Source organism: Taudactylus pleione, unplaced genomic scaffold (assembly GCF_031769625.1).
Source record: "Taudactylus pleione unplaced genomic scaffold, aTauple2 ptg000078l, whole genome shotgun sequence".
NCBI lineage: Eukaryota > Metazoa > Chordata > Amphibia > Anura > Myobatrachidae > Taudactylus > Taudactylus pleione.
The window spans coordinates 6,550,910-6,622,998 of NW_028284480.1; the positions used below are offsets into that span (position 1 = coordinate 6,550,910).

Genomic DNA, 72,089 nt, shown 5'->3' on the forward strand with positions numbered 1-72,089 from the left:
CATTCGATATTGTTCCAATAGTCGTTTGTTGCTTTAAATTCCTGATAGCTGTGCCCAGGGCCAGTGCAAGGTTTCTTGGCACCCTAGGCAAAACTGCAGCCTACTGAACTGCCCCCGCCACTGCTAAAATACCCACTTTCCAGGCAATCACATGAAAGTGAGGAGGCATCACCTTAGTTCCACAGCTGCCACCTGCATTTAGTACAACAAGAATGTCTCTCTCAGAGATATCCTTAATATTCTGATGGGCAGACTCTGTGGTGCACCCCAGATCCTGGCACCCCTAGGCATCTGCCTAATGCTGCCTAATGGTTGAGCTAGCCCTGGCTGTGCCTCCTTACTGGCTACTGTGTCTGCATCAGGGTATCTTCATGGGTTAATCGGAGGCTGTCTTTCACTCTCTGTCTGCCACTCTGCTCTATCCCTGATTCCCCTCTCCTCTCTAGGCTGCTGCTAAGCCACAGGGCACATTGCTATCTATGATTGGCTCTCACTGTCTCAGAGAGCCAATCAGAACATCCCTGCAGCAGCAATCAGTCACACAGCACAACAGTTTTTTCTGTGATTTGTTTTAGTAAAATCATCACTCCTTGGCTCCTTTTTATCACATATCAATGGTATACCTTCTTTGAGCAATGCTTTATCGTGAAAATCCCATCAAAATTCATCCAGTGGTTCAAGAGAGTAACCCAAATGAACAGACTGACCCCTAAACCAGAGACTTTATTTTAAATATATCTAGAGATTTTTAAAATGTTAATTTAAATTGCTATGCAATGAAGTATAGTAATTCGCAGTGGGAGTTATGTTATATATACATATATATATATATATATACACACACACACAATGACAGAGGTCAATGTACCTTTAAGGAAGTCGGGGTTGTCAAACAGTTTCGGTCAGAGGCAAGAACAAGGAGGAGACCCAAGGCTGTCTCTGTAGCTTATTCCACCATGTCAATGTAGGGCCAATAGTGGGATGAGGCATAATGGAAACTTTGGACAACCAAGGGTATACTTATATTAAAGTTGGAAGGGAATGATTTTCCAAAATAACCCACTGCTTGCCATCATCTAATCTAAACCAGTCAAGGATCCGACCAAGGATGATGGCGTCGTAGTTTCTAGGAAAATGAGGGAGTTGAAACCCCCGTTTTATATCGAAACAGAATGTCATGTTTAAAAAGGGGTCTCCGTTCCCCCCACAAAATCCCTCACCAGTCTATGAAGGTTAAAAAACCACTGTTTTGGTATATGAATGGGAAGAGCCTGTAACAAATAGAGCACCCTCGGGAGAATATTCATTTTCACTATACTGATTCTCCTGAACCATGAAAAATGTTTACGTCGCCATTCCCCAAGCTCTAGTCTAAAGTTTCAAAGTAGAGGGGAAAAATTATCCGTAAAGAGACGGGATAGGTCAGTATTTAGAACAACCCCTAAGTATTTTAAACTAGACGGGTGCCAGGAAAAATCAAAGGGCTGTTTCAGCATGGAAACAGAGTGAGGAAGTGTTGACAAGTTAACAGCCACAGATTTTGAGTAATTCACTTTAAAATTTGATAGCAGGCCGAATCTATCTAATTCAGCCATGAGGTTGGGGATCGAAATAACTAGGTTTTATAAAATCGCCAAGAAATCATCAGCAAATAACGCCAATTTATATTCTTTGTTCCCAATTATAAAGCCTGAAATTTCAGAGTTGCAATGGATAGTGCAGGCGAGAGCCACCATACAAAGTATGAAAATAAAGGGGGGAAAAGGGGCATCCCTGACGTGTGCCATTATTAATTATTACTGGTTCTGACAAAGAACAGTTAATTTTAATGTGAGCAGTGGGGTATCAATACAATGCCATTATCCTCTGAAAACAAGCAGAACCCTAGCCCAGGTGAGTCAGTAAGCCCTGCATAAAAAGCCAATTAATCCTATCAAAGGCTTTCTCAGCATTGCAGCCAAGAAGCTATGTGAGCTTCTTCTTTTCGAAGTGCAGCCATCTTTGGATTGGTATGAGTCAGTGCATGTCCGTATAGAAGCTGCATTGTGGAAGGCACTCGGGACTGTTACTATTTATACCAGAGTGCCGGATTTAGCCGATATATATATATTATATATATATATAAATATATATATATATATAGACACTGTAGATTTAAAAAAAAGTCTGTGAATGTCTCAGCCACATACAATTACCTACGATTGTGACACTCACATACAATAGTGTATTATATATTTTCATTGGATTTTCTGTGTAAAGGTTGCAAACCTGAATTCAAACATCAAAGGTGTTAAGGATATCTATAGTTACCAATGGATATCAATAGAATTTCTCTTTATACTGATGTGCCCAGCTATAACATGGCATCACAGTGCTATCTCTCACGCCACGCATGGCGCGCCACACACCATGCCATGAGTTGCACCACAAAGAAAGTTTATTAGTGAAAAAAGTCATTACATGTAATACAACATTTTGCCCACCAGGTGTCACTTTTCCTAAACTACATAGTGCATGCGTGTGATTTCATTATGTGTAATACAACATTTTGCCCACCAGGTTTCACTTTCCAATGTACCGTACGGTATGTTCTGTATCACCGGCCGATGATTGTTTGACAGAAGCTTAGACATTAGACTTTACAAACTACAGAACTCTAGTAATGGGTGAAGCGTGTGGCCTAGCGGTCTAATGCCTAGTCTCACTGCTTCTCCTCTCTTCTTGTTCCGTGGGTTCGAGATCTTGAAAATACAGTATGTTTTTTTTATTTATTTTTAAAATATTCACTTAAAATATTCAGTATTCAATACAGTACATGTGGAGCGCATGTCTGCCCAGTGCTTCGGGAGTCAAACAGCGAAACTAGGATTTTTATTATTGTACATACAGTACTGTACCTTAGAACGCAAACTTGTGTCAATGCCGGCGCTGACATGAACACGGACATTATAGTGATTTATTATGACCATCAAGTGGCAATGGGCCCTGTTAAAGAGACTGGTTTCTGTATATCAAACTGACTGCGCGTTTAAACCGCAAAATTGCGTCAATGTCTGCGTGTGCCCAGTGGTCGGATTTTAATCACAATGGAATTTGTGCCCCATGTCCAGTGGAGCCAAGCCATACATTAAGTAGCGCTATTTTATGGCGCATGCCCAGTTGTCTGTATTGCTAACAGTACTGTTGAATTTTCACACTAGTGCCATTCTGCACTGTCCGAGACTTACAGTACCGCACAGTATACACAATAGTAAATTCATTACTACATAAGGTGCTACAGTAGTGGACTAACAGCAGTTTGTAGGGTAGATGCAGAGCGCAAACTTGCGTCAATGAAAATGCTGTCCTAGACTTGGTAACATTAGTAATTTAATATGTTTAGTAACTGATAGTTGACTGTGTATAAGAGAGGGGTCTCTATAGTACAAACTGACTCGGCATTTAAACCGCAAAATTGCGTCAATGTCAGCACAGTTTGCATTGTGGTAACTTATAGCCAGTTCTGATGGGTTACGGTACAAATAGGATCACTGGCTTGTGCCCAGTGGCGGGGTTGCAATGCATTGCCAGTGGTGCTGCGCCATAGCCATACCCTTGTAGCGCTATGGCTATGTACTGTACGCCATGGCGTACAGTATGGAATATCATACTGTACAGTGTCGGGTCATGATTCACACACAGTGAAAGTGTGTTATTATTATTACACTGACTGTGTAATAATAATATTAAAAATAAAAAGTGTAACCTTGACTGTCTAATAATAATGAAAAGCTTCATTATTAAGCTTCCTGGTTTCGAACCCGGGTTGTACAGACGTCTGCAATGTAGAAGTTCGATTTCTTACCTCTACACTACAGACGCCTGAGTACTGTACTTCATCGTATGGTACTGTAGATTTCACATAAAGTACTGTAGAGGACAGGAGAGACTTGTGAGCAAGGGCTTAGGTGATCCGTCTTGCTTACACTTCTCTCCTTATGTTCGAGACCTTTATAATTTAATTTATTTTTTTAATGTTCACTATAGTACTGTAGTTCAGTCTTGTTATCCAACCCTTACAAAAATCAATCTATTGTACTGTAGATGTGCCCAGCTACAGTACTGTAGTTTGTTGCTCCATATGGTACGCCATACAGTATACCGCATTGCTAGTTGCACGCTACACTGTGCCGTATTGAGTCTTATAGCACTGCGCATGCCCAGTTGTCTGTATTATACGGTACTTATAACTGTAGTTGTAAGTACAGTACAATACGGTAGACATTGTAGTGATCCCATGACTCTAGGAACTACAGTACAGTAGATGCAGTAGTCTAGGGGGCTAATGCCTAGCCCTACTGCATCTACCATTTTCTTGTCCCGCTGGTTCGAGACCTTTAAAGTACATACTGTATTCGGTAATTTTATTTTGTTTTAAATCTTCACTAATACATTATCCAGAAATTCTGGTATTTCTATGCCACAGTACTTTGACCAAAAAGTCTAACCTTGTTAATAAAAAATAAAAAGTGTAACCTTTCAAGCTTCGAACCCGCAAAAGGGTTGTACAGGCAGCGTAATGTATTGGTTTGATTATTTACCATTACACTACAGCCACCTGCAATACCAAGTTTGCACCTGGCTTGAGTGTTTCCTACAATACTGTACGTCATCGTATCTCAGGCGCATGCCCAGATCTGCTGTATACCCATTTAGCGCTTTTTTTTTTTTACTAAACTCAGTATTTTTATATATTAGGGGGTAAATGTACTAAGATAGTAGTGCTATTAAGTGATGTTGCCCATAGCAACCAATCTGATTCCAGGTATTACTGTACAGTATCTTCTAGAAGGTGCTACTGTAGATAAATGCTAAGTACAGTAGAATCTGACTGGATGCTATGGGCAACATACAGTACAGTAACTTCTTAAATAGAACTCCCATCTTAGTAAATTTACCCCTACAAGTTTCACTTTTTCCCCACAATTTTTTCTCTTCCGCCCCCCAAAATGAAAGTGAATTTTTAGTGTGTTCTGACTTTTTTTTTTTTTTTTAAAGTTACGCAGTTTACAGTACCTTTAGGGGACGTTGAAGGTTTCCCGCAACATTGCACCCCAATTCACCAAATTTTTCCACCTGCTATTCATACAGTAGGTGAAACTTTTTAACATACTGTCTTACTGTACATTGCATTGACTTCCCGCCTACAGTAGGCAGAAAAGCTTTCAAATTGAATACAGCAATAATTTTACGCCTGGCAAAATGACGTAATCTCCCAAACTGTTTTTAGCCAATCCGGTGTTTTTGCTCCAATGGGTGAAAAAGTGCCAACCAATATTCTCCCAACTGTCATCTCACAGGCTGTGTTTGAAAAATGACAGTTGGGAGCTGATTGACTGACACCTTATCACTTTTTTATCACTTCTCACTGTCTAACACTGCTTAGTATAGTAAATAGACCCCCTTGGAGTGAAAATACCAGATCGGCTAAAAAAAGTAAATAGACCACCCCTAAATTGAAAACGTCCCTCAGTGTATACAGTACTGTATGTCTACTGTACTGTATTCTATTGTAAGTGCCGGGCAGCTGTGAAATCACTGTGATGGGCAACAGGGATACTGTACAGTTTATGACTGTGGGCGTCAACCCCCATTGGCCGGCGCGCCCCTGGTGAGTGAAATCCTGGCAAATAGGATGATACACCCCTGCATCTGTGTGTTATTGACTTTTTGTACAGTACCTTTTTAATGACAGATGCACGTGTTGGGTCTCAGGCGCACTTAAAACTGAATTACATGCAGTACAAACACCAATTGTATAAATTAATGACAATTTTTATTTAACCTACAGTAACATGCTTTACAGGGGGGGGGGGCGGGGGGAACTTGTTTAGCTTTCCACTCCTGTAGTCCTCTACTGTCACACGCTCACTGTCCTCAATGCTGGAGTGCTGACAGTGCTGGCTGTGCAGGGATGCCCTTGTTGCGGGAGTGGCAGCAGTGTGTGGTCACTGACAGAGTCCTCAATATTTGGGGCAGTAGTGCATGGGTGCTGGCAATGTCCTTAGTGCAGGGTGCCGGCAGTGTCAGCAGAGCGGGGGTGCCAGCAGTGTCCTCAGTGCATGTGTGCTGACAGTGTTTGCAGTGCAGAGGTGCCAGTGGTGTCCTCAGTGTGGGAGTGCCGGCAGTGTCAGCAGTGTGGGGTTGCTGATGTTCTCCTCAGTACGTCGGGCAGCAGTGCAGGGGTGCCAGCAGTTTCCTCAGTTGAGGGTGCTTGTGGTGTTGGCAGAGCGGGGAAGCCAGCGGTGTCCTCAGTGAATGTGTGCTGACACTATTGGCAGTGCAGGGGTGCCAGTAGTGTCCTTAGTGTGGGTGTGCCGGCAGTTTTGGCAGTGCAAGGTCACTGACGGTGTCCTCAGTATGGGGGGCAGCAGTGTAGGGGAGCTGGAAGTGTTCTCAGTGCAGGGTACCAGCAGTGTCACCAGAGCAGAGGTGCCAGCAGTGTCCTCAGTGTGGGGGTACTGATGGTGAAAGCAGTGCATGGCTGCTGGTAGTTTCCTCAATTCAGGGTGCCAGCAGTGTTGGCAAAGGGGTTATTGGCAGTGGGGGATGCTGCCAGTGGGGTCTACAGCATGGGGGGTTAGCGGTGTTGACAATGGGGGGTGCCAGTGGTATTTGGCAGCAGGGGATGGGTGGGCAGCATCTTCTTCTTCCTGTGCCCATATTTGATGGGCTTAACGCTGATTGGCAGAGAGCCATGACAGACGGCTCTCTCAGCCAATAAGAGTTAAGCTCACTCAATACAAAACCTCACAGTTTTACAGCGGGATCATGAGGTTTTACCTTGGGAGATGGATCCGGGGCAGGCATGGAGATCAGAGCTTGGCCTGGATCACCCTGAATCCCTGAAATTCTGGTGGTTTCGGTTCTCTGAGAACCTGACCCACTCATCTATTTTGTAAACCTGACTCATGTGCTATGAATATACATACATATATACATACATACATATATATATATATATAGTGTTTAACCATCTAAAATATATTTTAATATTTAATTAATTGTACAGTATATGAAAAGTAATCAAAATTCCAATAGCAGTAATAAAGTATAGTATGTAGAGCACAGTAATCCACAATGGTGAAAACAGACTCATAAACTGCATATTTTTTCACTCAAATAATTAAGGCATGGTATAGGTTAATAAAGTAAGAAAATAATACTATGAAACAACTAGTCCCTTTGTACATTAGTGTAATTTAAGAAGGCAATAGCATCCAAGTATTTTAGTGCTTCATCTGTATATGCAAGTTCTGATTGCTGAAAGAAGACAAAAGACAACCAGCTTATATACAGATGTGCCCTTCCTGATTGATGCTCAGGTCGCATTATATAGACATCTTAGTCGTGTTATGAATTAGCGTGGAAGGGAGCAGTGAGACCCAGCTGAATCCATGGCCTGCGATACACAGCTTAACCATTGGGTGGCTACTGCTCCATTGATGACAACATTGGACCTAATTACAAAAGCAGTGGATGGAGATGGCACTACAGTATCACGGCATAAAGTACATACAGTAGCAAGCCCTGGCAGACATACTGCTTGTGGATGTAGCTGCTACAGTATAATACCTAGCCGCTATAAAGTCACAGAAATAGAGTACAGCAAATCACCATGGCAGCAGTGCATGGGGGTTTCTGAGTAAAAGTAGCAAATGTTACAGCAAATATGACACATGGGCAGACTTTAATTAAATGAGATATTTTCATGCTGAGACTTTAGTTAAATGCTGACATATCCTTTAACAGCTTACATTACAGTATCTTATTTCTTGCAATAATTTTGCAGACAGCGGCCTTGTTCAAAATGCGATCTTCTCATACTGCACAAGTCCATATGCAATAACAGTGAGATTAATAAGGGCCATCAGAAAAGGATGTGTGCAGCACCTGAACATAGTAGTTGGCTTCTGTGGAAAACTTGTATGTTGATTGTGTAGAATAGCCTTAATCTATAGTTTAATTCCTGTTGAGGACAGGGCTGTTGAAGAATAATTTTTAATTTAGTTACAAAACTCACATACAGTAGTGTATGTTATACTTTCACTGGGTCTTCTGCATAAAGGTCACAAACCTCAATGCCAACATAAAATATTTTAAGGATATCCATGCTAATCAATGGGTATCAATAGAAGTTAACTTTATAAATTCATACTTTGTTTCACAAAAGGGAAGAAGGACCTCAGGAATATCTGAAACCCATTGTCTCCATCACATAACTCCATTGAACATTAGCAATCATTTTGGGTGTGGGAGGGGGGTCAGGTCATTTCCAATATTGGGCTAAGGATGCTCTCATGGCTATTAGAATATGAGCAATAAGATATTTATTATTTGCACAGAGGTAGGAAAATTATGTAATAGAGCTATTTCAGGTAGGTGAGGGAGATGATCAGCTCTGTCTTAGACATATTAAGTTTAAGAAATCCCTGGGACATCCAGGAAGAGATAGCAGAGAGACAGTTGGAGATACAGTACGAGTCAGAACAGAGGGGGAGAGATCAGGGGGAGAAAGGTAGATTTGAGTATCATTAGCATAGAGATGATAATGGAGGTCAAAAGAGCTGATGAGTTCACCTAGAGAGGACATATAGAGGGAGAATAGGAGAGGTCCAAGAACAGAACCTTGGGGAACACCTACTGTAAGAGGCTGTTGCGGGGAAGAGGAGTCATGAGAGGAAAAATAGAAGTATCAGTCAGAGAGGTAGGAAGACAGCCAGGAGATTTGCAGCAGGAGAGGGTGCTCCACAGTGTCAAAAGTAGCAGAGAGATCAAGGAGAATGAGTAGAGCGTAGTGGCCTTTGGATTTGGCAACAAGGAGGTCGTTGCTGACTTTTGTGAGAGCAGTTTCAGTAGAGCGGAGAGAATGGAAGACAGACTGAAAAGAGTCAAGGATGGAGTGGGAGGAAAGAAAAGCAGTAAAGCAGTTGTAGACAATAGCTCAAAGAGTTTGGAGGCAAATGGAGGAGAGAGATGGGTCAGTAGTTAGAGAAAATGTTAGGTTCAAGGGAAGGTTATTTAAGAATGGGGGAGACAAGGGCATGCTTGAATGCAGAAAGAACAGTGCCTGATGAGAGGGAGAAGTTAAGGAGGTGGGCAAGATGGGAGCAGACAGAAGGAGAGAGGTAGCGGAGGAGGCCGGCGGGGATACCATCAAGGGAGGAGGTGGAAGGGGGGGAGTGGATGAGGGCCATCACTTCCTATCCAGATACAGGGGATAAGGGTAATAGAGTTGGTAAAGTGGATGAGGAGGGGTGATCTGGGAAAGGAGGAGGTGGAGAGCTGGGGGACTGGTTGGATATGATGTCCTGACATATAGAATCAATTTTAGGTGTAAAGTAGGTAGAAAAGTCAAGGGCAGAGAGCAAAGAGGGGAGACGAGGAGGGGGTGGGTGGAGGAGGGAGTTGAAAGTGGTGAAGAGACAATGTGGATTAGAGGACTGAGAGATGAGGTTCTTGAAATATGACTGTTTAGAGAGGGAAAGGGCAGCCCTGTAGTATGAGAGCATAAATTTGAAATGGGGAAAATCTGCCTTAGAGCGTGATCTTCTCCACTGTCGCTCGGTGGTTAGTGAACACTTTTGTAGGCATCTAGTGCATTTGGAATGCCAGGTTTGAGTAGTAGATCTGCGAGTGTGAGTAGTGATTGCTGGAGCAACTCAGAAGTAAGGGAGGCATTGTATAAGGAAGCAGCTTTTTCAGGGCAGGAGAGACAGAGGTTAGGGGAGAGAAGTGAGTCAAGCAGGAAGGAAAAGGAAACAGTATTGATAGACTCAATGTTACCCTTAGTCATTGGTGGCTTTTGGAGGTAGATGAGGGGAAGGAGAGAATGACAGGTTAAAAGAGAGAAGGTGATGGTCAGAAAAGGAGAATGGGGAATTGGAGTAATCAGAAATATTGCAACTGTGAGATAAGACCAGATCAAGCAAATACCACATACATGGGAGGGTGAGGATGTCCATTGGGAGAGGCCAAATGAATATGTGAGGGTGAGCAGTTTGGAGGCAGAGGATTCTATGGGGATTTCAACTGGAATATTGAAATCACCGAGGATAATGGAGGGAAGGTCAGAGAAGAGTGAGAGAGCCAGGAAGCAAAGTTGTCAAGGAACTTGGAGGGAGGGCCAGGGGGACAGTAAATGACAACTACTTGGATGTGTACTGGTTGGAAGGGGCATATAGTATGAACTTCAAATGTAGAGAATGTAAGGGATGTTTCAGAGGGTATGGGTTGGTATGAGTAACCGGGGTAAAGAAGGACCCCAACATCACCACCATGGTGACCATTATGAGACTTGTACTGTAGTTAAATGCTGACATATCCTCAAACTGTTTACTGTTGAGGAAAGGACAATTGAAGAATAATTTTTAATTTGATTTTATCAATATTATATACAGTATACTAGCGACCCATCCCAGCTTTGCTTGGGAGCAATTTCATCTTCCCACAGACCCCTGCATCTCATATTAACCTACACGATGTCACCACAGTCCCCTGCATCTCACCATTGCACCCTTCATCTCACAACAGTCTCCTGATTCTTACTCCTACCACTTGCATCTCAAATCAGTCTCCTGATTTTCACTCCTGCCCCCTTCATTTCAGGGGCTGTGATGAGATGCCAGTATCGCCACAGCCCCTTGCATCTCACCACAGGTCCGTTTCTTACTCCTGTGATTGGTTCTTAACACAGGCCCCTGAATCTCACCACAGGCTTCTACATCCCACCACAACCCTCTGCTTCTCACTCCAGCCCCATGACCAGTGTTAGCACAATCCCCACTGCTGCTGCCCTGCAGCTGTCTAGGACCTGGCCACAGGGATGTGCTGAGAAAGGCAGTAGGATCATGGATGAGAGATCTGTATTGCATATTTCTGCATCCTCCATGCACACTCCTTTCCGGCTGCTGAACATAGTGATGAGCAATGTCTTCTTTGTACACTGCACCCTGTATTTCCTGTTCAGGAACAGCATTGTCTTCCATGGAAGGTGCCTCCTATTCAATGAAGGCATGTGGCTGAGAGGGAACATTGTGCTGGAGAGGGAGCACTTCATGGTGGAGAAGTGGTGGCCAAAGTCCATCTGCAAGTTCAGCATAGGGATGGACAGCAGAATAAATGTTTAACCATTAATATTTTTGTTTTGATGGTAGTGTTTTTACCAATGGATGGTAGCAATCTGATGTTTGCCATCACTGAATGGAAATCATTCGATATTGTTCCAATAGTCGTTTGTTGCTTTAAATTCCTGATAGCTGTGCCCAGGGCCAGTGCAAGGTTTCTTGGCACCCTAGGCAAAACTGCAGCCTACTGAACTGCCCCCGCCTCTGCCAAAAATACCCACTTTCCAGGCAATCACATGAAAGTGAGGAGGCATCACCTTAGTTCCACAGCTGCCACCTGCATTTAGTACAACAAGAATGTCTCTCTCAGAGATATCCTTAATATTCTGATGGGCAGACTCTGTGGTGCACCCCAGATCCTGGCACCCCTAGGCATCTGCCTAATGGTTGAGCTAGCCCTGGCTGTGCCTCCTTACTGGCTACTGTGCCTGCATCAGGGTATCTTCATGGGTTAATCGGAGGCTGTCTTTCACTCTCTGTCTGCCACTCTGCTCTATCCCTGATTCCCTCTCCTCTCTAGGCTGCTGCTAAGCCACAGGGCACATTGCTATCTATGATTGGCTCTCACTGTCTCAGAGAGCCAATCAGAACATCCCTGCAGCAGCAATCAGTCACACAGCACAACAGTTTTTTCTGTGATTTGTTTTAGTAAAATCACCACTCCTTGGCTCCTTTTTATCACATATCAATGGTATACCTTCTTTGAGCAATGCTTTATCGTGAAAATCCCATCAAAATTCATCCAGTGGTTCAAGAGAGTAACCCAAATGAACAGACTGACCCCTAAACCAGAGACTTTATTTTAAATATATCTAGAGATTTTTAAAATGTTAATTTAAATTGCTATGCAATGAAGTATAGTAATTCGCAGTGGGAGTTATGTTATATATATATATATATATATATATATATATATACACACACACACACAATGACAGAGGTCAATGTACCTTTAAGGAAGTCGGGGTTGTCAAACAGTTTCGGTCAGAGGCAAGAACAAGGCTGTCTCTGTAGCTTATTCCACCATGTCAATGTAGGGCCAATAGTGGGATGAGGCATAATGGAAACTTTGGACAACCAAGGGTATACTTATATTAAAGTTGGAAGGGAATGATTTTCCAAAATAACCCACTGCTTGCCATCATCTAATCTAAACCAGTCAAGGATCCGACCAAGGATGATGGCGTCGTAGTTTCTAGGAAAATGAGGGAGTTGAAACCCCCGTTTTATATCGAAACAGAATGTCATGTTTAAAAAGGGGTCTCCGTTCTCCCCACAAAATCCCTCACCGGTCTATGAAGGTTAAAAAACCACTGTTTTGGTATATGAATGGGAAGAGCCTGTAACAAATAGAGCACCCTCGGGAGAATATTCATTTTCACTATACTGATTCTCCTGAACCATGAAAAATGTTTACGTCGCCATTCCCCAAGCTCTAGTCTAAAGTTTCAAAGTAGAGGGGAAAAATTATCCGTAAAGAGACGGGATAGGTCAGTATTTAGAACAACCCCTAAGTATTTTAAACTAGACGGGTGCCAGGAAAAATCAAAGGGCTGTTTCAGCATGGAAACAGAGTGAGGAAGTGTTGACAAGTTAACAGCCACAGATTTTGAGTAATTCACTTTAAAATTTGATAGCAGGCCGAATCTATCTAATTCAGCCATGAGGTTGGGGATCGAAATAACTAGGTTTTATAAAATCGCCAAGAAATCATCAGCAAATAACGCCAATTTATATTCTTTGTTCCCAATTATAAAGCCTGAAATTTCAGAGTTGCAATGGATAGTGCAGGCGAGAGCCTCCATACAAAGTATGAAAATAAAGGGGGGAAAAGGGGCATCCCTGACGTGTGCCATTATTAATTATTACTGGTTCTGACAAAGAACCGTTAATTTTAATGTGAGCAGTGGGGTATCAATACAATGCCATTATCCTCTGAAAACAAGCAGAACCCTAGCCCAGGTGAGTCAGTAAGCCCTGCATAAAAAGCCAATTAATCCTATCAAAGGCTTTCTCAGCATTGCAGCCAAGAAGCTATGTGAGCTTCTTCTTTTCGAAGTGCAGCCATCTTTGGATTGGTATGAGTCAGTGCATGTCCGTATAGAAGCTGCATTGTGGAAGGCACTCGGGACTGTTACTATTTATACCAGAGTGCCGGATTATAGCCGATATATATATTATATATATACACTGTAGATTTAAAAAAAAGTCTGTGAATGTCTCAGCCACATACAATTACCTACGATTGTGACACTCACATACAATAGTGTATTATATATTTTCATTGGATTTTCTGTGTAAAGGTTGCAAACCTGAATTCAAACATCAAAGGTGTTAAGGATATCTATAGTTACCAATGGATATCAATAGAATTTCTCTTTATACTGATGTGCCCAGCTATAACGTGGCATCACAGTGCTATCTCTCACGCCACGCATGGCGCGCCACACACCATGCCATGAGTTGCACCACAAAGAAAGTTTATTAGTGAAAAAAGTCATTACATGTAATACAACATTTTGCCCACCAGGTGTCACTTTTCCTAAACTACATAGTGCATGCGTGTGATTTCATTATGTGTAATACAACATTTTGCCCACCAGGTTTCACTTTCCAATGTACCGTACGGTATGTTCTGTATCACCGGCCGATGATTGTTTGACAGAAGCTTAGACATTAGACTTTACAAACTACAGAACTCTAGTAATGGGTGAAGCGTGTGGCCTAGCGGTCTAATGCCTAGTCTCACTGCTTCTCCTCTCTTCTTGTTCCGTGGGTTCGAGATCTTGAAAATACAGTATGTTTTTTTTATTTATTTTTAAAATATTCACTTAAAATATTCAGTATTCAATACAGTACATGTGGAGCGCATGTCTGCCCAGTGCTTCGGGAGTCAAACAGCGAAACTAGGATTTTTATTATTGTACATACAGTACTGTACCTTAGAACGCAAACTTGTGTCAATGCCGGCGCTGACATGAACGCGGACATTATAGTGATTTATTATGACCATCAAGTGGCAATGGGCCCTGTTAAAGAGACTGGTTTCTGTATATCAAACTGACTGCGCGTTTAAACCGCAAAATTGCGTCAATGTCTGCGTGTGCCCAGTGGTCGGATTTTAATCACAATGGAATTTGTGCCCCATGTCCAGTGGAGCCAAGCCATACATTAAGTAGCGCTATTTTATGGCGCATGCCCAGTTGTCTGTATTGCTAACAGTACTGTTGAATTTTCACACTAGTGCCATTCTGCTCTGTCCGAGACTTACAGTACCGCACAGTATACACAATAGTAAATTCATTACTACATAAGGTGCTACAGTAGTGGACTAACAGCAGTTTGTAGGGTAGATGCAGAGCGCAAACTTGGGTCAATGAAAATGCTGTCCTAGACTTGGTAACATTAGTAATTTAATATGTTTAGTAACTGATAGTTGACTGTGTATAAGAGAGGGGTCTCTATAGTACAAACTGACTCGGCATTTAAACCGCAAAATTGCGTCAATGTCAGCACAGTTTGCATTGTGGTAACTTATAGCCAGTTCTGATGGGTTACGGTACAAATAGGATCACTGGCTTGTGCCCAGTGGCGGGGTTGCAATGCATTGCCAGTGGTGCTGCACCATAGCCATACCCTTGTAGCGCTATGGCTATGTACTGTACGCCATGGCGTACAGTATGGAATATCATACTGTACAGTGTCGGGTCATGATTCACACACAGTGAAAGTGTGTTATTATTATTACACTGACTGTGTAATAATAATATTAAAAATAAAAAGTGTAACCTTGACTGTCTAATAATAATGAAAAGCTTCATTATTAAGCTTCCTGGTTTCGAACCCGGGTTGTACAGACGTCTGCAATGTAGAAGTTCGATTTCTTACCTCTACATTACAGACGCCTGAGTACTGTACTTCATCGTATGGTACTGTAGATTTCACATAAAGTACTGTAGAGGACAGGAGAGACTTGTGAGCAAGGGCTTAGGTGATCCGTCTTGCTTACACTTCTCTCCTTATGTTCGAGACCTTTATAATTTAATTTATTTTTTTAATGTTCACTATAGTACTGTAGTTCAGTCTTGTTATCCAACCCTTACAAAAATCAATCTATTGTACTGTAGATGTGCCCAGCTACAGTACTGTAGTTTGTTGCTCCATATGGTACGCCATACAGTATACCGCATTGCTAGTTGCACGCTACACTGTGCCGTATTGAGTCTTATAGCACTGCGCATGCCCAGTTGTCTGTACTTATAACTGTAGTGGTAAGTACAGTACAATACGGTAGACATTGTAGTGATCCCATGACTCTAGGAACTACAGTACAGTAGATGCAGTAGTCTAGGGGGCTAATGCCTAGCCCTACTGCATCTACCATTTTCTTGTCCCGCTGGTTCGAGACCTTTAAAGTACATACTGTATTCGGTAATTTTATTTTGTTTTAAATCTTCACTAATACATTATCCAGAAATTCTGGTATTTCTATGCCACAGTACTTTGACCAAAAAGTCTAACCTTGTTAATAAAAAATAAAAAGTGTAACCTTTCAAGCTTCGAACCCGCAAAAGGGTTGTACAGGCAGCGTAATGTATTGGTTTGATTATTTACCATTACACTACAGCCACCTGCAATACCAAGTTTGCACCTGGCTTGAGTGCTTCCTACAATACTGTACGTCATCGTATCTCAGGCGCATGCCCAGATCTGCTGTATACCCATTTAGCGCTTTTTTTTTTTTACTAAACTCAGTATTTTTATATATTAGGGGGTAAATGTACTAAGATAGTAGTGCTATTAAGTGATGTTGCCCATAGCAACCAATCTGATTCCAGGTATTACTGTACAGTATCTTCTAGAAGGTGCTACTGTAGATAAATGCTAAGTACAGTAGAATCTGACTGGATGCTATGGGCAACATACAGTACAGTAACTTCTTAAATAGAACTCCCATCTTAGTAAATTTACCCCTACAAGTTTCACTTTTTCCCCACAATTTTTTCTCTTCCGCCCCCCAAAATGAAAGTGAATTTTTAGTGTGTTCTGACTTTTTTTTTTTTTTTAAAAGTTACGCAGTTTACAGTACCTTTAGGGGACGTTGAAGGCTTCCCGCAACATTGCACCCCAATTCACCAAATTTTTCCACCTGCTATTCATACAGTAGGTGAAACTTTTTAACATACTGTCTTACTGTACATTGCATTGACTTCCCGCCTACAGTAGGCAGAAAAGCTTTCAAATTGAATACAGCAATAATTTTACGCCTGGCAAAATGACGTAATCTCCCAAACTGTTTTTAGCCAATCCGGTGTTTTTGCTCCAATGGGTGAAAAAGTGCCAACCAATATTCTCCCAACTGTCATCTCACAGGCTGTGTTTGAAAAATGACAGTTGGGAGCTGATTGACTGACACCTTATCACTTTTTTATCACTTCTCACTGTCTAACACTGCTTAGTACAGTAAATAGACCCCCTTGGAGTGAAAATACCAGATCGGCTAAAAAAAGTAAATAGACCACCCCTAAATTGAAAACGTCCCTCAGTGTATACAGTACTGTATGTCTACTGTACTGTATTCTATTGTAAGTGCCGGGCAGCTGTGAAATCACTGTGATGGGCAACAGGGATACTGTACAGTTTATGACTGTGGGCGTCAACCCCCATTGGCCGGCGCGCCCCTGGTGAGTGAAATCCTGGCAAATAGGATGATACACCCCTGCATCTGTGTGTTATTGACTTTTTGTACAGTACCTTTTTAATGACAGATGCACGTGTTGGGTCTCAGGCGCACTTAAAACTGAATTACATGCAGTACAAACACCAATTGTATAAATTAATGACAATTTTTATTTAACCTACAGTAACATGCTTTACAGGGGGGGGGGGGCGGGGGGAACTTGTTTAGCTTTCCACTCCTGTAGTCCTCTACTGTCACACGCTTCTTTCTTCTGCCGCTGGCATGTCCTGGAGTTCCAAGCTGGACACGGACATGACTACTGTACAGTACCTATGGTAGGAGGAAAGAGATGACGTGAGAACAGTCCTTCCTCAATGCCGACCGATACGCCCTACTGGACCGAGGACTACACAAAAAGAGTTGGCTTTTAATTTAAAATCATCACTGGCACTTTTGGCCTCAGATTCAGAGTTTCACCTATACCAGGTGCAGACTCTACCATACATCAGAGTGCAAGGTCCACTGTACGCCCTGAAGAAAGGAGGATAGGCAGAGACAAACAGACAGTAAAAGACAGACACACAGGTTCTCACCGGAGATGCTCTTGTTCTTCATCCTGCTTGATCCCACACACCCTGTACTGTAGGAGAGAGAATCCGCTGTGCAGGGCCCTTCCCTGCTCTAACAGTGTCACACTAATCCACTTCTCCACATTAATATATGCCCTAACTAACCAGACTAACAATTTTATTAATAACTACAGTAAATTGTATTATACTGTAATTAAGCCTGGTGGTGAAATACTGTAAGTAGTGCCTCTAGGCCCACAGCCCATAATATAATGATAAAAAAAAAAATACATGAAACAAGACAGTGTTTGGGTGCCCCAGATGGAGGTGAACACCAGCTGTCTGAATACGATAACAGAGCACTAACATTACCAAAAATCTCACCTTATCCTGATGTCGAAGGGACCGCCGCTCTAACCATACAGTAGATGTACAGAAGAAGCCTGTCTCTCAATTCACGGTGCACCCACTACTGTATGTCTGCAACTATGGATGTGGATGTTGAAGCAGCCACTACTACTGTACTGTATATGAACCAAAGGAAGCTGAAAACTTGAAACATCTGCATTACAAATGGCAACATCAAGCTTAGTAGCAGAAAGTGGCAGCTGCAGCACAATCTGGGACGATGCCAATGTGTGCCTTGGAACAGGGGTCAATGTAGGTGTAAGGAAAAGAGGTAAAGTATGAAGTACAGTACATAAGGTACAGTAAGGAAAAGTTATTGTAGACAAAGAGCTTATAAAATAAATTAGGATAATACTTTATAATGTAGTGACAGAAAGCACAACCACAATACTGTACATACAGTATGGACACTGTGTACAGTACTTAGCAGTCCGGATCACAAACTGAAAAGAGGAAGTTAAACCCCTCCTCCACATTACAAATTATATACAGTACAGTATAAGCTACATAGCAGTTGCTTGACCGTTTCTTTCGATGACAACTGGTAAGACTCTATGGAGATGATCAATATAATTGTTACACTGAGCACGTGTCAATACTGTTCTCCAAAACTTCATTATCCCATCCCAAAGTTCCTGTTTAGTTGTTGGTTTCACATCAGACCTGATGAACCTCTTCAACTGGGCCCAGACCATTTCAATGGGATTTATGTCCGGTGACCTACAGCAATATTGCGACTGAAACTAAAATGGCCGCCGAGCAAAACAAGATGGCGACGGTCACTCACGGGAGACTATGAGGGGCAGCGGGAGGCTAGGGAACGATCGTTTTGTGTGTAATAGTTACTCCATACACAAATAAGCCTCTATGGGGATGTGTGAAGGACGGGGCATACCGAGGTAGCGGCACGATAAACACAGCAATATTGCCACTGAAACTAAAATGGCCGCCAAGCAAAACAAAACGGTACCGTATATGCATTGAAAACTCGCCGCGCAAATCAGCGTCTAACACAGCAAACTGCAAAATGACCGTGAACCTAGCAAGCTCCCATACTTACAGTACCAGCGGGTTGATACTGTAGGAAACACCTGTAGAAGCTCAGGGTACTCAAGGTACAGCAATGAGCAGCAACAACAACAGCGACTTACAGTAGAAGTCAGGCTGCATTGCAGGTAGTAGTAGTAGTAGTACTAGTAGTAGTAGTATCTCAAGGGTTCATACTGTTGATACGGGCCGATGAGACAATCTGAGCAGCAAGTCCGTACAGTTAAGTAGCAGATTCACAGTGTGGATAGCTAGTGCGGTCTGAGACGCTTTTATGCTACCAGAGACAAAAGAATTCCTTCCCGCAGAAAATCTGGCCGCTGATTGGTGTATTTGAAAAATGCACTTCCTTGTGGTCCAATGGCATGGCAGAGTTTCAGCGGCAAGGTTTTCTTTGTCTCTGGTAGCATAAAAGAGCGTCTCAGACCACACTAGCTATCCACACTGTGAATCTGCTACTTAACTGTACGGACTTGCTGCTCGGATTGTCTCATCGGCACGTATCAACAGTATGAACCCTTGAGATACTGTACTACTACCTGCAACGCTGCCTGACTTCTAAGTCACTGTTGTTGCTGCTCATTACCGTGATCTACCTCTGCAACTCTGCCTGACTTCCGAGTCACCTTTGCTGCTGTACCGTGAGCTTCTACAGCTGTTTCCTACAGTATCAACTCGCTGGTACTGTAAGTACGGTAGCTTGCTGTTTTTGCAGTTTGCTGTGTTAGACGCTGATTTGCGTAGCAAGGTGTTGTGTTTATCGTCCCGCTGCCTCGGTATGCCCCGTCCTTCACCAATCCCCGTAGAGGCTTACTTGTGAATCCAGTAACTATCACACACACATACCGATCATTCCTAGCCTCCCATTGCCCCTCATAGTTTCCCGTGACTGACCGCCGCCATCTTGTTTTGCTCGGCGGCCATTTTTGTTTCAGTCGCAATATTGCTGTGTTTAACGTGTGTTTGCATTATTGCACCAGTTTGCACATTTAACTTTGAGACTAATGGTTTTAATGGTCATGTACACACTAAGTTTTGATTTATGTTATAAAAATAGCAAATTTGGTGCTGTACTTTACAGTACTGTACTGTATATCAGTTGAGATATTCACACATTTTATTACTGTTGAGCTGACACCTACTGTACCTTACCGTACAGTATATAATTAGGGAGTGTTTTTTATTCACCTGTATTTATCATATTTATTATCTTGTGCCTCTATACAATCTCACAATAGTGGTTAGTGCTTTAACAGTTTTAGCGCTGTGTAATCTCCTATATTTACCTGTATATACTGTATAACACACACACAGTCTTAGGAGACAGAAAGAGTACTGCAATTGTTTACAGTGTTGTAATGTGAAACATTTATTGTATACAGTACATGTACAGTATTTCCACTATTTTACTTAACATTGTATTTAGTGTCTTTATACTTGTGTATTTCAGAGTGCACCGAACTGTCAAAATGGTGAAGAGCAAAGGTTTTTACAATGGAAACGAATCTTGCCCACTTCCACTGACCAAAAGGCTGAGTGTACTAGTCCCACAACGGTCTACAAGCAAACCTTCCAAGAAGAGAACAGGTAAGGAAAATTTACAGGTACCTCTTCTAGTCAAGGCAAGGAAGAATGCAAAGGCAAAGAACAACACTTTGCAAGTGGACATCGGAGAAAATGGACCAGGGAACGTGGAGCAACCCATGAACGTCCCGAACCAGGAGGAAACACCAGTCATTTATTGAGCCTCTTGTTGAAGATGTATCCTGCTCACCAACTCGGTGAAAACTGTCATTCTAAGAAGATAACACACGCACATGTAGCTGTGCAAGGATGGTGAGAGACCTCGTCGGTAAAGTTGGTCAACTGGAAGCGAAAATTGACAACTTGAAAGAAGAGCTGAAGGAAGGGCTGAAGGACACCATTGCAGAAGCAATGAAAGAAGCAATCCGGCAAAGTAAAGAAGAATGGCAAGAGGCCGCTGCTCAGAGTACCAGGAAGAGACATGACCAGGCAATCCAGTATGAAATGGTCACACCGGATGAATTTGAGCCTGAGGAGACTGACCCATCCTTCCACTTGCTACATATGGACAATTTAGTGGCATCAGAGCACTTGGACATGACACCAGTGCCATCATGCAGCCTTCCTCAGTGGGAGAGTACACCAGTGGCATCACATCGCCTGCCTGAATGGTCAGTTGAAGAATCAAGGATCAACAATGCAAGCATGCCTGTACTTTCACCAGGAACGCCTGTCATGTCGAGCACGCCAGCACCACTGACTGTATTTGGAACACCCTTACCGGATATACCACTGGCTGTGATCAACGTTGACAAGGACAATGAAATTTACAGAGCTGTGAATTGTGAGATGCATCGATATGCGCAAGCAATATTTCAGGAACACGTGCCCTACGACCTGTATTGCAATTGGACGAAGCGGGTGAACTTTGATGGAAGTCGGAAGAAAGTGCCAATCCCCAACAATTTAAGAGAAGATATCCTCTCAAGATGCCGGACAAGATTCAGGATTGGCAAGGAAGAACTTACCCGGATAAAGGACACGCTGAATGGGGTGCTGCGCATTGCCAAGGAAACATGCATGGAGGACAGTCAAGCATACAAGTACAGATCTGCAATCAACAAACACGACTTGAAGGGACTTGTCAGAAGACAGGAAGACCCAGCGCCGCCGCTGTCCAGGACGTGGCAGCGGCAGAAGAAAGAAGCTGATGACAGGAGAGGACTAAAGGGGTGGAAAACAAAAGAGCTAAAGAAGTTCCCCCCTCAAAGCCTCTTCCACCATAACAGATAGGCCCTATGTGAGGCCAACGGAACATTAAACCAACCTACAGTAGACAAACAGGTCTGAAGAGAGGAAGACCCATGTGAAGAGAAAAGCGGAGGACAGGAGAGGACTAAAGGGGTGGAAAGCAAATGAGCTAAAGAAGTTCCACCCCTCAAAGCCTCTTCCGCCATAACAGGTACCGGTAGGCCCTCTGTGAGGCCAACTGTACTGTACATTAATTTATATTGTAGTTTGTTAGGCTGGTGAGATACAGTAGGTCTGATATTAATGCTACAGTAGATTAGTGTGACACTATTAGAGCAGGAAAGGGCCTTGCATGGCATATTCTCTCTCCTACAGGGACCTCTGTGTGGGACTGAGTGGGACAAATAACAAGAGTATCTCCGGTGAGTACTGTATGTACCGTACCATACCTGTGTGTCTGTCTTTTACTGTCTGTTTGTCTCTGCCTATCCTCCTTTCTTCAGGGCGTACAGTGGACCTTGCACTCTGATGCAAGGTAGAGTCTGCACCTGGTATAGGTGAAACTCTGCATCTGAGGCCAAAAGTGCCAGTGATGATTTTAACTTAAAAGCCAACTCTTTTTGTGTATTCATCGGTCCAGTAGGGCGTATCGGTCGGCATTGAGTAAGGACTGTTCTCACGTCATCTCTTTCCTCCTACGTTCTGTACAGTAGTCGTGTCCAGCTTGGAACTCCAGGACATGCCAGCAGCAGAAGAAAGAAGCATGTGACAGTAAAGGACTACAGGGGTGGAAAACTAAAGAAGTTCCCCCCCCTCTGTAAAGCATGTTACTGTAGGTTAAATAAAAATTGTCATTAATTTATACAATTGGTGTTTGTACTGTATGTAATTCAGTTTTAAGTGCGCCTGAGACCCAACATGTGCATCTGTCATTAAAAAGGTACAAAAAGTCAATAACACACAGATGCAGGGGTGTATCGTCCTATTTGCCAGGATTTCACTCACCAGGGGCGCGCTGGCCGATGGGGGTTGATGCCCACAGTCATATACTGTACAGTATCCCTGTTGCCCATCACAGTGATTTCACAGCTGCCCGGCACTTACAGTAGAATACAGTACAGTATACACTGAGGGACGTTTTCAATTTTGGGGTGGTCTATTTACTGTTTTTAGCCGGTCTCGTCTTTTCACTCCAAGGGGGTCTATTTACTGTACTAAGCAGTGTTAGACAGTGACAAGTGATAAAAAAGTGATAAGGTGTCAGTCAATCAGCTCCCAACTGTCATTTTTCAAACACAGCCTGTGAGATGACAGTTGGGAGCACATTGGTAGGCACTTTTGCACCCATTGGAGCAAAAACATGTGATTGGCTAAAAAAAGTTTACTGTTGTCGTGTATTTATTAAGTTAAAGCTTAGACAGAGATAAAATTGTAGATACAGTAAATAGCACCAACCAATCAGATCCTAACTGTCACTGTATAGGCTGTGTTTGAAAAATGACAGTTACAGTAGTAGCTAATTGGTTGGTGCTACTGTATTTACAGTTTCTCCAATTTTATCTCTCTCCAAGCTTTATGAAATCACCCCTTAAGAGTGGTGTGCAATTAATAAAAGTACAGAATGGGTGACTTACTGTACTGTATATTCTTACCTTTTAGTTGCTACCGTATCAATAAATTTAAATACAGTATACTGTACTTTATCCACAGAACCAAGTAAAGACAGAAAATGTTGTACTGAATAAAATAAATTTTAATAAAAATCAATAATAAACAAAAATAAAGTGAACGAAAAATTAAAAAATAAATCCACCAGGTGGTGGGCCATCTGGCGATATAAGGCCAAAAATAGAATAATTTGTTCTGTAGGGAGAAAAAAAAGGGTACAGTATTACAACACTAATATACAATATTGTACAATCTTGACACTACCATAAATACTGTACTCTACCTCGAGTCAGGCGTGGTCCCTGCCTCCCTTGGGGTCCCTGCCTCCCTTGTGGTCCCTGACTGAAGACTGTATTGGAAAAAAATATATTCACATTAATAGTGCTGTATTTACTGTACAGTCTAAACATTGCTACACCAAAGGTCATTATACTGACTGAAGCTTCAGGCTGGCAGACAGAGGGATACTTTAGGTGCAGGGTAGATACAGTACAGTAATGATTGATGACCCTGCACTGAACAACTGCTTGTTCAGAGTAGGCTCATCACTTACTGTACTGACAAACGACTGCAAGATTACAATGTCGTAATCATGCAGTGGTTGTCATACCGGTATTTTTAAGTGGATGGGCACCTTTTAGAGTGATGTCTTTTATAAAAAAAATAAAAACACAAAGTGTGGAAGGAGAAGAGGTTGGAGATGCGTCTTTGTAGTACAGAAGAGAGAGAAAGAGAAGCTGTAAAAACAAAAAAAGGATAGAGACAGTACAAAAGAAGACAATGTACAGTTGTGTAGGGTACAGTACTTACATGGCCTGTGAGGCCTGCTTCGCCCAGCTTCCAGCAACTGGCCGGTGCGGGGTTGTGAATGTGACCTTCCACGTTCCCGCACTGTGGGGAAAAAAAAAAAATATTCCAGTTACACAAGTAGAGAAACAATTAGTGTGTAAGGAGAAGAGTTTGGACATGGGTCTTTGGAGTACAGGACGAAGAGAGAGGCAGTGTAAAAAGGAGAGCACAATGTACAGTAGTGCACGGTACTTACTCAGGGCGGCAAGCCGCATTCTAAATGAGGCGAATGAAACTCCACTGGAGGGTGGTGGTGCCGCCGCTGCCGCCGTTGGTGTTGGTGCCTCCGCTGCCGCCGTTGGTGGTGGTGGTGGTAGGACTGTGGACAAAGAATAGTTTCCATCAAAACCATTTGGAAACAACTAAACTGTGTAATGGTGCGTACACACTACACGATATGCTCCCTGAGTTGTCCACTTTATCGCCCAGTGTGTACGCACCATAAATCTTGAACAGAGCCTCCATAACAACAAACACAGACAGAGGGAGAGGGAGGGGAGAGGGAGGGGGGAGAGAGAAAGACAGAGAGAAAAAGAGAGAGAGAGAGACTGACAAGGGAAAAAAAGGAGAGCGATACAGTGCTGTAGAAAACAATGTGGTGTACTTTACTTACGCAGCATGGAGACGCCACTGGGTGGAGGTGGAGGTGGGGTTGGTGGTCGTGCTGTTGGTGGTGGTAGGACTGTGGAAAAAGAACAGTTTCCATCAAAACCATTTGGAAACAAATAAACTGTGTAATGGTGCGTACACACTACACGATATGCTCCCTGAGTCGTCCACTTTATCGCCCAGTGTGTACGCACCATAAATCTTGAACAGAGCCTCCATAACAACAAACACAGACAGAGGGAGAGGGAGGGGAGAGGGAGGGGGGAGAGGGAGAGAGAAAGACAGAGAGAAAAAGAGAGAGAGAGAGAGAGAAAGACTGACAAGGGAAAAAAAGGAGAGTGATACAGTGCTGTAGAAAACAATGTGGTGTACTTTACTTACGCAGCATGGAGACGCCACTGGGTGGAGGTGGAGGTGGGGTTGGTGGTGGTAGGACTGTGGAAAAAGAAAAGTTTCCATCAAAACCATTTGGAAACAAATAAACTATGGGGGAGAGGGAGAGAGAGAGAGAGAGAGAGAGAGAAAGACAGAGAGAGGGAGAGAGACAGAAAAAGATACAGTACACTACTTACGCATACAGAGGCCAGGGAGCTGTGGCTCCGGCTGCTCCTGTTTGAATTTTTTTACTGTGTGTTTAAGAAAAAATGATTATACGGTAGAAAAAATAACACCTCCATACTGTACATAACACCAATACAAACACACAAAAAACAAGAGTGATACAGTAGAAGACAATTTATAGTACTGTATACAGTAGTATTGTAAGGTACTGTACAGTACTTACGCGGGCAAAAACCCAAATTTGGGTCAGTAGGGGACTGGCGCCTAGGCTTTCCTTGTTGCATAACTGTGGTGGGAAAAAAACAGAATGTTCCTGTTATACAAGTACAGTAGAGAAATAATTACAGTAGGGCCTGATTCTGATCCGCGTGTAACCGGGTCGATTGTCCGGAAGTTCACACGCGAGCACCGGAGCAAGTGAGATGGGTCTTTGTTGTACGGGAGGGAGAGAGAGACACTGTGAACGTAAAAATAAGGAGTGCGATACAGTAGAAGACAATTTACAGTAGTGGACGGTACAGTACTTACACAAAATGGATTGCCTCCTTTTCCAGTCGTCCAGCTGGTGCCCTTCTGTGCCTTGCACTGTGGGTAAAATTTTTTTTTCATTTTTCATGAAAACAATATGGAAAAATGTCGCACACGCATCCTTGGTGATTTACTGCATACAGCACACACTAGATGATATGGACAACACTGTATAATGTACTGTACTGTATCATTGAACAATATTGTTAGCGTTCATCCAAATCGTCTAGTGTGTATGCACCTACATACTGTACAGTACTGGAAAATAAGAAAAACACAAGGAGAGAAAGAATTGGTGTGTATTGAGAAGAGTACTTACAGATCGGGGCAGGGCTGCTGCCTGCCTCCACGATAAAGCAGTCATCTGTGTGTCAAAGAGAAACAAATGTTGACAAGTCAAAAAATTAATGAAAACACACGACAGAGAGAAAAAAAAGAGAAAGAGACAGAAAGGGAGAGAGAAAAAGAGAGAGAGAGAGAGAAACAAGGGAGAGGAAGAGAGAGAAAGAGAAAGATAGAGGGGGAGAGAGGGACAGAGAAAGAAAGGGAGAGAGAAAGAGAGAGAAAGAAAGACAGAGAAAAAGAGAGAGGGGGGGGAGAGAGAGGGAGGGAGAGAAAGAAAGAGAGAGAAACAGGAGAGGGAGGGAGAGAGAGAGATAGAGGGGGAGAGAGGGATAGAGAAAGAGAGAAAGAGAAAGAAAGGGAGAGAGAAAAAGAGAAAAAAAGAGCGAAAGAGACAGAGAAAGAAAAAGAGAGAGAAAAAGAGAGAAAGACAGATAGAGAGAGAGAGAGAGAGAGGGGGGGGGAGAGGGAAGGAGAGAAAGAAAGAGGGAGAGAGAAAGAGAGAGAGGGGGAGAGGGCGAGAGAGAAAGACAGAGGGAGAGAGAAAGACAGAGAGAGGGGGGAGAGGGAAGGAGAGAAAGAAAGAGAGAGAGAAAAAGAGAAAGAGACAGAGAGAGAGAAAAAGTGAGAGAGAGAAAGAGAGAGAGAGAGAGAGAGAGAGAGAGAACAATGTACTGTAGTGTACAGTACTGTACTTACGCAGACTCTCGCTGGGGCCGGCTGGGGGTACCATCTCTGGCACTGTGGGAAAAAAAACATGTAAAGAGAGAGAAAGAGAGAGAGACAGAAAAAAAGAGAGAGAGAAAGAGGGAGGTAGAGAGAGATAGAGGGGGAGAGAGAAAGGGAGAGAGAGAGGGTGAGAGAAAGAGAGAGAGACTAGGGAAATAAAGCAGAGAGATACAGTACTGTACTTACATGGCATTGTGAGGCCACTGGTTGGTGATGCTGTTGAAAAAAATTACAGTATGTTACAATAAAGAGAGAAGACGTTGGAGATGTTTAGAGAGAGAGAAACAGAGGGAGACAGGGAGAGAGAGAAAGAGAGAGAGAGAGAGAAACAAAGGAGAGGGAGAGAGAGAGAAAGAGAAAGATAGAGGGGGAGAGAGGGATAGAGAAAGAGAGAAGGGAGAGAGAAAGAGAAAGGGAGAGAAAGAGAGGGAGGGAGAGAAAGGGAGAGAAAAAAAGATAGAGAAAAATAGAGAGAGGGGGGGAGAGGGAGGGAGAGAAAGAGAGAGAAACAAAGGAGAGGGAGAGAGAGAGAGAGAGAGAGAGAGAGAGAGAGAGAGAGAGAGAGAGAGAGAGAGAGAAAGATAGAGGGGGAGAGAGGGATAGAGAAAGAGAGAAAGATAAAGGGAGAGAGAAAAAGAGAGAAAGAGAAAAAAAATAGAGAAAGAGACAGAGAGAGAAAAAGAGAGAGAGAGAGAGAGAGAAACAAAGGAGAGGGAGAGAGAGAGAAAGAGAAAGAGAGGGATAGAGAAAGAGAGAAAGGGAGAGAGAAAGAGAGAAAGAGAGGGAGGGAGAGAAAGAAAGAGAGGGAGGGAGAGAAAGAGAGAGAGAGAGAGAAAGAGAGAGAAAAAGAGAGAGAGGGGGGGAGAGAGGGAGAGAAAGAAAGAGAGAGAAACAGGAGAGGGAGAGAGAGAGAGAGAGAGAGAGAGAGAGAGAGAGAGAGATACATACTCAACTGTAACATTACTACAGTATATACTGTACTGTATTACAGTATTAATACAAAATGTCCTACAGTATAAAACTGTATACAGTACTTACTTGGCTGGGGAGGGGAGTCTGGGTCCTACTCTTGCCCTGGGGAGAGCTGAGGCACTTCAATGTCTTCAACTAAAATACACAAGAACAGAAACAGTTATTGTGTAAGGAGAAGACGTTGGAGATGTTTTAAGAGAGAGAGAAACAGAGGAAGACAGGGAGAGAAAGAGAAAACAGAGAAAGAGAGCGAAAAAGAGAGAAAGAAAAATTAAAGAGAGAGAAAGATAAAGAGAAAGAAAGAGGGAGAGAGAGAAAGAGAGAGAGAGAGAAAAACAGAGAGAGAGATAAAGAGAAAGAGAGAGAGAGAGAGAGAGAGAGAGAGAGAGAGAGAGAGAGAGAGAGAGAGAGAGAGAGAGAGAGAGAGAGAGATAGAGAGATACAGTACTGTAGAAAAAAATGTGGTGTAGTGTACTTATGAGGCCAGATGAGGCCACTGGGGCCTGGACTGTATGCTTCCGTTGGTGATACTGTTGAAAAAAAATAATGTTACTATTACACTAGTACAGAAAAGAGAGACACTGACAAAGAGAGAGAGGTATAAAGAGAGAGAGAAAGAGATACCGTAGGTAGAGAGAGACTGACAAGGGAAGAAAAGGAGAGATCTACAGTGCTGTAGAAAACAATGTGGTGTACTGTACTTACAGGGCAGGGGGCTTCCTGCAGCCTCCTCATCAATGACGAGTCTGTCTGTGTGTACAGTATAAGAAAAAAAATATTAGACAAAAAATCAAAAAGGCAGTAGCATGACACTATTGTGTCCATACTGTAACTGTTGTAATCATTACCACTGTCATTTGAGGAGGCTGCAGAAGGTGGTGGTGCTGGTGGTCGTGGAGGTAGGACTGTGGAAAAAGAACACTGGACTGTCAGTTTCCCTCAAAACCATTTGTAAACAAATAAACTGTACAAATTTTGTCCAGAGTCTCCATAACACCAAAAACAAACACACAAATTAGAGAGAGAGAGAGAGAAAGAGAACAGTGTAGAGTAGTGTGTACTGTACTTACTCCGAAAATTCAGCCCACTGGGCCTGGCTGCTGGCGGTGATGGTGGTGGTGGTGGAGCTGCCGGGGCAGGGGGGACTGCTCGCCCTGTGGGGAAAAATACATGTCGTCATTAAGGAGCATTTGAAAACAAGAGTTCAGACCTCTATTCCAAATTGGAGAGGGATTACGGTACAGTACTGTAGATGGCCTTAGGGAATTAGCTATTGTTTAAAATACAAACCAATACAGTATACTGTAGTACAAAAACTACTTTAGTCTGTGAAGCTGGCATTGGGCCCAACATAAAACAGTATGGTACTGTACTGTCCTGTATATAAAAAAATATACAGTCCAGTAAAGTACTGTATTACCAAGTGGTGCAACGTCACACATACTGTAGGCTATGTGGGTGGCAATGTCGCCACCCCACGAGCTGTACAAGATGGCACATGCGCATGACACTGGAGCCCGAACCCAGCGTAGGACCCTGCTGAGGACTTTGCGAGACCTCGCCGGAGGGGTACGTACGGTATGAATAAATACAGACTTAAAGGGGGCAGGGCCAGCACAGAAAAATAGTGTGTACAGTACTGTAGGTTAACATAGATTTGGTCGACAGAGATTAGAATGGTGGATCAATCAACTTGCCTTTTGTTACTGTAGGTTTATTAATCAAACAAGCCATGTCGACCAATAGTGTGTAACCCTTTAGTCCATGTACAGTACTGTAGATTTAATCAGCATGTCAATCAAATGTCTGCCAGTCATGTCAGTATGTGGTAACAACTGTCAGTCATCGTCAGATACTGTACTATCCAACACCCTACAGTGCAGTGTACAGTAATGTAGAGTATATCAGTCGTGCATTGTACTGTATTCGTTATTGTACAGTATACTGTAATTCATGTGATTATACAGCAATGCTGTACTTACTACGAATTATTCGCCTCCGAATTCGCTGTAGGCGTGGCCTGTCCGTCCGAAGCAGGTCACTCCACCTGCGCTGCAGTGAGCGACCTGTGCGCCGAATGCCATATAGGCTATAAATTTCATTACTCGCGGCTCTGTAGGCGAGCACATTGTCTTGGTTAGTGGCGAACGCTTGGTCCCGCCACTTAACCAAGACAAAGAGCTCGCCGGACGAGTAGCGTCTTGCCTGACAGTAGCCATTTTGACTAGCCAGTGACGCACGTCGTACATCGCACGACGCACGCCGACACTGATTCTCTCGTTATGGCAGGCGTCTGTGGTGCACTGTAATGTAGTCATAACCGTAGTGGCAAAGTCAGTTTTGAATATTCAGTACAGGCACATTCATAGTGGCACACTAATTGTCCTAGCAGATGGGGGATGGTGTCCTTGGCAATGGTGACAATTCGTAGCATTTTTCAGGACACTAGGGCAGAGCTGACTGCTTACAGTAAATGGATTAACAAAGCTTCCTTTATTATGGTAATGTGAGGCTCTTGGCTTGCTTTGGGGGAAGGGACCTGATGCACTGTGTATGACTCTCGGCCCACTGGGCATGCGCCAGAAATCCCATCGCAACCCTCCTACTGGGCATGCGCCCGCCAGAGATGGAAATGCAACAGCATAGAGTACAAATACTCTACCGACTGCAGTAATACAGCCAACTGCGCATGCTCAGTGATAGCATAGCGCTACATGGTGTATGGCTTGGCGCCACAGATCCCATTGTATCCCCCTCCATTTCTAATCCATTGCAGATGGCTGACAGCCACCATAGCGCCAACCGTGTAATACAGAGAGCTCTCTCTCATACAGATCCCACTACTACTGTACTTAGTGTGCAAGGTTGGAGCAGCATCACCAATGTCATCAGTTTGCGATGTAATGCTATTTTGCGCATCAAACGCAGTCAGCTTTGAACACAGAGTGCTCTCTCACAGACGGAAACCACTCTCAGACACAGTCCAAGGGACGTAGCCATAGTGCACAAGGCTGAGACCTCATATGCGTTGTCGCATGTTTGTGTTTTGCGGTTTTTGGGCGCACAGTATGTGATGCAGAGCCCTGTCTCACATTCTAGACAGTAGATTCACTAGCAGTTTCTGCAGATATGAAATCACTATTCTGTGGTGCTAAATTGTACGGCACCGTCAGTTTGCAGATGCAGAGCCCTGTCAGCCACCATAGCCACAGTATGAAATCACTATTCAGTGAAATACAGAGCCCTCTCTGGGCACTACAGATCCCATTGTAAACCCTCCACTGGGCATGCGCATGAAATCTGATTGACGAAAGCGCAGACATTGATGAAAGTTTTGCACTATTGAAACACACAATCTGTTTGTAATGTCTTACTTTTAAGCAGCCTTTTAAACAACAACACTATAGCCTTTTAAACAAGTTTCACTATAGTGTCCAGAGCAGACAGTGACAAAAAAAAAAATATACAGTACGGTACGGTATATTCTTTTCCAGGGATCGAACCCCGGACCATAATTCTACCAAAGTGATCACCTAACCACTAGCCCACACGACAGCTACAGTGAACCACAGAGAGTGGCCTCATCCTTGTGCACTCCTCCCGCTGCTGTTGTTTTTTAATAAAAAAACAATAATAATTGTCATACTGTAATGCATCCCATATCAGTGAAAGTTGTGCATGCATCTCATTAAACTACATTATCGGTTATACCGTGACAACAACTCCGGCAACTTCTCTACTATTCAGTTACTGCACCGTACCGTATGTACAATACAGTATGTGCAGTGATTTGCATCCTGTTATAAGGTGTTACGTACAGTACGGTACAGTACTATATACTGTATATGTATATTATGCGACATTATAAATACAGTATGGGTTGTGCGTTCATGAAAATGCTGTGAATATGATATCCACCCAATTTACTGTAAGTTTAACATTATGGCATTCTGCACAAGACATTCAGTACAGTGGAGCACTCGCCACCCAGCGGTTAAGCACTATATTACATGCAATTACAAAAGTGGAGCACTCGCCACCCAGCGGTTAAGCACTGTATTACATGCCGTAGCATATCCTTCGTTGAAGAATACCACGGTATTCCACAAGTCCATGGTGCGACTCAGAGGCCTGCACACCACACCACAAGTCCATGGCACGACTCACGCCACGCCATGAGCAACAAAATAGCTAGGCAGATCTGTATCTCAATACTGTGGGGGGATGGGTTAATTTCTCTCTAGCAGTATGTGTAACAGGTTTACTGCCCTTCTTCCACATGTCCTTGGCGATGAGTTAAAATAAACAAACCAACAATAGGCCAAAAATATATATTATTAAAGACTGCCTGTGCAGACATTTTTGCTACAGCACTTTTATGCAGAAACCCCTGTGCACTGCTGCCATGACGTTTTGCCTTGCTCGACATCTGCAACTTCATAGTGGCTATGTCCACAAGCTGTGTGGATGTGAAAAATACAGTATAGACATAAAGTCTGAGAATGTTGTAGTTGTAGGGACTTGTATGCAGCTGTGACATTCGCAGACTTAATTTAACATATTTTTTATCATAAATGCCACTGTGTACTACTATAGTTCACTTGCTGAGCAATCTTAAATTAATATTTAAAAAATACACTATGTCTCTAAAATATTGATATTGACGAAATCAAATTCAAAATTATTCTTTGATAGCCCTGTCCTGATAAGAATTGAACCCTCTTTTAAGGCCATGCAAAACAGTCAACATACAAGTTTGCCAGGGAAGCCAACTACTGATTCAGGTGCTGCACACATCCCTTTCTGATGGCCATGATTAATCTTACTGTTATTACATGGGGGCTTGTGCAATGTGAGAAGCTCATGCTTTGAATATGGCCACTGTCTGCAACATTATTGCAAGCAAATATATAGTGTACAGTAACCAGTTAGAGGATATGTCAGTATTTAACTACAGTACAAGTCTCATAATATCTCATTCTATTAAAGACTGCGGGTGTGACATATTTGCTAACTTGTGACTTAAACGCAGGATAACCTACCTGTGCACTGCTACTTCAGTGGTGTGTCGTACTTTACATCTGCAAATTTTACAGCATCTTCTTCCATGAGCAGCCTAGCTGTCAGTGATTTATACTGCAGTGATTTCATGCATGCATAATGACGATTAGCAAAAGTGACAACTGGTTGACGGAAACCAGTATTACACTCTTCGGCATCTCAGTACACTGTGCTGCGACTATACTGCACCTGAATATGTTACAATATGTGTATGAAACATGACTAACTAGTCGCACAACATTTCGTATGGAAGCTAGACAAGCGAGGACACATCTGTTGTAAGAATGAACTGTGTAAATCCACAGATGAAATCAGGAGACAGGTTTGGTGTTGGGCTAAAAAATGAAGCTCACCTGTGAATAACTCATGGAGGTAGTACAGGAGCACTGAACTCCCAGTGATCTAATTAATTCAGTATGAGGTTGCTTCACTTATGCTCTTCATAGAATAGGACTGCCCACTTTATTGTAGGTAAAGTCACAAATTGATAACTTTATGCTAATGATGTCCAGTAGATAAATGGTTATATAAAGGAGTCAGTCTTGAGTGGTGTCATTATTAATGTCGAGAATGCTGCCAAATTAAGACAAAACTTTGACACATTTCTCTGACTTTTAAAGCTGTTTTTAGAGACACACAGTATGGATATGACATAAGCCACTGATTTCATATTATACTGCATGATGCTTACATTCAATAGTGCTTCAAGTCTTTTGTTCTATTACTTTAGAATTTTTACACTTACTAAACGCACACTCTTTGCAACTTTAAAAATGTTAGGAAACCTATTTACTTCTCTCCTCTCAATTAAGGATAGTCACCTGCTTCATCATCAGTTAATTTATAAAAGCATGTAAAAATGAACACTATCACATACTTTTGTATAAATTAAGTGACAGGGCTACTCAAGTTGTGAAAAGAAAATGTTTTTGGATTTTGGTGGTGTTACTGTATGCCATCCCCAGATGGCGTGCAGCCCCCCATAATCTTTACTGACAGTCTAATAATCTTCACAGGCAGCCTGCAGCCCAATAATCTTCACAGGCAGCCAGATAATTTTCATGGCAGCCTGGTAAGATTTACATGGCATGCACTTCAGCCAGCAAAGGGATCTATTCAGCTAATAGATCCGGGGCACCGCAGACATGTGGTCACACTGCTTCTGCTTGACTCACCAGAAGAAGAAAGTCAGAAGGAGGCAGGTGAGAGGGAGCAGGGGGGAAGAGGATGCAGTGGCAGGGTAGACACCGCTACTGGGAAAGTATACTGTACACAGGAGACAGTAGCAGGGGGAGAAGATAGGACATGGGGGGGAGACAGAGTGCACACCGGAGAAAGGATGGGGTGGGGTGGAGTTTACACACATCAGCAAGGCACCTGCAATGGAGAAATCCATAGAAACACTGCAGGTGTAGGGGGAAAAGTATCACTTTTCAAAAAAGGTTTTTGAAAGTGATACTTTTGTTATTGAGGCATGATGAATGCCTCCAAAAAGTGTTTTAAACTTGCAGTGAAATTATCACAAGTAATAATTATGCAATGATGAATAGAGCCCTTGGTAACTTAGGGCTATATTTACTAAATTGCAAGTTTTTATGAGTGGAGATGTTACCCATATCAACCAATCAGTTTCTAGCTATTATCTTCTATAAGGTGCTATATAAATGTTAAGTAGAATCTGTTTGGTTGCTACAGTATGTGCCCTTTAGAGACCAGTTCAAGGGGCATAAGATTTGATTTCTTATATGTTCTAACTTGTTCAATATAGAGTCAAATATTATAAGGTGAAGTGTCTTTTAAAAAGCTAAAAAATCATACAAGAATACTCTAAGAATCATTTCTGAATTCATTAGTGATGTGCAGAGGTGTGGCTTCACATCTAAATATTGGGATGCTTAAATTGTGATAAATAAAGATTGACAAATTGAAGAAGGAGATTATTAGAGAGGGTACAAGTAATGCTGAAGTGGGTAAAAAAGGTCATGTATTTTCTGTATGTATAGAGAGGTAATAAAGAAGGTAGAATGAATGGAAGGTATGCTGTGCAAGACATCATTACACAGGGAATAAGGAGACACATTAAATGTAGAAAATAAATACATAATAAAAGGGGGATAACAAAGGTGAATAGTAAGCAGAAGAAAGCCAGTGACTATTAACCATAATGAAGAAGTGGCAAAGCAGAAATATAAAATAGAACAAAGATTTGGGTATCTTAGATGGCAAGTAATAACCATAGGTATGTGTGAAAAACAGAGGAAAAAACATGGTAGAAATGCTCACAGGATACCGGAGGAGACAAAACAGGTGATAATACTGACAGTGAGAGAAGAGATGAGAAAAAGAGGATACAGATGGTCAGGATGTAAGGCTCAAGTTGCAATGAGGACAGTAATACCAGATGATGGTGTGTAGTAAATTGTGGAGTCTATAAGGAATACCTACAGATTAGTGAGTATAGAGGAACAGCAGGAAAATTAGTCATAGAGTGAAGAAAAAGTGAAATATAGACCTTTGGTCAGAGAGAGAAGGAGAGAGACCTACCAAAATTACTTCAAGACTAATGGGAGCAATGCAAAACACCTGAGTAGGATCTGTATTCATTATTTAACATGCATTATTTGCATGTTCTGGAAAGTGAACATAATTACATTTACACATTAATTTAGTATTGTCACTGTCTAAAGAGATACTAATCCACTACCAGTGCAATAAGGAAAAGACCACAGACCTTTACAACAAATAGTGTAATTACTGTAGATGCAAAAGTACTCAGAACTCTTGATAAATTTAGGATTTACCATTATTTAATTAACCTGTACTTTGAGAGTATACAGTGTTTAATTGTGTAATAGTGCAACTCTACTGTTAAAAGTTTGGTAAAGTAGATATAAGACTGTAGCAGCTCAGCGATAATTATAATGGATATTGAGATTTTCTTTACGGATAGCCATTATGATTTATATTTTTATAGTATTTCTATTAGTTTTGGGTGAAATTAGACTTTAAAATAAATTCAGAGGAATGTTAAAAAATATTAATTATACAAAAAAGAAACCATACATATTTTCATATCTAGAAATGATGGAACTATAACTTGTATATATATATATTATAAAGAGAGGAACGTAAATTTTAAAACTATGTAGTGGTTGTTAATTCTTTTTTTACGAAGTTAATTGGAAAAAAAAATAATCTGGAATTGCTATTACTGTATGATCTGCAAAAGTAAGAAATTTTATTAATATTTTTAACATTTTCAATCCCAGTTCTAAATTAGTCTGAAATATAAATCACTCATGCAACAGCTTCAATTTGCACAGACAGCAGTTTTAATACCTACAGTCAGCATTCTTTCAAAATTTAAGAATGACCTCAGTAATTTGTATGTAATAGTGATAATTTACATAATTTGACAGCAGATTTGCATAGATTTAAAGTCTCACCTTTGTACGTGCACAGAAAGCAAATGTGATGGCATTGATTAGCCCTTGTTCTTATTGAAAAGTTATTTAGGGGAAAAAAAGTAAAATTACAGAAGTAATGATGTCCCTTATTGTTCTGTGTCCCTGCAATATAAAAAAACTGTCCATCATCACATACAGTTTGACAATGTTCTTTTTTACACTCAGTACATAACACATTATTAAAAGGACAGGTATAATTAGATGCCCCAAACCATACAGGATATTTGCATGCTAGAAGTTTTAATAGTTTTATATAAAAAAATACTGCTTGAATCTTGGAACACATATTGTACTTTTAAATAAAGTCTACAAAATACATAATTTGCATATCTTAGTATGTTGCCATTTAAAAAAAAAGCATGAAATTAAAAAAAAAAAACATTTACATGCTGTACAAAACATTGCGAAACATTTCCTTATTGATAGCATTGCAGTTACTGGTAAATAGGTAGTGTCGGTTGCTTTAGAGATATATTTTAATTTGTACCTGTACCATGTTAATTTGTCACTACACTCATTGCAAATTCATAAAATTCTAATATGTCATATGGAAAACAAATGTACAGTATTTCAATTAAGAAAATGGGTCAGTATCCCAGTGGGTTCAGTTTATCGGCCCTGATGCATTTCGCACCGCAGTTTGGGGGCTTTATTTTCCTTTAAAAGCCCCCAAACTGCGGTGCGAAATGCATCATGGCCGATAAACTGGACCCACTGGGATACTCGTTGATACCTGATATTAGCTATAGAGCTCCGAATTTCAGATGCTACATTGTACAGCCAGACATACTGTTGCTATTAAGTTTGATGCTTGGCTAAATATGTGACCTACAGGACTGTGCACATCTGACAGGTAACTGCTGCCCGCTAACTCCAGCTGGAAAACTGCCTCCCTTCATCTCTCCATGTTTTTCCTGTGTGCTGACTGCATAATATACATTCTGAAACTATAATTTTTATTGTGGAAATCTTCAGGACTATACAGAACTTATGACTGAGTTCTAATGAACAGTTACGGGACTCCAATCAAATTGCATCTATTACACGTATAAATTATAATCCTCGCGTATCATGTATAACTATTTACACTGGTATTACCAGGTTTATTTTAGGATCCTCTAAATTTAATACAGATACATTAGTGTAACACTATTGATTCATTTATCAAAAATATCTTTTTCTGTGCAATATTGCTATATATGTAAGATGTCTAATTTTTGGACCGGTCTAAATGATGTTTTAGGATATTAAATGTATATATTTTTTATATGCTTTGAATATGTGATTCTTTTCAGCCAGATCTCTTTCTTTTTCTAATTAGTGCAAAGATCAATATTAAAGATGACCCCTGTTTTGCCCACAAAATCAACTTGGTGGTTCAGAATATTTTTTTTAAATTATAGGTACATGAAGGAGATGCTGTCTGTGGCCATAAAACTTTCTGGACATTTTCGGCATTCAGCAACCGCATGTCAAAGAATTCAGTTGCTGTGGAAGTTCAATTACTAACATGGCACATCTAGGAAAGAGAATGGGACTGCAGTTTAATAAACTATAAAATTAAAAATGTCAGTCAGCAATGCCCTAAACAGCACATAATGCACAGAAAAGAGGTGCAAGATGGAATTGTCCTTGGGCTCTCCCACCCACCTTTATGTTGTATATATTAAACAGGACATGAACAGTTTAACAAACCAATCACTTCAGCGACAGGGAGCGCCAATTGTAGCTAAAGTGATTGGTTTGTTTGGGCCACCACAAAGCAAGCTACCAATGGGCAGCTGACATTGCTGGCAATGATCTCTACGTAAACAAACCGGCTTTACAACATATTTTAGATAAGATGTCGTAATCATCATCGCCATCCCTATCAGTGTGTACATCCTCTTCTTCACAAAATATTAATTTGTCCCTGCTGGAATCCACCATTAAAGGCGCCTCTGTATTTTTTTACTTAATTGCAGTTAAATGTCTTCCTCATGGAATTTGATGAACATCATCTTTTTCACATTTTGGGGAAGTAACCTCCCACGCTAATCACTGACAAGGTTCCCAGATGAACTGAAAACTCTTTCACAGTACAATCTGGAGGGTGGGCAAATTAAGTAAAGCAAAGCCAGTTTGTTTAAGGGACTCCAAATTGCCTATTTTTCCTGCCAGTAGTGAAACAGACTGTCTAACATGCCTATTTGGATGCTATTCCTAATATAATCATCCACCATTCTCTGAATGGTGACCATATCAGACAATGTCATGGTAGACATTTCACTAATTGTAGGCAGTTCTTTCAGACCCTACCAGATATCATAAGATTTTGCTGACTAATCTGCATTACCAGCAGTGGGTCTCTTTAGTTTTTTCCTGTCAGCTGCAGAAACTGAAGGAGGAGATGCTGCCATGTCACATGCCACTTGAACTGACAATTTTTTCACCAACAGCTCTTTGGATCTCTTCAGATTTGTGTCAGTCAGAAAAAAAGACACAACATATCACTTAAACATAGGATCAAGTATGGTGGACAAAATATAGTGATCTGATTTCAACAGATTGATGACCATTAAATCATGGTGAAGTAAATGAAGGACTTGATCTACAAGTCCAACAATCTTAGTGGGATCACTCCATTTCAGCTCCTTCTTCAGTTTCTCCAGCTGCTTTTGCACAAGTCTTATTAGGGGAATGATCTGACTCAAGCTGAACTAACTTCACATGTGGCAAGTTCAAAGGGTTTGAGAAACTTGCACAACATGGAAATTATTCTCCACTGCACTTGACTAAGGTGCATTCCCGCTCCTTTCCTTATGTCATAGGCCATGGATGGCCTTTTGCTGCTCCTTCATCCACTGAAGGCTATAGAGGGTAGAATTTCACCTAGTTGATACCTCTTGCTTCAGCTGATGGCAGGGAAAATTCAACAGTATTTGCCGGTTCTGCAATCTTTGACATGCAGTTTCTGAATGTCGAAAATGTCTCAAAATTTTTCTTGTAACCAAGAGCATCTCCTGCATGCCCGTAATTTTTTAAAAAAAGTTGCAACACCAAATTAATTGTGTGAGCAAAACATGGGACATGTTCGAATTCGATCAGATGTAATGCTCACACAATATTGGTGGCATTTTGTCAGAAATCACAAATCTCAAGGAGAGTCCAAGCTGGATAAGCCATTTTGCAATGATTTCCCTGAGTTTTTCAAAGAGGTTCTCAGTGGTATGCCACTTAGTGAATCCAGTGATACTAGTGAAACCAGTGAGTATCCTGCCTCTAAATGAGCTGGCATTTCTTAGATGCTGCTGCTGTTGTTGCTGATTGCACAGTTGAAGGCAATACACCTACCCAGTGGGCTGTTACAGTCATGTAATATTTAGTTTGCCCAGTCCTGCAAGTCCACATGTCTATGGTTAAGTGGACAGTGGATACATCGGCATTTTGGAGGACACTAATAAGGTTTTTTTAATGTCCTTGTACAGACTGGGAATTGGTTTTCTAGTGAAGTGGTATTTGGAAGGAACATGGTAGCGGGCACACAAGCCCTCAATTAACTGTCTAAACCCCATTGAATTAATGGCAGATACTGGACAGACATCTACAGTAATACCAGCATAGCTGTTATGGCATAAGTAATCCACTGTGCAATTGGGTGGCTGCTGTCATACTTGTTCCCCCTTGCAAAGGATTGTTTGACAGTCAATTATTTTGTTAAACTACTAAAAATAGTCTTCCTCCTCGCCCCCTTTTTTGGATGAAGATCCACTTGCAGCAGCAGCACTCTAGGATTCTTCTAAGGAATCATGGATAGGAGAGGAGTCATTCTTATGAAATTGGATGCAGGACTACTTCCAATCATGATTGAGGATGTTGATGAGAATGCAGGTGTTGGTGGTGGATATTGCAGGTGCTTGGATCTAACAGAGAGAAGGGAGCAGCTAGGTGATGCTGGACTGATTGATATGTTTTTAGACAAAGTTTCTTAATATTAAAAATACTTTTACATTTGATGAATGTGCTGCAAATGACATAATAGGAAGGAGATTCCTAGATGGTTAAGGTCCTTACCTCTATTCACTTATGCTTGGCAATCATTATAGATGGCTTGACAACTGTTGTCCGAATTTGGGTGGAAATAATTCCACACATGAGAGGTGGATTTTTTTGTTTTTTGCCCTGGCATGACAATAGACTTTTTTATACCATGGGCAACAACTGTTGCCTGATTTACTCAAACATCCTCAGCATCAACATCCTCATTATTAACATCCTCATCATCCTTATTAGCACCAACTACAAAAATATTGTCCTCATGCTACTGGTGCAACTCCATAGAAGCATCCTCAATTTCCACATCATCTAGTTGACTTGTGCTGCCCATCTCCACATTTGCAGAGGGCACACTAATGGTAGACAGAGGATTCTCTTCAAGTACAGTATTGGAAAGGTCAGGCTCACACATGGCAACCGCAGACACACTTAGACTCTCCTCTGGGATCTGTGACTTTTCTGAGCACACAGTTGGTTCTTGTGCCTTAATGATTTTTATTTTTTTGACACATTTATTGGGAGAAGGGCTTACATCATCATAAGAGGAGAAAACAACAGTAATAAATAAAGGCCAAGGCCTTATCCTTTCCTTGCCACTACGTGTAGTGAATGGCATATTGCCAATGTTTTGTTTCTCTGCAACTAACTTAGCTTTTGATTTTTTTTCTTTAAAACTGTAAAACATTGCTTGTTTGATTTTACATGCCCTGACTTAAGCTCTTGGGCATCAGCCTTCTTAGATGACATTGGTGGCCTTGTATCATCATCATCATCATGACTGCTGGCAGTACTAGTATGTGGTTTCTTCTCTCCTCTCATTTGATCATCCTCCATATCAACAAAATTACACTGTGGTCTGACCAGCAGTGTCACCGAACAAAAATAGTGTAACTACTAACTAGCACACACAAAAGAAAACAGAAAACAAAATATTTTATTTTTTGTGGAATTCTAATTTACTTAACATTATTTTTTTTTGCACTGGTGAAGAGCACCCCTGGATGAGGCAGCAGCCGCTTAATGAAAACACAGCACCACTTTATGGACAACAATGCACTCCTGCAGAGTGTGGATGGACCTCCTGCAGAGTTACAAATACATGGATGATAAACTGTGCTCTTACCGGCAGTGTTACCAATAAATAATAGCATAACTACTAACTGGCACACATACAAAAAATGGAAAAAAAATATTTTTTAATTTTTTGTGGAATGCTAATTTATTTTTTTTCACTAGGGAAGAGCAACCCTGGACAAGGCATCAGCCCCTTGATGAACAACATAGCTCCCCTTTATGGACAACAAAGCACCCCTGTGGATTGTGGATGGACCACCTGCAGAGTCACAAATACGTGGATGATAAACTGCATACTGTCCAGCAGTGTCACCAAACAATAATAGTGTAACTAGTTGCTAAATAGTAAGTACTTAGCACACACACACAAAAAGTTTCTAATTTTAACTTTTATTTTTTTACACTGAAGAAGAGCACCCCTGGATTGACAGCACCCCTGGACAACACAGCACCCCTTTATGAACTGCAACCCTAGTCCCTTGATGGACAGGACAACACAGCAGCACCCCTTTATGTACTGCAGCCCAAGCCTGTTTATGGACAACACAGCAGCAGCCCTTTAGATAGTGCAGCCCATGCCCCTTGATTGACAGGACAACAGTGAGTGACACAGCAGCACCCTCACTTTATGTACTGAAGCCCCAGTCTGACAACACTGCACCTTTGAACAAATAGTGACAAGTCACTGACAACACACAACATTGACTGCACCCTAAAAGAACAGCACATCTGCTCTGTACACTCTCCACAGCCAGAGTGAAAATGGCATCGATCACCTGGACCATCATAGGATCTCGCCTGGGATCACGAAGTTCGGGTGGGTCAGACCCGCTCATCTCTACTGTAAATGGACTTCCACTTTCTTTAGACAACATTTAGCATGGCATTGCAAGTATTGACTTTTGGGGGTCTATCTATTAATAACTGCAGAACTGCAGCGATTATTAAGTATCCGTATCATGGTGTATATTTTAATTTTACATGAAAATATCTCCGCTGTGTACAATGAGAATCTTGCAGGGACAGTGGTTGCAGTAACTGATCTCCCTGCAAGTTATATCCCTGGGATTTTGTTGAATTCTTTCACATTTGTGAAAGGCATCTCTGGGAGAAGCTGACACTGTGCATGCACACAGTGTCATTTTTTGCTGCCAACTGGAGGCTATGGGAGAGGGATTTGGAGATCTCTCCCTTGCTTATAAGCCTCCATAGGCTTTAAGCAATTTACACCATCTCAAGATGGTGTAAACTACTGAGGCCAAACTCTGGAAAGTTTCCCTTTTTGGAGTTTGATACACAGGTCTGAGATCGTAGTCTCCATTTAAATTCATGGGGACTGTCATCTGTCAGTGCTAATTATCACTCTGCCAGAGATTTCTGTGAAATTTCCTGCATTTTGCTAGTAGTACATAGCAACAATCCATACATGGACTCCTTGGAAACAAAGTAGTGGATTATATTGAAAATTCTTCTTACTTATAATGAGACAGTATATAATTTGAAGTGCACATTCTGGAAAAGTTTACTCAACAGCTCTGGACTGAACCACTGTGATTAAAAAACATCTCCTCATTCACCTTTGTGACATATGTTCCTTCCACCATTCTTTCCTTGTCATATATTAGGTGGTCAAGCACTTCTCCAACAGGCCCACTAACGTCCCCTACCCTGGCAACCTATTGTATATAGAGTTAATGTGCAAGAGGGAGTTTTTTTTCAGCATGTATTCACAGTCCACATTAATTATATATCCAAAACATAAATAATCTGTGGTTAAACTAAATACAACAGCATGTCATACTAGTGGCTATTATAGCATTCTGGAACAAGTAAGTCAATGGCTATCATGACATGGGCATCTTAACTGGATTTTTTGTTTAAATGAGCCCATATCATGGGCTTTTCAAGTTTGACATTCATGCCCTATTTAAACACTGGAATAAATTTGTGTTGTTTACTGAAAATTATAAACTGGTTATTCAAACTAAAGACTATTATGATAATTGATTAACCCAACACCACTATTGCTTTGCTCTTCATGGTCTGACTGTATCTATATTTTTTCTTACAGTATATAGAGAAAAAAATATGGTTGGAAGTAAGATTATTTATGTAGATTCTGATTTATGGTTTATGGAACCAACATAAAAAAAATAAAAATATATCTTAATCATTTTCTTAAATTTAAGTAACTTATTAAAAATTTATTACTTTGCTCTCCATAAGACAAATAAGATAAATGTGTAACTGAAAAAAAAATCAATTACAATTTTGTCTCAATTTCCATAAATGGCAAAAACAAACTACAGTACACCAGAATACTATTTAAAATACATGTACTTAAAATATACATAACCTCCAAACCATAACAATAAACACAATTTAATAAATATGCTAAAGTAAATTCTACTTAGAAATATTATACAGTGTATTTAATTTTACCATATTTAGCCAGATAATAAAATCAAAACATCTACTCTTTAAGTTTATTGAAAGCTGTACCACATGATGGCAGTAAAACACAAGAATACTCACCTCATGCAAAGAATATTGTATGTGAATTACTGTTCAAATCATTTTATACACAGTACAGTAATATAACATAAAAGGATTTCTGCTATTTCTATATCTTTCAGCATGGATGAACATGGGTTAGTAGCAAAAATCATTTTTTTCTGCCCAAAGGGATATTTAGAGAGAATTACTTGATGACAACCTGATGCTTAAAAGCTTTGTACTACAGCAATAACAGACACCTGTACAGTCTCATAAGAATTACAAACTATTGTGCCCTGTTGACAGATTAAGTTTAAGTTTCCCCAAGAAAATATATTTTAGTGTTCATTTTAGCTATTCAGCAGTGACAACTGTTCTTTTAACAATATAATAGTGAGATGATCTCAATCAAGTTGCTTTGATTACTTTGATTACTTTCAACTTAAGGTGTCATGTAGACTATTTTTTGTACAGCATACAGTATGTTCAATAAAAACAGTTGCTCTCTATTTAGACTAGGGTGTATCTTACATTTAAAACTCCAAATTAAAGCAATAAAATAAATGTGAAATATAAAAGCTTGGTTGCATTTATTTTCAATCATTTTCTTTCAATCATTAGGGTAGTATACAGAATCACACAATACTCTGTTATATTCCACACTGAACTGGTAACCAGCTTCTATGTGTAAACAAACAATTATGAGTGGATCACTATAATATGAATCCATTCAGTGTAAAGCAAAACTGGCTCCTGGGTAATAAAATTATAATACTCAACATGAATTTATTTTAATTTTGGTATAAAACAATTAAAACAGTTTTTCACACATACCAGTGTATCATGTGTATGCTAGCACTGAAATATGTAGTGATAAAACAGGAATATGTGGACATACATATTCCTTCAGCAATTCATAAATATATGCATGCTTATATAACTTTATTTTCCTGCACTGCACTTTAGAATATATAGAAATTATTTAGAATAAATGTATTTGTTGTGTGAGTTGCGGAAGGCCGCACTTGTCGAATGGCCCCAGGCCTGTAGAGGACAAGGCCTTCTTTTTCCTCTCTAAAGTAAGTGTGTGTCTGATGCAGCAGCCATTTTATTTTATATCTTAGCTAAAAGCATGTTAAATGATGTATTAAAAAGTGTGTAGAGATTAGTGTTTTATTTCTCTGCAGGTATGATTAACTGCGGAGATTATATATATATATATATATATATATATATATATATATATATATATATATATATATATATAGGTTAAACTGCTATATACATTGTCTTGGCAATAAGAATTATATGTTTAAAATGTATAAGTTTTAATATGCACAGAGCAGCTGACAGCAAGTCTCAGTTATTACATAAACAAATGAGCTAACATAGATAGCATTTGTCTGCAATAAGCAGAAATGAAGGCTAAATGGATGATCATGTCAGAATTCTACATGGGAACAAAAAAAAACCAACAGAATAGTGTCAATATTGTGTCTTTAGCACAGATGACCAATGAGGGCCTAGAATGTCCAAATATTAATTAGATTAATTGGACTAATTGAAGGTATAAATAAAATTAGGGTATAAATTTGACCAGAGAAAGAGGGAGAGAGGAGCAGTCGGAGAACAGAGGAGAGAGCGCAGAATGAGGGTTGGGTGTGCCCTTACCATTATGTATGTATGAAGTATTGGCTGATTGCTATCCCGAAATGCTGTACTGGGTGTCACAAATTTATTTTAAAAGTATTCCCTACTGCTGTTGGTATAACCTATGTTTTTTGTTGTAAGTCTGCATTGGCAAAATATATATCTATGATTAAGCTGTCTTTTAGTAAAAGCATTGTCATTTATTTTAGAATCTGTATTTGTGTGAATTATTTCAGTGCTCTTTATAACAAGTAAGGTTTGTAAGTAATCCAGAAATATTGCGTTATCAGTAGAGATTATATATTTAATGTATTCATATATCCAGCTGGGGATGTAGTCAGGAAGCTGGTGGTTTCTTTGCCAACCGCCGAAAATCCAGACAGTGAAAGCTCGGCATGGGACTAAAAATAGGGCGTCGGGAGCTCTTAGCTGTGGGGAGGAGGGCTAGGTTTAGGAACTCCCAGGGACTCTTAGGGTTAGTCAACCTCCTGGGAGGGTTAGGGTTAGGCTAAGGTAAGGGGATTTGTGTTAGGCACCCTCTGGGAGGATTAGGTTTAGGGTGAGGGGAGGTTAATTTTGGGCACCCCTGGGGGGATATTAGATTTAGGCACTAGGGGGCAGGTTAGGGTTAGGCACCAATAAGGGAGGGTTAGAGTTAGGGGGAGAGAGCCGAGGGTTAGGGCACTTACTAACCATAGTTAGGATCTTCATCTGCTGGCCTTCGAGTGTCGGGATTTAATCCACCAGGATTAGATCTGGGGGTGTTACATCCAGCAGAAGTCATACAAATAATTAGTTTAGTCTGGATGTTTCAAGTTTGTGTGGATAAAACATACCCTACTATAGGAAGTATTCTAAATATGATGGCATGTGTTAAATTACCTTAAGATATGTGAAAAATTCACTAAATATACCATTGCAAATCCCATTGTGGATTAAATCAAAGAGTCCTATAGAAAATTGCATCTGCACATATATAGTGTGTGTAAAATACAATTATTATCAGGCAAACTGACTCTGCTGCCCTACCATTTAGTGTATAATTGGATACATATACACCATTCGGCACAAATGGTGATGACCAGTTGTGGTTACTGGAATTTGATCAAAAGATCAGGAATAGACAGAGCACTAACCATGTATGGAGAAAGCTGGCTACTGATTCACTATAATGGGACCAGGGGAATATATCTGGCAAGTATGAGAGACCTGGTAGTCATTCCATGGGCAAATGCAGGATTTGAAAGAGGTGGCGGGAGTTCCAGAGAGATGGTGGTGCCAAGCACAGGGAATGGAGACTGAGGTGACCTAGTATATGCTAAGTCTGATGACCTAGTGTGTGTATATAAATATATATTATATATATACACACATTAACCACTAACACTTCCTGAAGCAGCAAAGTGTAAAAACCAGCACTCACGTTTAGTTGGTAGATATGTTACTTTATTCACATAGTGAAAAATGATGTCCATTTCAACTGTAATGAAAGTCTTCCTCTTGTCTGATATATATATGTATATATATATATATATATATATATATATATATATATATACATATACACACAGCATACAGAAGGCGGCGGCACTCGTCAATAATATAATTAAAGAAACGGGTCACAGACCATGAGTGAAGTTTCAACGTTTCAATCTTAATAGATTTTCATCAGGAATAGTATACAATACAAATAGCACTTACCTAAATACACTTCTAAAACACCCCCAGTGTGCTGAAGCCCGAGTCCATCTGAACAACGTATTGACGTCATCACGTTGCATAGTGCAAATGGATGTGACACCCACCCGTCAGAAGTTACTGTGGCAACAGTAAACAAAAGACAGTGAGCCCTGCACCACATGAAACAAATACAAAATATATAACAGCAGTGGAGAAAAAACATTGATGGGTATCAAGATATCCTGTCTTACGGAAATGTTGGCAGAGTGATAGCACTAGTGGTCTATAACAATAATACATACATATTAAAGAAAACATGTCAAACTTAGATTTTCATTCAGACCGTACGGATGTACGGTATTAAGAATGTGAATCCAGCGTGCTTCACATTTTAAAAGTGCTTTGGCTCTGTCTCCTCCCCTCAGACTGTCTGGGACAAAATCTATCATTTTATAACGTAACGTAGATAGGGCATGTTTATGTTCTTTAAAATGCCTAGCAACAGGCTGATCCTCTTCTCTACCCTGTAGTGCTAGTCTAATAGATGACCTATGTAAGGCCATCCGTTCTTTGAATTGTCTTGTAGTTTTCCCTACGTACATGTGTCCACACGGACACCTGATGTAATATACAACATACTGACTAGAGCAGGTTAAGACATGTCGGATTCTGAACTTTTTTCCAGAATAAGGGTGCACAAATGTGTCTCCCGTTTCTAGGTAGCCACAGGTGGTGCAACCCAGGCCATGCAAGAAAAAGTCAGTCTCACGCTTTTTCAGTTTCAACAATTGTAGAAAATAGTGTTCAATCGATTCATCTCTTGGATTTGCTGATGTGGAATTACCATTGGGTGATTTACTCACATTTTCGGAGTCTGATGCAGAAAATATCCTGTTTAAAGAAAACCTTTCTACGACGGCTGGAGATGAATCGATTGAACACTATTTTCTACAATTGTTGAAACTGAAAAAGCGTGAGACTGACTTTTTCTTGCATGGCGTGACATTGTTGGACTATTTCAGGATAAAAAAGATTCCGAGGGGGTTTCGTATCCGTAACATTCCGACTATTGGTCGTTTTAATCCAGAATTTTGCCGCAGGTGGGCAGCCATCCTCAATAAAGCGTCATTTGACCTCATTCTGCTTGTGGTGGAAGAGTCCGCAAGAGAACTCAATGTGGTAAAAGAGAAGATCAAATCGTTCGAATAATTGCTCTTAGCTAAATTGACGGAAGACCCCGCTGGTGATTGGTTGACTAAATTGGGTGTTCAGATTGACAAGTATAAAAAAGATCTCATTAAGTTTAAACAGAACAAATTGGAAACTGTTAACAGAGATTACGAGGAGAAAAAAGTCTATTCTTGGGCCCTAAACCCCTCAAGCAACAGAAGTCAACATTTTAATATCAATAAATGTGTCAGACGATTTCCACTTGACACGGATACCTCGAGTGGTGGGTTATCAAGTGACTCAGAATGTGCTGGTACTAGTGGCAGTCTATCAGCCCGGGTAGTTACCCCTAAAGGGGCTCGCAAAGACCCGGGTTTAGTATCTATACAAGAAGGGGCGGACAATGCCAAAGGAAAGAAAAAACAGCCATTAAAGAAAAAGAAATAATTTATAATTTATCCTCTAGGATTTTAACTGAGGAAGAGAACACTATTTTATGCAAGGGTTTAAGCTTTGTTCCTACGGTGCAATTTGACTCCTTTGAGAGTAAAACTGATGTCTTTAGACTTGGGAGGCAATTGAGACTGAAGGATCACTTTGGACAAAATCCTATTATACCCATAATGGACTCATAAAAATGTCCAAAGTAAAATCTTGTTTTGATCCGGGTACTCAGAATAATACCATCAAGGCTTTCACTAAAATTATGGAGCAAACTATTGCAGAAGTTTCGACTTCACATGACTACAAACATCCTAATCTATCTAAAAAAGAGATGTTGGCCCTTAGATCTCTGGGCAATGATAAAGACATTATAATACGCCCCGCTGATAAGGGTGGGGGTATTGTAGTGCAGGATATTGCTGATTATAGGGCAGAAGCATATAGACAACTGTCAGACAGTTCTGTTTATAAAAAATTACAATCAGACCCTTCAGCTATATTCAAAAAATAATTATCTTCTGTACTACAGCTTGCAGTCGATAATGGATGGATTAATCAGCATACTATGAAAGCCTTATTACCTGAATCACCTTTAGTCCCTTTATTCTACACTCTGCCAAAGGTGCACAAAGATGCACGAAATCCACTGGGGAGACCAATAATTTCAGCTAGAGATTCCATTTTTTACAATGTGTCCAGATATATAGACTTTTATTTACAACCTGTCATCCAAGTGGAAAGCACATATCTGAAAGACACTACCTCTTTCTTGAAGAAAATTAAAAACTTGGGTGACATTCCATCCTGTTGCTGGCTATGCACGATTGACGTTATAAGCCTCTATACCAGTATCCCGCATAGTAGGGGTCTATCTGCAATGAGACTCTTATTGATGAATAACCAGCTCTACATGGGTCCAGAGCTTTCATTCTTTTTAGAACTGCTACAACTTATTCTGACAAAAAACTACTTTACCTTTGATAATGCTTTTTATTTACAGGTCTTGGGCTGCGCCATGGGCTCATGCGCAGCCCCAGCCTATGCGAACAGCTTCATGTTTAGCGTAGAGAGAGATCTGTTTCTGAGTAATTGCAAGTTCTCCAAATACATCAAATTGTATACGAGATACATAGATGATGTATTTGTGCTTTGGAGTGGGAGTAGGGAACAATTTTTAGACATGATGACATCTGTCAATGCTAGTGATCCAGATATTAAATTCACCTATGAAATTGATTCCCAGAGTATCAATTACCTAGATGTACTTATTACATACCATGAGGGCAGACTTGCCACATCAATATATAAAAAGACCACTGATCGCAACAATTTGTTACTAGCTTCCAGTCATCATCCCGCTTCACTAAAAAGTGGCCTACCCTTCTCCCAATATTTAAGGCTGAGGAGGATTTGCAGCGATGAGGATGATGAAAGTCATCAAATGGATTTGATGACTAAAAAGTTCTTGGATAGAGGATATTCCTTGCCTATATTGCATGAAGCCCGCAAAAAAGCGATGGCAGTTGCTAAAGAACATACTCTTCTTTCTACCATTAAGAGTAATACTGACAATAAACTGGTGTGGGTCAATTACTCTGCTGGTAGTAAGAAACTGGTCAATTCGGCCAAACACTTTTGGCCCATGCTTAAAGCTGACAAAGAGCTGCCCCTGCTGAAGAATACCAATTTGTTACCATGTTATAAGCGGGGAAAAATCTACGTGATTGGCTGGTACATATGGATATCTCCGGACAGAAAGCTACCCACCCTACCCACTTTTTGATGAAAAAAACAGGCAATTATAAATGCCTGGGTTGCACCACCTGTGGCTACCTAGAAACGGGGGACACATTTGTGCACCCTTATTTGGGAAAAAAGTTCAGAATCAGACATGTCTTAACCTGCTCTAGTCAGTATGTTGTATATTACATCAGGTATCCGTGTGGACACATGTACGTAGGGAAAACTACAAGACAATTCAAAGAACGGATGGCCTTACATAGGTCATCTATTAGACTAGCACTACAGGGTAGAGAAGAGGATCAGCCTGTTGCTAGGCATTTTAAAGAACATAAACATGCCCTATCTACGTTACGTTATAAAATGATAGATTTTGTCCCAGACAGTCTGAGGGGAGGAGACAGAGCCAAAGCACTTTTAAAATGTGACATGTTTTCTTTAATATGTATGTATTATTGTTAATGACCACTAGTGCTATCACTCTGCCGACATTTACGTAAGACAGGGTATCTTGATACCCTCAATGTTTTTTCTCCGCTGCTGTTATATATTTTGTATTTGTTTCATGTGGTGCAGGGCTCACTGTCTTTTGTTTACTGTTGCCACAGTAACTTCTGACGGGTGGGTGTCACATCCGCTTGCACTATGCAACGTGATGACGTCAATACGTTGTTCAGATGGACTCGGGCTTCAGCACACTGGGGGTGTTTTAGAAGTGTATTTAGGTAAGTGCTTTTTGTATTGTATACTATTCCTGATGAAAATCTATTAAGATTGAAACGTTGAAACTTCACTGATGGTCTGTGACCCGTTTCTTTAATTATATTATTGAGAGTGCCGCCGCCTTCTGTATGCTGTATTTATCTTATTGCGGAGGGCACCGATATTTCATTTGCTGTGGAAGAGTGCCAAGCCTTTGCTGTATAATATATATATATATATATATATATATATATATATATATACACACACATATACAGTCAGGTGCATAAATAATGGGACATTGACAGAATTTTCATATTTTGGCCTCTATTCACCACCACAATGGCTTTGAAATGAAACAAACAAGATGTGATTTAACTGCAGACTCAGATTTAATTTGAGGGTAATTACATCCAAATCAGGTGAACGGTGTAGGAATTACATGGTTCTCTATATGTGCCTCCAATTTTTTAAGGGGCCAAAAGTAATGGGACAAACTACACAATTCTAAATCTAACTATCACTTTTTAATACTTTGTTGCAAATCCTTTGCAGGCAATTACAGCCTGAAGTCTGGAATGCTTAGACATCACCAGACGCTGGGTTTCATCTCTGGTGACGCTCTGCCAGGCCTCTACTGCAAATGTCTTCAGTTCCTGCTTGTTCTTGGGGTATTTTTCCTTCAGTTTTGTCTTCATCATGTGAAATGCATACTCCATCGGATTCAAGTCAGGGGATTGACTTGGCCATTGCATAACATGCCACTTTTTAGCCTTAAAAAAACTCTTTGGTTGCTTTTGCAGTATGCTTCGGGTCATTGTCCATCTGCACTGTGTAGCGCCGTCCAATGAGTTCTGAAGCATTTGACTGAATATGAGCATATAATATTGCCCGAAACACTTCAGTACTCATTCTGCTGCTTTTGTCAGCAGTCACATCATCAATAAATACAAGGGAACTAGTTCCATTGGCAGCCATACATGCCCACACCATGACACTACCACCATCATGCTTCAATGATGAGGTGGTATGTTTTGGATCATGAGCAGTTCCTTTCCTTCTCCATACTCTTCTCTTCCCATCACTCTGGTACAAATTGACCTTTGTCTCATCTGTCCATAGGATGTTGTTCCAGAACTGTAATGGCTTTTTTAGATGTTGTTTGGCAAACTCAAATCTGGTCTTCCTGTTTTTGTGGCTCACCAATGGTTTCATCTTGTGGTGAACCCTCAATATTCACTCTTGTGAAGTCTTCTCTTGATTGTTGACTTTGACACATATACATCTACCTCCTGAAGAGTGTTCTTGATTTGGCCAACTGTTGTGAAGGGGTTATTCTTCACCAGGGAAATAATTCTTCTGTCATCCACCACAGTTGTTTTCCGTGGTCTTCCGGGTCTTTTGGTGTTGCTGAGCTCTCCGGTGCGTTCTTTCTTTTTAAGAATGTTCCATACAGTTGATTTGGACACACCTAATGTTTTTGCTATCTCTCTGATGGGTTTGTTTTGATTTTATCAGCCTAATGATGGCTTGCTTCACTGATAGTGACAGCTCTTTGTATCTCAAATTGAGAGTCGACAGCAACTGATTCCAAATGCAAATGTCACACCTAGAATCAACTCCAGACGTTTTACCTGCTTAATTGATAATGAAATAATGAGGGAATAGCCCACATCTGTCCATGAAATAGCTTTTGAGTTGATAGTCCCATTACTTTTGGCCCCTTAAAAAGTGGGAGGCACATATAGAAACTGTTGTAATTCCTACACCGTTCACCTGATTTGGATGTAATTACCCTCAAATTAAATCTGAAAGTCTGCAGTTAAAGCACATCTTGTTTGTTTAATTTCAAATCCATTGTGGTGTTGAATAGAGGCCAAAATATGAAAATTCTGTCAATGCCCCAATATGTATTCACCTGACTGTATATATCACACAGACAGACAAATCACAGGTGCACAACTCCAAATTACTGATTAAATATAAATGCATTATGCGATAACATTTTGCAATCAAAAGAGGTTTTTAGCATAATCATGTCCAAGGTTATGGGTCTACCCACCATATCCAGGTAACCTCTTTAGGGTATGTCCCTTACATACTAGGGTTCAAATCCAGAGTGCAGGACACCCTTAAATCGGTGCAGCTGAACCACCCCAGGGTATCGCTATAATGAGAAAAGTGAAATGTGAAGTAAGAAAGGTAAGAGCAGCTATGGCTGCATAGAAAGGTGAAAATACAAATATAATAAAAACAACCAGTAAAGTGTTAAAATTGTGCAAAAAATAAAGAATGTGTTATAATGTGATGCCCTGAAGCAGAACAACCAAAGCAATCCTGGAGACCCACGCCCCAAAAATCAACCCAAAGTTGCACTACAGTACTGTATATAACTTGTAGGACTTACCTAAAATTGTGCCTATTACTAGTGTGCATGCTTTTAAACCAATAGGGGAGGGGTGCTAGTCCAGGCTGAAGGCATCTCCTTTCCTTCAGGTGTGCAATAAAGCACATTAAAATGGATGGTATAGGAAAGAGTCCTGGACTGCACACCCTGAATATATATAATGGGAGGTGCTACCTGTTGAGTGTTGAGACTTACTGCAGGCACAGAAACAGACAAATCACAGGTGCACAACTCAGGTGCACAAGTCTGGTATATACACATGAGTAATAGGCACATTTTTAGGTAAGTCCTACAAGTTATATACTGTAGTGCAACTTTGGGTTGATTTTTGCGGCGTGGGTCCCCTGGATTGCTTGGTTGGTCGGCTTCAGGGCATTGCATTATAAAACATTCTTTCTTTTTTGTATAATTTTAACACTTTACTGTTTGTTTATATTATATTTGTATTTTCACCTTTCTATGCAGCCATAACTGCTCTTACCTTTCTTACTTCACATTACACTTTTCTCATTATAGCAATGCCCCGAGGTGTCTCAGCTGCACCGATTTAGGGGTGTCAATGTGCTCTGGATTTGAAGCCTAGTATGTTAGGGACCTACCCTACAGAGGTTACCTGGATATGGTGGGTAGGCCCATAACCTTGGCCATGATTATGCTAAAAACCTCTATTGATTGCTAAATTTTGAGTTGTGCACCTGTGATTTGTCTGTTTCTGTGCCTGCAATTTGTCTCAACAGGTAGCACCTCCTATTATATATATTCAGGGTATGCAGTCAAGGACTCTTTCCTATACACTCCATTTAATGTGCTTTCTTGCACACCTGAAGGAAAAGAGACACCTTCAGCCTGGACTAATACCCCTCCCCTATTGGTTTAAAAGCATGGAGTCTGGTATTGTATATGCACACTAGAAATTGGCACAATTTTAGGTAAGTCCTACAAGTAATATACTGTAGTGCAACTTTGGGTTGATTTTTGGGGTGTGGGTCCCCTGGATTGCTTTGGTTGGTCTGCATCAGGGCATCACATTATAACACATTCTTTCTTTCTTGCACAATTTTAACACTTCACTGTTTGTTTTTATTATATTTGTATTTTCACCTTTCCATGCAGCCATAGCTGCTATTACCTTTTTTACTTCACATTTCAATTTTCTCATTATAGCAATGCCCTGGGGTGGCTCGGCTGTGCAAACTGGATTTGAACCCTAGTACGTTAGGGACCTAGCCTATAGAGGTTACCTGGATATGGTGGGTAGGCCCATAGTCTTGAGATATATATATACACATATATATATATATATACATATAGTAAGCAGAGTGGTCCGCGCTTCAGGTTCTAGTAGGTGAGTGTGATGGATGTGTTGGGGAGTGGAGGAGGGGGGGAGGGGGTGGAGTTGGGGGTAGGCTAGGGCAAAAAATGGGGTATGGTGGTGCTGCACGTAGAACTGGAGTACCGGATCCTGTTGGATTAAAGCTGGAGGAAGGGGGTACACGTGCGCTCCTGTGTGTATGTGTGTGGGGGGGGAATGTGGAGGGGGTGGGGGGGTTGGGGGAAGACAGGGGGGGAAATGAATGGGGAGGGCGGGATAAGGGGGTTTGATGTTGCGGGGGAAGGCGTGTGCGGGTGTGTGCCTGCAGTGTAGGTGGTGTATGGTGTGCAATAAAGAGCCAGACACTGGAAATTGAATCCAACCTGTTTATTGGTGAGACACAATGCTCCCCAGGTGGTTCCGTGAGTGGGATTGGGGATGGGTAGCGAGTTCCGTTGTTTTCCTGGTCAGGGAGTTGGTGGGCCCTTTTAGGGGGCTCCTTGCCGTGCGGCCCTTACTTCTGCATGACCCATTTGCTGGACCTATGGTCTCAGTCTTAGTGGACCAGGATGTGTGGTGTTGCCAAAAAAGTCCCGTACAGTGACAGTAGCGGCGTCCCGCACTGGTCGTATTGTTACCTACTGGTAGGTGTGCTGTCCCTGGTTGGTGCACAGTTGTTATGTTCTCTGGTGTAGGTCCAGGGGTAGCTGGCACACTGCGAGCCCGCACGGTGTTCCCGGATGGGCGCCCGTCACTGCTCCGAGGGTGGGGATGATGCGATGGTCCGCATTTGTAGTTCTGTCCCACCTTGCCATGGGGTTGGTGATGAACACCAAGGTGTGGTGATGCAGTAATCTGGGCAAGGGTATGTAATCTCCAATGCGTTTCGGCCTTAAGCCTTCTTCAAGGAGTTACTGATAGATGGACTGAGGGTGATATATAGGTGGAGGGAGGGTGTGTGGGCATACCCAGTGAGTTGGCTAGCCTATTGGAGCTGAAGGTGCTATTCAGAAATGGGATGCAGGTAGGTAAGAGGGGGCAGTGTAGGTGATTGACACATGAATTGGCTAATCATTGAATACATGTGGCTATACTGCAGGCGGGGGATGTGTGTGTTTGGGCGTGGGGTTAACGCCACGTGGTGATGGCCGGGCTGCCGGGCAGTGAGCGTTGCCGTGGGAGCATCGGGATATCCTCTGTCACTTCCCACGTGCACGCTAGTGTCCTATTGCATGAAAGCCTGGTGGGTCATGTAGTCCGGGTTGTCCGGGGGTGTGGTGTGCCGTGTGATGCATAGACGCAGGTATCCCCTGCGTCGTGCGCCACATGGTGTGGTGCAGCCTATCAGGGAGGGGATTCCCGGAGCGGTATTGGTCACCATGGTGACACTTGCTAATCAGGAACGGGACTGAAGCGGGCGCTGAGTGCAGCATGTGATGCGCGATGTGCGCCTATGCTGGGGGAACCTAAATGTACATGAGCAGTAACACTGAAAAACTAAAAAATTAAAATTAAAATGAACTAAATTTTATGAAATGTAATAAGAATTAATATGTGGGTACGTACTGCTAGGGACCGTGAGGTGGGTAGCGTGATTGCACCAATATATATATACATATATATAATGGAAATAATGAAGGAACGGCGCCTTCAGTGTACCAGTTCTTAATGTAGATACTTTGCAACAAAACTGTTCATAGTGAGTCCATTTGATCTTTAAAGGACGTCCTGACAGGATATTCGAATACAGTGCTCCAAGAAATATTGCTCAAAAAAAGAAGAAAACAAAGAAAGACATAGTGTAGCCTGATAATGTACACAATAAATATGGCTATGCTGATTGCACAGAATTAGTGTGATCATGCAGAAACACATACAGTTTCAGAAAAAACATAAATCACTCGTGTGATTAATCCCAGCAATCACCAACACCCAAATAAATATGCTTCGTACCGACTGCAGCTTTTCATAAGGTAATGTATATAAGGTCTCTTGACTTCAATAAAGAACCAGACATATATAGACAAAAAAGAGCCTCCATATCACGTGATACATTTTAACACACACAGTATTTAATTAAACATATAACAAATACTCGTACAATTTAACAGTGTAAAATGGGCTTATCTGGTCAAAGTGTTATGGAGTTGGTATACAGGAGGTCCAGTTCTCCAGCTCTCAACATGTTTTGTCCCACTGTAGGCTCTGGGGAATTCCTCAGGAGTAGATTAGTCAATGAAGATACTCTCACAAAAGTGCACATATATATCTGTGTTTATTAAGTTAATGACCTGCTCCAGGTGATCGGCGGCATCCCTAATCTCACATCCATGCATGAATGAGAGTGCTCAGCTCTCATGTTACTATTGCGGGGATCGCGCTGTCCCGAGGGAAGAAGTTGCTGTCCCGAGGGAAGAAGTTACCATCCTGACATAAGTGTCCGTGCACTGTATTAAGTCATGCAGTCATAACTGCAATGCAAATGAGAGACAGTGTCTTTTGCCTCTGGTGTTGCTATTGATTTTTACCAGCATGACTTAGACACCACATGACCGGCGGCCATGTTTATGTAGTCCATGGTGGCTGCCATTTTGGAGTGGCTTATACTGATAATAGAGAATAGGAAACAGAAGTGATCATCTGGCTCAGGTTTACAAATTGAGAAGAGCTCAATGAATGAAACTAAAGTGACAGGTGAATAAATTCATCGAATAGGCAAGACTAGTATATTTAAATTCATTAAAATTACATAAAAAATGGATCTAACTAAAATGCATTAGATTGGACACTATAATACAGAACAGTATCATGGATAGAAAATATGCAGCTCATATTAAAATAAAAATATATAAAAATGTAAGGTGATCTAAATTAATGAAGATAATAGTAATAAATAATTAATAATCAAAAAGATGTATAAAAGGATGTTTAAAAAAGATGTACAAAAGAAGAATCTAGATAAAAGAAGGAGTGGTATAGGGACTAGTTAAACCATTAACAAAGGAATGGGGCAATTTAATATCCGGCGTTTAGACCATTTGGAGTGAGGGTGTCCAGCGTATATATCCAATACATTTCTTGTTTAGCTAATTTATTATCCCTTTCTCCTAGTACCACATGTTCAATACATTTAAAACTAAAATGGTCCAGGTTGGAATCATGAAACTTATTGAAGTGCCTAGGTATAGAGTGTGATTCCAATTTATTACGAATATTTATTATTTATTTATTACCAGTTATTTATACAGCACACACATATTCCACAGCGCTTTACAGAGAATATTTGCCCATTCACATCAGTCCCTGCCCCAGTGGAGCTTACAATCTATATTCCCTATCACATACTCTCACACATACACACTAGGGTTAATTTTATGTTTTGGAGCCAATTAACCTACCAGTATATTTTTGGAGTGTGGGTGGAAACCCACGCAAACACAGGGAGAATATACAAACTCCACACAGTTAGGGCCATGGTGGGAATCGAACCCATGACCTCAGTGCTGTGAGGCAGTAACGCTAACCATTACACCATCTGTGCTTCTTACATTTTCCTGTACCCTTATTCTAAGAGGTCTCTTTGTTTTCCCTATATATTTAAAACCACAATTACACTCAATCAAATAAACTACATAAGTAGTAGAACAATTCATGATTTATTTTATCTTGAATTCTTTACCTTTGTTATTGTGAAAGCTTTTTAATTCTCTACTTACAAATTTGCAATTACAAGAAATATTACATTTATGGAACCCTTTGGGTTTCACTAACCATCCTGCCTGAGCTGTACTGGGATCAGTATTAAGCATGCTAGGGGCTAAGATTGCTTTTAGTTTCCTAACTTTTTTAAAGACTATTTCTGGTTTAGAGGGTAATATGGTGTTTGAAACCTGATCCATTTGAAGAACATTCGGAGGTTTCAAGAATTAAGCTTTTGTCTTCTTTTTCCCTTCACTAAATGTAGTTATGAAACTAAGATTATCATTTTTATAAGGTATGTTTCTATTCTTATAGATTAATAATTCAGATCTATTAGTAGACTTAGTTTCTGTAATGTCTTGATGGCAAGGTCTTTGGGATAACCCCTTTCTAAGAATCTGGATGCATACGTATTCAATTGCTTTTCACAGGAGATTTGGCTACTACTGTTCCTTTTTATCCTACAGAACTGTGAGTAGGGGATATTAGTTTTCCAGCATTTTTGGTGACCACTTTTATAGTGTAGATAACTGTTTTTGTCAACCTGTTTAATGAAGTTCTTAGTTTTTACCTTTTTGTTCTTATCTATAAGTACTAAGTCCAAATACTCTATTTCTAAACTCTCAAATTTATAGGTAAAGACCAGATTGAATAAATTAACACTTATGTGTTGAAAAAAATCCTTAAACACCCCTTCGCCTCCTTTCCATACAATCAAGATATTCTTATTTTCCCAACTACCCATATGAAGATTCACAAAACTATGTGCGAAACCTGTCCCCATTGCAGTTCCGCATGTTTGAAGATAAAAATTATCTTAAAATCTAAAATAATTATGTGACAAAATAAAATCCATCAATTGACCAATAAATTTCTTCCTCGAAATCCTGATCCATTCTCATAAATTCCAGACTCGATTCTATACCCTTGTTATGTACTATCGATGTGTAAAGGGACTGTACATCAATAGTAACCCAACTAAAATCATCATGCCAGACAAATCCTTCTAATTTCTGTAATATTGCCATGGTGTCTTTCACATAAGAATCTAGAGTCTTGACATATTTATTCAGAAACATTTTTACATATTCTGAAATATGTGCTGTGGCAGAGTTAATACCGACAATGATCAGTTTGCCTGGCAGTTTTTCAAGATTTTTATGTATCTTAGGCAGAAAATAAAAAATCGGAATGGTAGGATTATTAATGATAAGATACTGGATCTCATCTTTATTTAAAACATCATTTCTAAGTCCTTCTAAAAGTAAATCTCTCAGATCTGATACAAAATCATGTGTAGGGTCTTTCTTCAGAATTCTGTAGCAATCATAGTGCTTCTGAATCGTAATCAACCCAGTTCATGACTACAAGCCCCCCACCCTTGTCAACAGATTTTATAACTATAAAGGGGTCTTGCCTTAGTTGTTTAAGAGCTTGCTTCTCGAAATTAGTGAGGTTATCTTTTACCTTAGGGTACAACATGTCTTTACATAAATCTTTCTTAACTAGCTAATAAAACATGTCTATTTGACTACTTTTAGACTCCAGGGGATAACATTTAGAAGGTGGTTTGAGGCCAGATTTATTGGTCATAGACTCATAATTTAATGATACTTGTCTCTGTTTTTAAAAAATGTCTCTTTAGAGTCAGTTTTCTTATATATTTATTAAGCTCAATATACAATTGGAAGTCATTAGGCATATTCACCGGGGAAATAGACAACCCTTTACTAAGGAGTTGTAATTGGGAGTCTGATATCTGTTTTTCTGATATATTAAAGACCCCTAGTTCTTTTGGATCCTTCTTAACCCCTAGAGCCAATTTCTTTTTCTGTAGCTTTGATGCACCCCCTCTTCTCCCTTTTCTTCTGCCAAAGTTATTTTGATGGGTGATGCTCTTTGTGTAGTTTCATTTATGCCATGCTTTTTGTGTCGGTCTCTCCAAACAAGTGTAGTTGGGGATACAAAAATCACTCTCTGATTCAGAACCCATTCTGGTGATGGCTGTATATCTATTCCTCAAAGGGAAATAATTATCTCTAGGAGAGTCATGCCATTGTCTCCTCTTGGGTCTGAATGGAACTGTTTTCCATCCTTCATACTGTTTAGGTTCAAAAGTCACTCTGTTTTTATTTTTCTATCATCCTTATTAGTCCATTTCTTTACTTTATTATTAAGATAGTCCTTCTTTTATCTTATTGTTTTTCTTATATTTGTATTTTCACCTTTCTATGCAGCCATAACTGCTCTTACCTTTCTTACTTTGCATTTCACTTTTCTTATTATAGCGATGCCCTGGGGTGGCTCGGCTATGCTGATTTAGGGGTGTCCAGTGCTCTGGATTCAAACCCTAGTATGTTAGGGACCTACCCTACAGAGGTTACATGGCTATGCTGGGTAGGCCCATAACCTTGGCCATGATTATGCTAAAAACCTCCTTGATATATATATTATGGAGCGTACACACGGTCAGATTTGTCAGACTTGTCAGATTTGTCAGATGAACGATTGAACGATTAAACGATCTGAACGATTTGAACGATTTGACCAAAGTTTTGAACGATTTGAACGATTTGAACGATTGAACGATTTTTGACTGCATTAAAATGAATGGAATCGTCCAAGTCTGACTGCAAACCCATCAGATGTCAGATATCGTTATCTGACAAACGGGAACGCGCATCGTTGATCGTCCATCGTTCAGGCATGTCAGATATGAACGATTTTCCTTCAGATATGAACGACTGAACGATTTTTAAATCGTTATTGTTCATATCTGAAGGAAAAATCTGATCGTGTGTATGCACCATTAGAGATGTGTGGTTTGGTTCTCCAGAAATCTGTATCCACCAAAATTTCATGATTCTGTCTAAATCTGAGACACGTTTCTAATGTCCTGAGGAAATTCGGGTAAATCCGTGTTGTGGTTCTGATCTTTTTGTGGTTTGGAATTCGAATTTTAAATCTGAATTTCGGGTTTTGGATTGCATAAATTACATGATTTTTGCTGTTTTTAAAACTTTTATCTATGTTTTATCTAAAAAATCCAAATCCAAAACCAAAAAACTTGAGGGGGTCGGCGCACATCCAATATATATATATATATATATATATATATATATATATTTACGCACTTGCATGTGGATGGACACTCTCAATATTCTTTAGGAGTGCCAGGGTGCCTACCTTAGGAAATTATTTAATTATTGTATAGGACATAGGGGACTATTGGTTATCCTGATGAAAAGTTTACTTAGGTTGTCGATTTGATGGAATATATGTAATCTTTCTATTTGAGAAGTCCGTGAAGTGCCGCTTCATCCTTGCAAAACAAGAGTAATACAAAAGTATATATTTATGTTTATCAATTTATCACAGACTGCTGGATCAATAATGATCCCTGTGAGAAAGAAATATAACTTGAAAATATGCTATAGAAATTTTACTCACCGAAGCAATGATGAACGCATGTGTTATAGATATGATCCCATGGGGTAACCAATCTAATAATAAAAGTTGACATACTAACAAATGGGCCAAAGGTTTATGGCCATTGGTTACATCAGACTCACAATTAAAAGCATTGTATAATAGCAGATTAATGTCCTGTTATACTTAAGGTCCCAATTTCAAAGATCTGCTGGTCTAGATGGACATTAACAGGGATGGGTACCACTAAGAAACTAAGACACATTTTTTGAGTAAAAAAGGTGGATGCTACAAATGCACTGGCTGCATTACCTGTAGTTTTCTTAACCCAGGTAACAAGTTTTCCATCCCTTTACTGGTAATACATATTTCATCAAATATCCCATAACATGTACATCCAAATATGTTTTATATCTTCCATCTTGCCCATGTGGGTTGCATTACATGGGCAAGACAAAGAGACAATTTAAAGAGATGATAGCTAAGCACAGAGTGGCCATCAGGTCAGCCCTCTCACAGGGCACCAGTGACCATGCAGTGGCGCAAAATTTTGTGGAAGCTAATCAGAACATGGCCATGCCCCATTATAGAGTGATAGATCAGGTCCCGGTCTTTATTTGGGAGGTGACAGAGCTAAGAAGTTGCTCCAAGTAGAGAGCAAGTGGATCTTTACTTTAAATATGGTCAGCCCTAATGGATTAAATGAGGCGTTAAACTTAAGCTGTTTTTTGTAAATTGGTTTACTGGCCTGTGGTATGGTATACATATTATATGCCAGGATGTAGTTTTAGTGATTGTTCACTTCATTATGCTTTAAAAATTGTTTTATGATTGAGGCAGTATCTTGTGACAACCCTTTAGTGTACAGTATGTAGAGCAGTGGATTGTATATTTAGTAATTTTTTTATTGTGTACTTTTCCATGCATGGTCTTATAACACTGTTTTAGCACTTTTAGTAAGACAAGTTTTTCATAAAGCATATGTAATTTTAGAAGCTTATTATTACATTGATATTTGGTGTCACTGCTGTAGTGGCATATGCATATATACATGGCACAATGTTTTCTGATAATATTCATCTTTCTCTTTGTTATTTATTGCACATGTCGCTTTGGCCAGCATGATTTTCACCATGGTTACATTAGTAAACTTTCATAGTCTGGCGCTGTCAGTCCTGGGCCCAGGTGGACTTCACTACTGGTGTGACATCACACCCACAACCGGAAGTGATTGTACTTGCTTGCTACCTAAAAGTATAAATGTTATACTGTTGTACACTTTTGATGTGTGTCCTGATGACTGCTTAAATTGCAGAGTTTTGTTTATACCTATGTGAATTGCATGTGGCAGGGATTTCAGAGGCTCTACCACCAGACTGAAAACAACCAGGAGCAAGACACTGAGCAGGCTCAGGAGGTAATACAGGTACCACAAAGACAGAATAGGTCACGATTTTTAGGAGGCATTTAAACCTGAACGTATTGGCTGATGGCAAGGTCATGCAGATGTTCCGGCTGAACCGTAACAATATATTCCATCTGTATGACCAAGTCATGCTGGACCTAGACCCTTACATAGCACACTCTCAATTTGTCTCAGGCCTGCATAAGCTTTTGGCTTTGCTGCACTTTCTGGTTACTGGGAATTTTCAGTCCTTCACTGGTAGCGTTCTCGCTAAATCCCAGTCAACATTCTCCCACTATCTTGCCCAGGTCAGGCGACATTTGAGCCACTAACAGTTTCCTGCATATGCTTCCCTAGCCATGAGACACAGTGGCATGCAGTAAGGGTAGGTTTTAATAGCAGTGCAGGCATGCCAAATGTCTTTGGTGCTATTGACTGCACACACATTGTGCTAAGACCAAACAGAGGCAAGGTGCACTTCTACCTTAATAGGCATAATGCCCATTCCACAAATGTGCAGGTGGTTTGTGATACAAACATAAAAATCATTAGTGTTGTAGTCAGCTACCCTGGCTTATGTCATGATGCCTACATCCTCAGTCAATCATCACTTCCTGATCCTTTTGAGGCTGGACAAATGCCGGATGTATGGTTGCTTACATATTTATTATTTTTTTTACTGTGTTTTGCTTTCAGGTGATGCTGGGTATGGGTGTCTTAGTTGGCTTCTGACTCCACTGTAACTTCCAGACTCTCCTGCTGAGCATAAGTATAATTGTACACATAAGTCCACTTGATCTGTGATAGAGCATACATTTGGCCTGCTAAAAACTCGGTTCCAGTGACTTAATAAATCGGTTGGGCTTTTGCAATATTCTTGTTAAAATAAGGCTGACCTGCTCAGCTGCTGTCTTTTGCATAATTTGTGTTTGCAGCAGTGAATCCCAGCTGATTATGCCTTAGACAGTGAGCAGACAGGGGACTCTGGGCCTGATTCAGAGCTGGACGCTCTGACAAGACCGCTCGCTCTGAATCAGGGCCCTCCTACCTAAAATTGGAGTGGCCTCCTGGCAGCTCGCATAGCTGTGGGTGACCACCCACAGCTTATGCGAGCAGCCAAAAAGATGGTTGCGATGGTCAAGACCATCGTGACCATCTGCCTTGCGGCGAGACCCTGCAGTGGGGTCTCACTGCCGCAAGCCCAGAAGTGCTTTTGGCTCTATCAGAGCCAAAAGCACTCCCACTGACATCACTAGTGATGTCAGTGGGGCCAGCCCCAGATGGTAGGTGTTCCCATGGGAACGCCTCCATCTGGGCAGCAACGACCCCGGCACGCCCACCAAAGGGGGCCTGCTATCACTCACCATCGACAGCATGCCCCCTTTGGTGCAAGACCCATAGCGATTGCTTGGCCGTCGCTATGCAGGTCTCGCGTATGCGCACGACGGAGCTCCCTCCATTGTGCGCATGCGCACTCGTTCACCATCGACCCACTTGCGAGCACTCAGCGCTGGCGAGCAGGTCTGAATCAGGCCCTCTGTTGTATCTGGTGACAATTTGACAACAGAGAGTGGGAGGCAGATCAGGCTACAGCTCATCAGTCAGCATTTCGCCAGTAAGTATCATCTCTTTTTTATTTTTAAACCCTAACCATGTTTTATTCTCAAGAATGTAATATCACCTTGTATTACTGTTTTATATATTTTGCAATAGTGTACAAGTGAGTATTTGGGAAAGTCATATGTACATCACTAATGTTATGTGTTCACCATGTATGCCACATTATATTTGACAACATACACTTTTTTGGTGTTGCTTGCTTGCCTGAGCCTCCTGGCAAAATAATACACTTTCATTAAAATGGCAGCATTGTTAGACACTTCTGCTATGGGACAATAGGTAGGGCTACAAACATGTTGATGTGTCTTTGAATAAGGTTTGTGTCTATTGAAATGTATATAGATCAAGTACAATGCATTATGGTTCCCAAAAAAATAACTTGAGCCAAACCAAAACCACACTTTGGTTATTGTTCTTTATTGCAAATGTGTTTTCGAAGACACTTTACCACTTTGTAAACTTTTTCATGTAATAAACAAAAGTAAATTTTTTGCTAAGTGGTGCAAATGTTAAAGGGCCTATATGGCAAAAGTGTCTGACATAATAAATTTGTTTACCAACAAGATTGTCTTTGTGTATTATTCTATTCCATTTCAAAACAAATGTTTGCATAATAATGTAGACATAATTGTCTCAAATCTTTCCCACAGCAATATGAACTCCAAAAACTGGGAAGTTTATAATGGTCTTTGCAAAATTTTTGGTGTTAAGTTTGCTAAAATCCTTTTATTCTAAGCTTAAAGGTAACTTTCACAATGAGTACATTAATTTCGGAAAATGTGTTATTACAAAGTGTATGTGTTGATTAACAAACCAACATGTACCCTGTCAAAAATATTTGTATAAACATTGTGAACGCACACTATAAAGTGTTTCAGATGTAGACATAAGTGTCATTTTAGTACATAAAAATATAGTGTATATTCAGAAAAAGTGTAAAAAATAAACACTTGCATGTACACATACATTTACAATCACTATCTGCTGACACAATAATGTCTTTTCATTATTATCATTATCTAAAATATGGTATACTCTCAAAGTATAAAACCTAAAAGTACAGTAATTTGTAAGCACATGTCCACTTACCACGACTCCTGGAGGCATTTGAAATCCTGACATTGAGATGGCTTACATCCTCAGGTGGGATCATGGACTTGACTGCTTCCTCATAATCAATGTAGTCTACCTGGTATGGTGAACCTTTGCCAGTTTCTCTTGCTGCCTTGGCCTCCAACGCGATCTTGCCATGTTTTCCTCCCAAGTAAAGTTTACATTGTGCAATGTCTTTGTCCTGCCCCTCTACCTAGACACCTTATTACTGCTACCTGAACTACTCAATATGGCCCCTTGAGCAGCAACCTCCTCCACCCTACTCTCTCCTTGCCTCTCCTGTGCCCTGGACTTATTCCTATCCACCTCAATGCAGAAACAAAAAACACAGAAAAAAACAAACACACATAAACCTCCTCTCTTACTATCTACACACACCACACATGCACACACAAAAATAAACACTGACAGTACCAAACAAATACATAATGGAGACAGAATATTTAGACAAACAGATAACTAACAAGACAACAAATAAGCACAAAACAACTTACACACACCAAGCAGCAATTGAATGAACTAGCACAAAACTCTTCTACACCATTAAACACACTCCTTACTGTCCCTCTGCAAACTCCTACCAACAAAACCCTCAAATGTGTGGCTGTTTGGGGCCTTTTTATATGCTTGGCCAGTATGTATATGACATGTGACTGATTCAACCAATCACAATACTTTTCGAGGATAATGCATGTATTCTATTGTGTGTTTTTAAAACTCGCTTCTGTTCTCATACATATTTCGCAACACACATGTTTTAAAATTACATGGACATTTGCACACAAGATTTTACTTGTGAGTTTGGACAAAAGTTACACGATCAAACTCGATTACATTCACCAGGGGAAGACATGTTTTGAGAAAACTCGCTTCTTGGTAAATTTGCATATTCTGTCTATGAAAACTCCTGCATATATGTGCGAACCTGTTTGAGTTTAATCTCGCCCAAACATGATTCTTAGTAAATTTACCCCATAGTTTTCAAATCACTTGTATTAAATTGATAATAAATCACACAATTGTATCAGTATTTCATGGTCACACAGGACCTTTTCCTCTTGACTTGTGAATAAAAATGAACATACTGTACATAAAAACAAGGTAATTAATTCTTGCGCCAATCCTGTTTTAGCAGTAGTACTCATATTAATGAATCCAGGTTAAATTCCAATGGTGGATAGAAAACATCTCTTTATTTTTGGCCAAAAGTTCTTGGAGATAAGATCATGATATGAGAATAAACAATTAAAGGGATAATATTAGGATCATCCTAACATTCTACTGGATTAATTGATGTAGGAGAAAATAATGGGGAACATTCAAATTTTTTCAAAAAGTGATCTGCTTTTAACCCTTCCCACGCTAAATATTGTTTTGTTGACTCTTTTTATAAGAGTGTCCTGAAAGAGGATTTGAATGTTGAAACTGGACCAGGGTAAATATAAAAATTATTTGCCTTTATAAGAAAATCTGCATTAAAAACTAGAGCTGCACGGGTCCGGATTTCTGAAATCCAAACACACCTGCATTTAAGGGTTCCAAGTAGAACCGAGTCAAGGTTTGGATTCCTGATTGTGACTTGGTTCGGATCTGTTGCCGGTTTGGAACTCTGATTTAACAACCGAACTCGGGTTTTGGATTCAGACATTTTAGCTGTTTTAATTGATTTTTATCTGAATCCAAAACCAAAACACTTGAGGAAGGTTTTGCAAAACCAAAACACAAAGCTGAATCCAGATCCAAAACCAAAACATGGGGGTCAGGACACATCTCTATTAACAACTTAACTGGTTTATATTCTTTCCAAGAACCGCTCAGAAATTGACTTTTTGTTATGATCGAATTAGCTCAAGAAGATCTATTTAAAACTTATCCAACATGATTTTATTTTTATTTTAAAACATTATACCTTAAAATGTTTTAAATACTTATGGTATAAATACTGCAATGATGGCCATTGATGGCTATACCATAGATGGCCGATCATTTTAAATCATCATTAAAAAACCTTTGATGGTGCACCCTTTGGAGGTTAGGTTTTGCACATGTGCAGAGTGTGACTATTGGGTTTGTACCACCAAAGTGTTTGTTAACATCGGGCACTGCCACTGATGGGGCGGCATCAGTGCTTGCCATCAGGCATAGACCATCAATGGTTTTATACCATCAATGGTTAATTGCTGTCCCTAGTAAGGATGGTCATTTGTGGGGCATCCATCGATTGCAGCCATTGATGGGTCAATCAGTGACTACTATTGATGGCACAAAAACCATCTATAGTGAACTATCAATGGTTTACACCCCTCAATGGCCACTGCTGCTATGGGCATGACGGGCCATGAACCCTCAAAAAACATGGTTAGGGTGGTGCTATGCTATGTTCTGTCAAGGAAAAAAAATATCCATCAGCTCCAAATCATCTATTGATGGTGGAGAACCATTGGCTTTCTGCCATTGATTGCAAAACCATCAACCATCAACAGTTAACCATTAATGATGGCAAACTATTGATGGTGGATGGCCATCCCTAGTATACTGTAATCCCAGAGAGGGAGGTAGGGATGGACATCATGGTTTTCCATCAGTGGTCACCACCAATGGTGCCATCAGTGTTAATTGTCTATGGTACAAAGAACCATATATATGATGGTTTGCTCCATTCAATAGTCACTGCTGCTGGGTTCACAGCATGTCAATAAAAAACAGGTGGTGGAGCTTAGCAGACCAGGAGCAGTAAAAAAAATTAAAACTCGACATACAATTTACCATTGATGGTGGAAAATCATTGACTCTCTGTCATTGATAGAAAAAGCATCCACAGCAAACAATTGATGTTTAACTATTGATGGCCATCTCTAGAGTGGTGGGTGGGTGCTGACAATCCTGGTGGCTCCAGGGAGGAGAAACAGCTGCCAGATGATCACAAAGAGGAGGGAAAGGAACCTGGTGGCACTGAAGATCCCAGCAGCTGCAGAGAGAAGCAGTTGCTGGGTAATCATACAAGGGAGGGGGGCAAGCACTAACAGAGAAGAGAAGCAGCTACCAGGTGATCACAATCACAAAAAGGAGGGATGGGGGGTTGGTGGTAGCAGTGCTAAAGGTCCTGCCAACTGCAAAGAGAAGCAGCTGCTGACTGATCTCACAGGGGAAGGGGGGGCAGTGCTGAAGGTCCCAGTGGCTGCAGAGAGGAGCAGCCACTGTGTAATCTCACAGGGGAGTGGGATCATATGCTGAAGGTCTCTGTGGCTGCTTCTTTCTATAGATCCCAGGTTATCACACATCGAGGGTCTGGATGCTGACAGTCCCCGGTGGCTGCTTCTCTCTGCAGCCACCGGGGGGGGAGCAGTGTCTGCTGATCAGCAGACACTGGGAGAAAATACAAAGTTGCAAAGGGGCCAGGAGGTCCCTCTGAAACTGGTGGCTATTGGAACATTATCTTCCACTAGCCACTCACAGGGCACTTCTGACTGGTCACATCATATGCAACCATGTCAAAGAATGCCCAGCCTGGTGTGATTGCATCTGAAGCGACCATGCTATGAAAGTGGTTCAAAACCTTACAAGATTATAATGATTTGATTATTTAACAGGCATATAAGGAGGTAGTTGTAGATTTAAATAAGGCAGACTACATTAATTTAGCTTATAAACAACTTAATGATGACATTACATATAAAAATTGAGGTCTTAATATTTCACATGCTTTATAAGCTTTAGTATTTAAATATCAAAATGTAGGAATAATATCAAAGGAGGTGTCAGAGTACCTCATTAATGAGGAATATTCTGTACCAGTCCTGTATTTTTTGCCAAAAGTACATAAATGTACTACTAACCCCCCTGGATGACCAATTGTCATAGGAAAAAATGCTTATTCTGCAAATCTATCAACTTGCATTGACCACCATTTGCAGCCATTAGTATGTAAGGAAATATCTTGTCTCAAGGATACAAAATATGTTTTAAATAAACTGGATACAGTTACATGGGATAAAGATATGATTTTAGTGACAGTGGATGTATAGTTCCTACACACAATCATCACTCAACAGGATGGTACAGAAGCAATTAAGAACACCTTAAAAATCCTACTTTAGATGTGAATTTATACCAGTTTCTATTATTGGAAATACTATTTATCCTTCAAAATAACTATTTTAATTTTGCCGGACATTTCTTTAAACAGGATGTTGGAACTGCAATGGGCACCAGGTTCACACCTAGTTACCTAAATTAGTTTATGTCCAGGTGGGATGAGTCCCACATTTGTGCTTGACAAGACTGGAGCATGAACATGGTGCACTGGTGGAGGTACATAGACGGTGTCCTGTTTATTAGGAAAGGTGAAAGGTCTATGCTAGGTTTTGAGATTATTTAAATAATAATGTTCTCAATATTAGGTTGACTTTTAATATTAGTCCTATTTTGGTGAACTTTTTAGACTTTTTAAATGTAAGTACTTCATAGAGCACTTGTAACATACAATTACAAAAAACCTCCAGTACATACTGAATATAAATAAAGATAGCAATCACTTACCCCAGTGCCTTAATGATTTTCCAAAGGGACAACTTTTCCGGCTATGTCATAATTGTACAGACAGAGCAACTTTTCAACACCAGACAGGCCAAATGTTTAAACAATTTATTCAAAAAGGTTATAATAGTGAAAGTTTAGTTCAAACAGTTGCAGAATCATACATAATAGATAGAGCAACATTATTAAAATATTAGGATAAAATCTCTTCTAAAGATAATTTCAATATGGCTTTCTGCCCTAGATTCAATTAGCAATATAAAAATATTGAAACAGTAATGAAAAATAACTGGAAAATATTATTGAAACATAACTTATTGAGTAAGATTTTACAAATTGAATCCAAATGTATTTATAGATGAGCCCCAACCATTAGAGATGCCTTTTTTTCTAGTGCTTTGCCAATGGATGGAAACAGATTTTTGCCTAGAAGCAAGGGTTTATAAAGGTGTGGGGAGAGTAAACTGTGTAAAATTTGTCTTAAGGATTGTTCTAAAATCACAGAGTTTAAAACCCCTCAAAAAACCTTTCAAATCATGGATTTTGTCACATGCAACATCAGACATGCCATATAGGCAATATAATGCACTTGTCATGACTAAGGGTTGGAATTAGCTTGGGCAGGTGTGGGAAGCTGAATAAACATGTATGAAGCTTAGAGGCTTAATCTAGCTCTTCCTCGTGGGTTGAGTGAAGAGAGGAAGCAGTGCAACTGCTGGTAATGGTTAGCCCAAAGGTGTGGATAGTAACAAGGATAAACTTTATTGAATTGGAACTGTAGAAGATATTGGATTGGTATCAGACTGGGACTGATGATGCAGCATCAATGATAAAGAATTGGATTGGAACTGAGGATGCAGAATCAGATTGGAACCGATAATGTATAATTAGATTGGAAACAAATGATGTAGGGTTGTATTGAAACCGATTATATAGAGTCATATTGAGGCTAATGTTAGAGGTATCTGATTAGGGCTGATGTTGGAGATATCAGATTGGGACCAATGTTGGAGATATTGGATTGGGACCGAAGTTAGAGATTCAATTTGATGACATGTATCGGCTGGAACTGATGGTAATGGGTATCAACTGGAACCAATGGTAAAGGTATTGGCTGGAACCAATGGTAACAGGTATCAGCTGGAAA

The 72,089-nt window shown here is 40.6% G+C and overlaps 1 protein-coding gene across 1 annotated transcript; it reads right to left on the reverse strand.

The window, feature by feature from the left end:
* Nucleotides 1-23,397: 23,397 nt before the first annotated feature.
* Nucleotides 23,398-57,427, reverse strand: LOC148532406 (uncharacterized). Its single transcript, XM_088467923.1, has 18 exons — nucleotides 57,242-57,427; nucleotides 28,973-29,056; nucleotides 28,751-28,807; nucleotides 28,608-28,652; nucleotides 28,378-28,432; nucleotides 27,969-28,037; nucleotides 27,117-27,146; nucleotides 26,901-26,942; nucleotides 26,179-26,223; nucleotides 25,860-25,916; nucleotides 25,555-25,617; nucleotides 25,343-25,396; nucleotides 25,152-25,205; nucleotides 24,775-24,843; nucleotides 24,358-24,480; nucleotides 24,123-24,203; nucleotides 23,596-23,661; nucleotides 23,398-23,507 (listed from the first exon to the last, which is right to left on the reverse strand). The coding sequence occupies exons 7-18, from the start codon at nucleotides 27,121-27,123 to the stop codon at nucleotides 23,398-23,400; spliced, it is 771 nt and encodes a 256-aa protein (XP_088324049.1). The 5' UTR covers nucleotides 27,124-27,146; nucleotides 27,969-28,037; nucleotides 28,378-28,432; nucleotides 28,608-28,652; nucleotides 28,751-28,807; nucleotides 28,973-29,056; nucleotides 57,242-57,427.
* Between the last annotated feature and the right edge of the window lie 14,662 nt (nucleotides 57,428-72,089).

Bases quoted from the DNA above. Each gene is read 5' to 3' on its own strand.
- LOC148532406 (XM_088467923.1), bottom strand. The intron at 25,618-25,859 runs GTAAGTACTGTA...TTCCCACCACAG, and splicing joins AAGGAGGCAATCCATTTTGT to TTATGCAACAAGGAAAGCCT. The intron at 25,397-25,554 runs GTAAGTACTGTA...TTAAACACACAG, and splicing joins AAATTTGGGTTTTTGCCCGC to TAAAAAAATTCAAACAGGAG.